A 64,930-nucleotide genomic window follows, 5' to 3' on the forward strand; every position below is an offset into this window, starting at 1 on the left:
CTCCCAGGAAACTGGTGACTGACCTCCTGGAGTATTTTGAAGGCAAAAGGCGGCTCATTGTAAGTAACTCATTCATCTGAATCTGATTACATAAATGAAGTCATATCTCCCTTCTAGTAGGAATATTTGGAACAGAAAGTTTATGGTGATTTTGTGTTATTCTTTTTTGGTGCTTTTCTTAAGAGGTAAATTTTTGAAACCCAGACGATCATTTCCAACAGGGCAGGTTTTGCAGCCTTGTATTAGAATCTTAGATGCGGTAAGAACATCAGTCAGCTAGGAATTAGGCTAAAACCTCTTCCCAGTTGCTTTCAGTCACTTTAGCACTGGAATAGGCTGCCAAGGGGGTTGTGGAGTCTCCTTCTCTGGAGATATTCAAGACCTGTCTGGACGCTGACCTGTGCGACCTGCCCTAGGGAACCTGCTTTGGCAGGGGGGTTGGACTTGATCTCTGGAGATCCCTTCCAACACCTACAGTTCTGTGATTCCATGAGCCACCATGTAGCCACCAGATTATTTTGTTTCCAATGGATATGTAGGTGTCAGGATCTGTAAAGTTATGATCGATAAAATGAAGTTCCAGCATAGACTGCATCCCTTCATTGCTCTGGGGTACTCACCAGTGTTACCACGTTTTGATGCTCAGCCTGTCCTGCCAGCTGGCACACCTGTTTTTTGTTGGTGCTGGTGTCCTAAAACTGGAAGCAAGCCCAGTGGCTTGGCAGTACTAGTGCATGTCTGACTGGGGTTATGCACAAAGGTGTATGATCAGATTCCTTGAGGTAGGATTGTTACATTTGCTGCTCTTTCTGACGGGAATTTGGCATTCACATCTCCTAGGCATCTTCAGAAGAAGATCCCGTGTGAGCTTTATTTTGTTTTGTTTTTTTCCCCTGCTGTTTTTATTAAAATATAACACTATGGTAAGTTTTCAAGTCTGAGAAACTCAGCATGGTCTGGAGTTACTTGTCCCAGGGTTTAATAGTGTTGTATGTTTTTCCAACTACTTATCTAAAAAAACACTTCACCTGGGACAGGAAACAGTTTTAGCTGTACTACAAATGTTTTTTCTGGCAGATGGCACATAACCTGAAAGGTACACTTTGAAAAACACTTCTTTAAAAATATTATTGTGGGAGCCAGTTTCTTGCAATTATTCCACTGCAAGCTGCCTTACAATAGGCAGCATCACAAGCATAGCTTTGACTTTTATGCCCCTTATTCCAATACAAGTAGCTAAGATGCCAAACTAAGATTTCAACCACTGGAATTTAATTAATCGTTCTGCTGATGATTCACAAACCTGAGCCGAAGCCAACTTTCTTCTGCCTTCCTTGTTCTTCCAGCTGTAGGGGCTATGCAGAGCTAGTAGGCTTGCATTCCCCAACATGATGGAAATGGAGAAGAGCCATATAGTTGAAAGGTTTGGACTTGATTGAATTTTGCAAAGAATGCCTATTAGTTGTTAACTCATAGTTAACCAAATCAAAAGCTCAGGGAGAGAAGTTTGGGATCTTTGAAACTTGGTCATGTATTTGAATGCTGTTGCTTCCAAAATGCATGCAGCACCAGGATAAATAAAAACAAAACTGAAGAACAGCCAAAAGCAGAGCTCACAGATGTCAGGCTGCTAATTCATTACACCAGCACAGTCCTGGCGACTTCAAGGCTGGTCTGAAATTTGAACCTTGTGATATTAAGCCACCTCACAGCTGGATCTCCAAGAAAAGAGTTGCACAATCTCAGGTTTTCAGGCCAAAACTCGCTGAAGACAAATGATTATGCCACGCTGCACTTTGCTTTTCCAGCATCTAGTATCATCCTCAGCCTGCCTGCTCAGACATTTCTTAGAGAACAGGTTTGATTTGGTCATTAGTAAAAGCAGTGGCTGAACTCTACTGTCTCTTTGCCACACATGGCATATGTGGAAAACAAAGAACTTCTCAAGCTTCTTTGAATCCACACACACGTCTATTTGCATCTCTTTCCTATCAAACTCCACAGTGCCCTTAGGGTTCATCCCTCCAGTTAAATGAACTAAAACTCTGCCATTCATGAGTCTTCAAACTCTCTCTTCAGAAAATTTGCCCACACTGCTGCAGAAGTAAGTCTACCTGAGTTATTCCCCATTGCCTTGATATACTTTTGTCTTTCAGCTGCTTTTATAGACTGGCTCCCAAGGGCATCATTTTGGTCCTTTCCCAAAAGCATTTTGAGAGACACGTGGGGTTTTTTGGCTTTGGGGGTTTTTTTGTGGTTTAGTTTTTTTTCATTAAGGACATGAGATTGCAGATCTAGTCATGAATTTCAAACATCCAGAGTTTTGAATGGTATTCTGGGTTAAGTTCAATCAATGACAAATACAGGATCCAACTGCAGAAGCTGAGAAAAAATGTATGGGTTTTGAGTCCTGCAGCCCCACCGTGCTATCATGGGGCTTTTACTGTGGTCTTACTAATGTTGAGAAGTCTTGTCTCAGTGAGTTTGTTTGGTTTTTTTTTAACCTCTCTGTGGTGATGAAATGCAGATTGATGGTTTATTTATAAAACTCCATTTACATGCACATGCACATATATGCAAATGCACATACACACACGTGCATGCAAATGTGGATAGACAGACACGATAAATATACTGCCTGAGTTAAAACAGAATTAGCACAAAGCTTTGATTTGAAGTTTGCTTTGCCTCTTAAATCTACCCTGCTTTGTTCTACGAGATTTGATGAAGTATATCAAACTTGGACTTGAATCATGTTCCTGCTTATGGCCTCTGAAACTAGGAGGACAACGCAAACGAATGGTCCGGATTTGATCTCAGTCCTCAAATACTTTTCACGATGGTTTTTTGTCATTTGAGGTATTCCTATGCAATTTAAAAGAATGTTACATGTTATGGCCCAGAAATCAAAGCCTCTTTGTGTCTGACTCATTCCCCTTCATGTCCCAGTGCCGGGTGCCTTTGCATAAATCAGAGTCAGATCTTATAAGCCCAGAAATGCCACATACATTTCAGTGCATTGATGAATGGGATTTATAAGGAGCATATCATAAAAATCAGCCTTCAGGCTCTACAAACTTTAGAAGGAAGCTAGAAGATGATTGCACCTGTTACAGACCAAAGCAGAAGTTTGCAAGTGAAGGATTCTGGTGGCTATTTATGACCTTAAACCATAAAATTTGGATCCAGACTCCCAACTCCCTTTGTGCTCAAGGGATTGGTGGCAGGTGCAGTTCACTGCCGCTGTTAGAACAATTACATTGCTAGAGCTGCAGCATTCCTCACCAAGTTCTGCTAGAAACTGGGGCATAGGACCACAGCAGGTTGTTATACACAATCCTTGCCTGGAATACCCACATCTCAATTACTGGTGAAGGATCTAGGCTGTGTGCTTCAACATTTTAAAAAAGTTAAATATTTGCAATTTTTAGGAGGCTTTGAAATAAGTACTGTAGAGAATTTTATACTTTTGTTGTTGTAATTTCCCCTCCTCCTGCTCTACCCCCATAGCCATGCCTTCTCAGCAAGGCCCATAAGGTATCAAAGGAGCTTAGAACAAAAGCAAAATCAGCAATTTTCACATGACTTCATGATGGCCTTAGCAAGTCTTCAAGGTCTTATAGGCCATGAGTTACATAAATATTCATGTGTTCAACTCTTGACAGTCAAAACAGCCACCAGGAGCCTTTGCCTGGACCATGGCATGAGGCCAGAGCAGCTGCCCTGTTCCCACTGTGAGAGGGTAGAGGGAATCCTAGATTCATGACACCACTGAAGGCTGCGAGGGAGACCTGGCAGGACAAGGGATAATAGAATATGTGGGGTTTTTGTAAAATCTAGTGCTATTTCTGCTATCAAGACTGCAGAGAGGCAGTGGGTGAGCTGGTGCCACCAGCTGGCGGCACACTTCCTAAGGTTGAACACCTCTGGGTCAGGCCTGGGCCTAAAGGTACCCTCCAGCCGTGAGTACATAAAATAAGGCTACAGAGCAGTCAGCAGCTGCATGGAAAAGAAAGCCCAGTTTGCAGACAGTGCATAGTTCTCCTGCAGTAAAATACTCATCTGCTTCCTTCCTTATACTAAACAAGCTCTTTTGTCTCTGCCACCGACCAGCTCATCACGACCCCCAAGGCGGACAACACCATGTATGTACAGCAGCGAGACGAGTACCTGGAAAGCTTCTGCAAGATGGCAACGAGGAAGATCTCTGTCATTACAATTTTTGGCACCATGAACAACAGCAGCATGAAAATTGACCACTTCCAGCTAGGTTCTTTTTTTCTTAATAATTTCTTGCCATTTTGTGGGCTTAATACAAACAGCAAAGGGAGAAATTTCCCCAGCTTGGGTCAAGATCTAAGGAAGATCATCTGTTGTACTCCAGTTGCACATTGAAACTCATTCCTCCTCCTTCCATGCCGACTACACCCTTTTTGTATTCACATAAATTTCTCTGGTATTTTCCATGTTTAGGCTTCCTGTGCTGTAACTTCAGCACCTTCAGCCTCTTTTGTGGGAATTCTTAAAGCCAGTGAAAGAGTGAAAGGCAGAAAAATTGGATGATGGCATGAGACAGGAAGAGGGAATCAGGCTCAGCTCTACCAATACCTTGAATACCAACCTCACTCTGCTATCAAATGGCTGCTGTAACACAATGTCCCCGTGACTCTGGGTTTTGCAGCACATGAGCCGTGGGTGGTTAGATATTGGCTAGTGTGGTTTAAACACTGCTTAAAGAAAGTTCAACATGGCTGTTGGCATGAAGGAGACTAGGGGCAGGAAATGCTGAAGGGTACTATGAGATTATATTCAAAACTTGGCTCAAGTTAATCCTATTTTGAAGTTCAACATCATTATCTTCCCACTGTGCTATATGGCATTTTCTCATGCCTTTGCACTCCTCACATGGCCATGGAAAAAGCTTCATTCTTCAGGGGCACACACTGGCTAAATCCAGGACAAAGAAAAACATGCTAGTTAGACCCCTTGCTGCAAGTTCCCTTCCTTCCCAAGGTCAGCTCTCCTAGGCTGATTTTGAGATGTTCACAAAGTGTTTTCCTCCAGAGTAAGGGGAGGTCCAAGAACATTTCCCCCTCCCTACTGACAGACAGATACTAATTTATAAGATTTCAACCACAGCTTCTAGGCATGGACAGTCTTACAAACTTGCACCGGCATACCTGATACTAAAAGGTTCACCATTTGAAGTCCTACCACCTCTAAAGCAAGAAAGATACCCATTAGTGTGAGTGCTTATTGCTGGCTATTGTAAAGAGGTTTATCTCACTGAAGCCAGAGATTTTGGAGGCACTATAAACCAGACTAAGAGGGACTCAAAAAGTAGCTCGTTCAGCCATATCAACCTTCTTTACATAGAGAGTTGCCATATAGACACGTGTGACACTGGGCATTGGTCTTTCTTAGGCAGCTTTGAAACAATTGGTGTCAGTGCTCAGGTCCTGTGGGAAGCACCCACCAAAGCCAGTGAGAACCTTTCCTTTCTATACAGTAGGGTTTGGACAAAGACTGCAGGTCCCAGTCCAGAAAAGCACTTAGGCTTAGGTGTCTCTTGAATCATGTAAACAATCTTGTAGCTGTTTGCATCCATGTCCTGGGTTTGGATAGGACACAGCTGATTTTCTTTCTAGTAGCTGGTGTGGTGCTGTGTTTGGCATTTAGGATGAAAATCACAAAAGCTGCTAGTTGTTCTTATAAAGTCCACTGTATCTTTCCTCTGGAGGCTCATCTGGTTTTACCAGACCTTGGAAAGAGGTGTGTGATGGAACAGAAAACTCAGGGCCATACCAGCTCCAGGGTATTTCAAGTCTGGCATAAAACAGGCCAGAAGACCACAGATTTATGCCTGGTTTCTAGCTGTGCCTTTATTACTCTCAGAGAGGACATAGCAGGGAGCCTTGTGTCCCTGAATGACAGCAAATTACAAATCCTGCCAGACTGTCCATTTGTGCACCTCCTTGGCAAATCTGGAGCAGTAGAGGACTTTCTGCATCAGGCCAAGGTTACTCAAGGCCACTTTTTGTGTACCTACACCCATCTGCCTGTCAGAGGACTGTTTAGGATTATATTTAGCTCCAGTCTGGCTAATAAACAGACATTCACTCTGACACAGACCATGCTCTTTCAGCCTGTTCCAAACTTAACCTACACCCAAACTTTCCCCAAACCACACAAGTGTATATAACAGCTGAATTCTCACAGGAGGAATTAACTTGTTGAAGAAAAGCAGGAGACATGGGAGGGTGTAAGTTAAACCTTAAATAAAGTTCAGCCCTCATTTTTGCCCACAACACCAACTCCTGAGGTTTTAAAAAAGTTTAAATAATACAAACTGCTTTCTATCCTACCTCCCGTTCTCTTCTACCCTTCCTGCTTGCATGACCTCTCCATGGCTTAGTCTGTACCAGAGGGAGAAAAGCTTCTAAGAAACATTTTGTTTGTTATTTATGCTGTAGTGAGAAGCCTTAGCAGCCAGAATGATGAGGTCCACTTGTAGTGCTGCATCTTGGGACTGAGATAGAAACGACAACAGAAAAACCCACAAAAAGGATTTTTCACTTGAAATTTCAAACACACTTAGTAGTGAGTGAAAGAGAGTTCACTAACACTGTTTGGCCAAGAGCTGAGTGTCACTGCAAAGGTCTTCTCTCCACCATGACTTAGCCATGTGGTCTCTAGCTGCTAAAAATGTACAGGGAAAAGTTTCCACACTCTTTCAGTGACCTTTCTAGAAAGAGCAAAGAGGGAGGACTTTGCAGGAAAGCAGCAGACAGTCTCAACTCCTGCTACTCTTCATGGTGATCCCGATGCCCTATAGGAGGTGGAGATCAGGGACAAGCAGTGAATTGCAAAGAGGCAATTAAATTAAAGTCTTTTTTGATCCCCAGAAATCACTTCCAAGTTTGAAAGGCAGGCCAGCTTTTGTGGCATTATTTTTTTCTCCCAGAAACATTTTTCTTTATCTCTCTCAAAATTTAATTTTCTTTGTTGCACTGTAAGCTTTGAAAGAAAATTTCCTAACAACAAAGCTCTAAGGTGCTGTGTTCATGTTGGCACCTACAGTCCTTAAAGCAGAACAGTGCCATGGCTCAACTGGTCTAAGGTCATTTGCCATCCCATTTCACACTAGCATCTTTTGGATTATTCTTCCTCTGTATAGACTGATGAGCCTTTGCTACTGAGGGGAATTGTTTGCAGGTGTAAGTAGGAATTTTTGGCCTATGTTTTAACTATCACGCTTGCCATTAGAAACATGTCAATCTCATGGTTTACATATATTTTACAAACTAAATAACCAATTAGCACATCCAGCAAACCATCCAGTGAGGAATTTTAGCATTGCCTACAATTCATTACTAAACTTTCAAATGAGGAACACATAACCATGTAATATGTCTGTAATTTGATGAGTATTTGCTGGTTTGTTTTTTTATTTTTTTCTGTAAGAAGTGGGTCCAAGGTGTGAAACTTAAAGATCAGGTTCTGATGCAGACACTTTCCCAAAGTTTTAATTCAGAAGTTTTGTTCAATCAATTGCACAGATTGGACCTACTGCAACATTTGAATCGTATCAATATGCACCTTAAAGGCTATGAACATTTAGAAAATTTTTTAAAACACCTTATTGTATAATGAATCAAATCCTCCAGATTTATAGCTCTTGATCAGCTGTCACATCTCTTTGATGTCAGGCAGGTCATGTAAACCGGCGCTGGGATTTCTAAGTGAGAATATGAATACTTATATTCGTAGTGGCCTCGCAGGGTATAAGCAAGTAATGTTTGCAGAGAGCATGTTGGTGCTCAGGTGACATTTAATTTTGTGAGTCAATTAGCCTTTCTTTAGCCTTCTAGCCCCAGAGCTGCAGATGAAGGCCCGCTGCAGCATTGTCACAGTTGTAGCGCGCTGTGCTGGATGCTACGGCTGAGGCTGAGCTGATGACATGGAGGCTTTCGTGGCTTGGCCCTCACACACACACCCTGGTTCCAGGGAAAGGAAGGAGCCTCAGGACCTCCACAGGCTTGTTCTGTACATCAAACATTGTTCAAATCTCTGTCTGCAGAGGTCGTCTTCTCCTCAAGCATTTTTGAACATTTTCTTAGGGTAGAGCAGCGAGTAGGTACAAATTATTCTCAAAATTAGGGTTCTTTATTCCTGTCAGGGTACTGGAATGCGAAATGAACATCAGCAAGCAGATGGAGGAGGAGTGCCACAGCAGGGTATAACAGAGACAGCTGGAGAGCTAGGACTGCAGCATTCAAGACACATTAAACATTTCTGGTTTCCTGTAGTCGCTAAACCTCCCATGTAATTTTTTTAAGACTGGAAAGGTTAACTCTACTGTCCTGGCCAGCTTCAAGCTGTTCTAGCTATGTTTTACTGACCCACATTCTCTATGCTTTTTCATTTGGACATGCTGCTTTCCAGCTCCTGCTTCTAAATTGTCAAAAAAATTCTATTTTCTATTCCAGAAGCAGCTGGATTTCAGGAGCTGGTGAAATGATTAGCACAGGCATATACATGTATAAGCGTATTGAAAAAATCTAAAAGATCTTTCCAGGAAAGAGCAGGCAACCAAGATTGTTCAAAATCAAGTAGAAATGCTGAATACTGAAGTACATGTGCCCTAAGATAGACTGATGTAACAATATGCTGGGATTGAAAACTGGACAGGTTAAAAACCATAGTGCCATACTGATGTTTTTTAATATCTTGCCTATGGGGCAGGAAGAGGGCTTCTGGGAAGTGCATTTCTCCCTTTCTTTCAAGGTGGAATTAAAGGCAGAGTGCTATGTGATTCCATGACTATTTTTACTTCTCCTTTGTCTCACCTTAAGATAATGAAAAGCCCATGAAAGTGATAGAGGATGAAGATCTTGTGGACCAGCAGCTCATCAATGAGTTGAGGAAAGAGTATGGGATGACCTACAATGACTTCTTCATGGTGCTGACAGACACTGACATGAAGGTCAAGGTGAGGACATTGACTCTTGTGAAAGAAAGAGAAAAAAATTTAGGAAATTACACTACAGGCCTGCATGTGAGGCACATAAGAGACTGATGCAGGACTTGGTCATTGATGGAGGATAGTAAGAGGAACTTTCAGGAATTAGGTATCTGCATTTTCTGCAGTTAAAGGATTTTGGGAATTGTGAGTTTCTGCTGGGATGGCAAGCTGACACCATAGGAACAGGACACTCCACTGGCAGGGTTTTAATGTAGTACCTGGCATTCTAAAACACAGTTTGGCTGCTCAGTGGCATGACAGCACGTTGCATATGGATGATGCTCTAGTTGCATGGCCTGACAAAAGAATACAATGAAAATCTGTGGCTTGCAATTGCCTGGCCTTATCACATTGGGCAAATACTGAAAATATGCCGCTTCCAAAGAGCAGTTTGACTACAAAACCAGCAATATTTTCCATGGTTTCTAAGCTATTTTAGGCCTTGTTACCCATGTGTAAACAGAAATACTAGAATCCCTTTATGTCCTACAGTGCTGAGATACATGCAGAAAGACTGCTAATATGTGCATCCTTTTTACCCATCTCTTCTTTTTCTTACCAGCAATACTATGAAGTGCCCATAGCAATGAAGTCCGTGTTTGATTTGATCGACACCTTCCAGTCACGAATTAAAGACATGGAAAGACAGAAAAAAGAGGGCATTGTCTGCAAAGAAGATAAGAAGCAATCCCTTGAGAGCTTCTTATCCAGGTATTATCTTCTGTTCTTATCTACTGCTAGCTCTAATAATTACTGTCTTACTGGAAAAAATACCCATCCAGCTATTTCTGTGACTTTTAAAATAGAGATCTCTCCGTGTTTACAGTAGAGCAAATACAGAGATGTTGCCATAGCTGTGCCCAGTCTTGTACAGAGCCCTGACAGTTGGGATGCGTGTTGTGCTCCCTGACTGACTGTGCATTCTTCGGATACTAACTTCTTGTAACCTCAGTTACCCCATCATGACATATAACAACACCAATTTGCATTAGAAGAGCAAATGAGGATTAATTCACAGATGTTAGCTCAGTGTTTTGGCTGTATGAAGCAGAGTGTTTATGTTTTTCAATCATCAACCATCACAATCTCATTAATCCCATTCTAATCCCTTCCATGACAGTTGGTCTTTGCCAAGTATTAGTCATGCATATTATTAATGGTCTTGCAGATGTCTCTTGCAAAATGTCTGAGAGACTTTCTGCAGAAAAAGAGTTTTATTTATGCTCTACCTGCGAGTCCTGAATTCCAGGCAATAAACAAGTCCGGACTGTGGGAATTCAGATTCACAGAAGATCTCTGCAGCTATAGCCCTCTCAGGATAATTTACATGAAAGTAGGGCTACCCCACCACTCTAGGCTTTACCTGTTACTTCTGCATCCTCCTTCCTTACTATCAGAATCCATGTAAGTACACTGCAAATGCCTAATGGCTATAAAAATAACTGAGGCGGTGTGATGGATTATGACTTGAGGGGGAAAGGAGCAACAGGTAAATAAGTAGGTTGTTGGTTCATAAATATTTTAAAATTCAATGGCTACCTCAACAGAAAGAGAACCTTTAACAAGATCCTCCCCACCCAACTCACCACCTCCTGTTGAGGACTCAGTGATTCATCCTCAAGACCACCAAGACGAACCACAGTTTGGAAACAGCTGACCAACACAAGAAAGAGCTTGTATGCTGGAAAGTGACAGGCACCAAATCCTTCTTTGCTTGCAAACAGCCCTTGTAGTAAACACACATTAGAAAAACAGACAGGGAGAATGCAGAATGTTGCACCTATAAACAGAACTGCTGCTGCACAGAATGCATTTATTGTCTGTGAAACAAGCATCAGGCTTTCAGTATTGTGTGGACTTTACTAGACATGCTAACTGGTCAGAGTCCCAGCAAGATTCATTCCAGCTTTATCCAAGATTATCTTCCCAGCTAAACAAGAGTCCTGGCATCATCTCCCTGTAGTTGCTCATTGAGGAGCTCAGTTGTAATAATGCAAATATTATTCTTAACAAGCCTGGCTGGTGTGAAAGGAGATCATGAGAGCCAGAGCTGGCTTGCATAATGCTTAAAAGCCACATGTATCAGGAGATCCTTGAGTTTGGGGTGGGGAGTGCTCCTATAACACCAAGAAACTGTCTGTGTTGCTCTCTGGGCTCACAAACAAGAACGGGATGCAAAATAGGTAGAAGAGGAAGAAAGGATAGACACAGGGAAGGTTCTGGCAAATGTGTCATGACAGGAGTATGAAGCTGTGGCTAGCAGTGTCAGAAACTGGGCATGTATCTGTACCTGACTGATACCGAACCAACAGCTGTGAAGGACCAACTGAAGAACTGTGAAGGACCAACTGTGACTCTGTGAATTAAATTCTCTGTATAAAATAGTCCAAGAAAATCACACCAGGTATGGGGATTGCCTGGGGCAGGATGCTAAACAGCTTGAGTGGCTTTCAGCCCTTTTTAGCTCTGTGCATCTCCAAATGAGACAGTCAAAACCCCAGAAATTAATTAAGAGTATCTTAAAGCAGATCACAGATAAGATTCAATCCTAATTTATGCCCTAGAAAAATATGATCCAATGTTTATATTCTCAGTCATTGTTTGTAGGTAGGTATGTGCTTCTGCCATACAAGATATCACAAGTTTATTTTTTCCCATTATAATAACACAAAGTTTTCCCCTTCACATCGTGTATGGGATTCTTAATGATTCTCATTCCTATTCACCTCCCTGTATATACACACCCACATCTCTCTGCTGTTCCTGCTCGGGAAGAGTAAAAATGTGGAGCTTTGCTTTCCAAGTATTTACTTTTTTAATTCTAAGAATACATGCAGTATCAGTTGGTCAACAAGACAAAGACATCATCATCCCCTGTTCCTTCAGCAACTACTTCTGTGGCTTCAGGCAAGTCCCACCATACTTTCTGCTTCTCTCAAATGGAACAGAATTGACCCATTACACTAGCCTTTTACTTGAGATCTTCACGTGGTGCTACAGAAAGGCAGACTATTCTTGTAACAGAGTAGCATCTGCATCCATTTAAAAGATCATTTCCTGCTATAAAAATATCCCTGCAGCTTTGCAAATTCCTTTAAATCTGATTTATTTAGGTTTGATAGAGAAGTACCTTTATTCAAAGAAGGGGTGGCTTGGAGGGTATTAAAAACCCCCATAGTTAGAATTTTGAAGGTTTCAAGTGTCTTTATAGCAATGCCTTTCTTTGAGATAGCAAGGGAAGGTGCTCCTTGTACAAAAGCTGGTTAGATGGTGCATCCCACACTGAGGAAAAAAGCAAAGGTTTCTCTTATTGCCCCATGAATGCCTTACACAGACACAGGCTCCCACAGCCACACACATACAAACAAGCTCAGATTTAAGCCTTGTTAGAGGTTATTTTGAGTGAGAGTGGTAGAGAAGGAAAAAAAGGTCAGTGAATATTTACACAGAAGTATGAGTTATGTCTGAAATGAAGATACACCCTAATTCTCAGACAGCTTTTGGACTGCAAAGTAACTGTGCAGTTCCAGCAGTGGTGAATGACGTAAAAGCTAAACCTCTAGTGAGGAATTCTACACGAATCCCTCTTTCCCTAGAGCATACACTTCTCAGCATTGTTATAACTACTGGAGGGGGCTTCAAGCAAAGACTGCAAAGCTACTCAGTGTTTGCTTGGCAGAGCAGCAAAACTGCAGAAGTTTCTTTGAGAGCCTAGAGCCTTATCCTCTCCCAGTGATGAACTGGGAAGATCTCCCATCCAGCTGTTACTTAGAAGTTGTCAGGGGTATGACACATCTCAGTATGCAGAAAACAAAAAGGCTGAGAGGACTCAAGCCACGTATCATGCCCTGTCTTCTCTTCCCAGGTTCCGATGGAGAAGGCGGCTGGTGGTGATCTCTGCTCCCAGTGATGAGGACTGGGCTTATTCCCAGCAGCTTGCTGCTCTTAGTGGACAAGCCTGCAATTTTGGTGAGTCAAAGGAAATTATACTCCTGCTCCCCAAAACCACATCCTTCCTGGTGATGTGATGGAATCCTTTGCACAAATCCAAACCTAGGCAGCCTGAGGAATCGGAGAACTGAAAAGTTTGCTGTAGCTACTCCAAATACAAATGGAAAACACCGTGCTGAGGAGGTAGTACAGCACACCCTGACAGCTAGGACAGCTAAACAAAGCATTCCCTGGAATCATTTGTGTGAGGCAGAAAAAAGCGCTCTGAAGCATCTCTTTGGCCTTGTGCTCCAGGAGATCAGTATTTTCTTACTGGACAAATTAACAGCATAAGTACAATGCTTTGGGAAGGGCAGATCCTCTTATACCCAGAGGTATCAGGGAGATGTATGCACATCAGGCTTTTTTCTTCCTCCTTCCTTGTCAAAACCTGCAAAAGTCTTCATGAAAGCCTCTTTGATCCAACAAGAACCCTCCCAGCTCCTTAACTGAGTACTTAAGATCCAACCACACAGTCAATGTAGAGAGACAGGCTCCTCCAGGAGGCAATTAGGAGCAAGGCCCAGAAACACTCTTCTGTCTTTCCATTGTGAAGCCCTGGCTGATTAAATTCCAATCTGCCTGAGAATTAACCAAAAGGACTGGTCTGACTCAAAATCTGCTTATTCTCTCCACAGGTCTGCGCCATATAACTATCCTCAAATTGCTTGGGCTGGGAGAAGATATTGGTGGTGTCTTAGAGTTGTATCCCATTAATGGTAAGTGATTGTCTCAGTACAACCCATGAAGGGCATTATGTAGTGCTGAGTGTTTCTTTGTGGTAATTTCTATAGAGGGATAGGTTTTTTTTAAGAAATAAGAAGACACAAAACCGAACTGTAAGTTTTATTCATGTTCCCGTGCTAAACGTGCTTCTTCAGGACAGAAAAGCCCAAATATCTGGAAGTCATCTCTATCTTTATCTCCCACCTAAACATACAGTCCCACATACACTCCTCTACCTGTCTGTGCCTTTGACATGCTCAAGAGCTTGCAAAGCTAATAAAAGAGACCCAGTAGCTTTTTTATATAGGTCTCTCATGCATCACATAGAATGGTTTGGGTTGGACGGGACTTTAAAGACCATCTAGTTCCACTCCCTCACCATAAGAAAATAAAACCATGAGCAGAGGAAGAAGATGTCATACTTCTTCCATCTACACTCTTACAGCCTCCACTTACTTTTCATCAAAGGCCTTCATGACCTTGGTTATGCTTCCTATTTTTTAAGATCAACAGGTCTCTCTTCAATTTACTTGTCAAATCTCCCTTTGAACTCACATTAACTTATGGTGCATGTCCTCCTGGGAGGATCTCTACAGATTTGAGTGATACCTTTCATTTACCTGAATGTGGCCCCTATAGCTTTGTTTGATACCACTTCTCTCTTCTGTGGAGGAAAAAGGTAAACATTTAATCCCTATCCACCCCTGCAGTGACATTCACAATCCCATAGACCTCCCCTAACCTATTTATTTTACCTACTGCAGTCTTTACTTAGTCATTTCTCATACAGTTCACTCCAAATCTCTGCGATCAGAGGCAACCTTGTTGCCTTTCTGACTCTCTTCCCCAGTTCTAACATAATTTTTGAGGTGGGAGAACCAGAATTCCATGCAGTGTTCAAGATGCACACAAACAACAGGTTTCCATTGTGGGATAAAAACCCCTCTGTTTTGGTTTTTATTATTTTCCTTGTGGTTTATAACTTCTCCTTTGGCTTTTAACCATTACTGAGCTTTGAACTAGCCACTCATGAAACCCCCTTTCATCACCCCAAGATCTCACTGCCAAGTGGTAACAGTCAGACTTCAGCATTTATGTTGAGTTAGCAAAATTTCACCATGCACATCATTTTACTTACATCTGAACAGAATTTCTTCCATCATTTTATTAACCAGTCACAAAGCTTTACAAGGGTATTCTGCAACCACCCCCTGCCCTTACTACTCTGAGCGTCTCCACATTTTCAGTACACTTCTTCACCTCTGCTGTCATACCTTGTGTGTGTGATTTACAAATACGCTGAACAGCACCAGTCCCTGCACAAACAACTGAATTTCACTGCCAACCTCCCTCCACTCTAAGAACTGATCATTCAGTCATGCCTTGTTTCTGCCTTTCAAACAATCCATCAAAATTCCTTCTGGAAATCCACATAGACTGTGTTAGCCAGACCACACTCGGATACCTGCTTGCTGACCTCCTACAGAGAACCTCAGAAAGTTTGTAAGGCAGGATGCCACTTTGTAGGAGTCCTGTTGCCAAGCTAACTGTGTGTGTTCATCCACTGATCCTAGCTGTCTTCTACTTTCTACTCATTTACCCAGCACAGGTTTTACACAAGCCTCAACTTCACCAGATTTCCCTAGAGCATTTATTTTAACGTGGTTATGACACCTACATCCCCTCTCTCACATATCACAACAGTTCAAGAGTGAGGCTCTACACTGTGATTAGCGATCCAGCAAATTCATACTGCAGTTCTTCATGCTATCCCACTTCAATCCCAGTGATTTCTTTCACTGTGACTGGTTTTCACATGTGCCTTCTGCGTTATGTGAACCAGTGATCCAAGCTGCTTAGAAGCCGCAGATGTGCATGTGTGTTGGGTGACAAGAAGGGAGTGCCAGCCTTCAGCCTAAAGACAAGTTTACTAAACCTAACAACACTGTTAAAAATACATCTTTTGTTCACAGTGGAGTAGTTTCATTTCAGAGCCAGGAAACCCTGAGCTTGTAAATGGCAAGAATACTACGTTGCCAATGATTGGGCTGTATCCTATCTCATGTTGCTAACTCACTCACCTACAAATTGTCATTGTCACCTAACCAAAAATACCCATGCTGGTTTTATGTGATCATTTTCTAGGAAGCTCTACTGTAGACCGAGAAGATATCCCAGCTAATTTGGTGAAAGACATTCGCAATTACTTCCAAATTAGCCCAGAATATTTCTCCATGCTTCTGGTCGGAAAAGATGGGAATGTCAAATCCTGGTACCCTTCTCCCATGTGGTCTATGGCGATCGTGTACGACCTGATTGATTCCATGCAGCTTCGGCGGCAGGAGATGACGATTCAGCAGTCGCTCGGCATGCAGTGCCCTGATGATGAGTATGGTGGGTATGGTTACCATAGCTATCACCAGGGATACCAGGAAGGTTATCAAGACGACTACCGTCACCACGGAAGTTACCACCATGGATACCCATACTGAAACCAGCAACTTAGCCTCCGACTGCCCTGTGTCTGTCTCCTAATAGCTATCCAAGCCATAGGTGGCCGGTTGCGGAAAGTCTTCCCGGGCCACCTAGATACCCATGCCTCCTCCTCCTCCTCCTGTTCAATCAAAGGACTTTGATCATTTGCCTTCTCAAAAACACAGAAGTCTTTACGATGAAGCAGTTCAAACCAGTAGTATTGAAGCTTTAAACAATAAAGACTCCTTCATGTTTTTAAACCTTTATAAACAAAGGGCATCAGCAGGTGCTACTCGTATTAAAACCAACCAAAAAAAACCCCATAGCCACAGTCCATGGACAATACTGTAGGGCAGGACACAAACTGTCCAACAAATACTGCAATGCTCTTTTTAGTCATTTTTTCCCTAAGGAGAAAAAAAAAAGTGTATTTATTGGAAAGTGGGATTTTTTCCTTTGTGCTCATGAAGACAAGCAAACAATCACACTTCAGGCCTTTCCCAGAAAAGGAACATTTAAGAAAGAAGCATGGGGGAGGCTCTTTAGTAACAATAACAATAAAAAAATACTTTTGAAGTACCTTGTCTAAAAAGACAGCATCCCTTCTACAATGCATTGATATTGTAATTAGCTGACTTTATCAATGAAAATTGAGGATTTATGGCTATGGCAGGACTTGTTCCAGTACAATACAATGTAAAATTCTTCACTAAAAGCTTGCTGCATGGCCATTTATTCTTTTAATTGGGGTCCCTGTTTTCTTAGGTCCTGCCCACCTGACAGTTAAATCCAAGCAAATGAGAGCTAAGTGGAAACACCAACCATAGTTAGCATTGTGGGAAATACACAAAACTGAAAAGCATTATTTTCATCAGGAGAAAAAGGAAAAAATTCTCATTCGCTTGTATTTTAAAAGAGTCGTAACTAGCTCTCTATAATAATGTTTTTAATTCAGCTATTGCTCTGAATTTCAAATTCCCTTCTACCTCTTCTTCTCATACCCTCTCCCATGGAAAAAAAAAATATCTAGACTCAATGTTTGTAAAAGTATTTGGAAATAATTTGTTCTGCTACTAAACCAGCTCTACTTCTGGCTGAAATGGTCTATTTCTTTCTGAAATGGTTTTCTTCTTCCTTCTCGTTGGTGTCTTTTGAGCATTGGATCTGTTGCAGCACCTTCCTCTTACTGAAATCAGCGGCAGGAGCCGCAGGCATCGCCACGCTTTCAACACCACCTGGGTTAGATTTCTAAACCTTAAAGACACGGCAGAAAGAGTCAAGAATATCCTGAAGCTAAGGTATCACACAAGCCTTCACAGTGGTACTTCTGATGTTGAAGGCATGCCTGACCAGCCACAGTTCTTTTTATGAGGTGATGTGGGTGTACACACCACCACAGACCCATACAGCAGGGTGCTCCTACTATGCTTTGTCATCACAGCAGTAGCACAGGAATAGGGAGAGAAGCTACAACCCTAAGCTGGCCAGAGCATGGTTTGGTTTTTGGGGGGGTTTTGGCCCAGATGAAAAAAGTGGGTAAATCAACAAGTTCATCCAAAACCAGATGTCATCTTAGTCACAAAAGGTCAGACCTTGCTTGCCCTTCTGAACGTCAGAAAGACAGACAGATGGAAAGAGGTAGCAGGTCTGGGCAGTTCTTCCTTATCTTTACAAAGCTGGTCACCCTCTGGGGCAGGCTGCCTGCCACACCACAAGGTCTGGTTGGCACAGGGTACAGCTCCCAACTTGCCTCTCTCAGTGACTGGAGTTAAGTGGGGAAAGGCAGGCATCTGACAGAGCCACTCTGAGAGGACTGCTGCCTGCAGAGAGCTTCCAAGCTCTCCCTTACCTACATCACTTCCACAGCTGAAAGCAGCGTGCAGAGAAATTCAAAAAACCCAAAGAGTAACTATAATAAAAGAATCACAGAACTGAAGGGTTTCTAGAAGAAAATAGGAGGTTCCATAGCTCAGTTTTAGAAAACAAATGCTTATTGCATCACCGTATCAAGGCCAGCTGCCTAACTTCCCTTGCCCAAAGGAAAAGCAGAGGAAAGAATACCAGCCACCTCCTGTAAATGGGAAGAGAAACACCTTTGGTATGTCTTTTTTCCAGGTGTTCAACTTTCCTGTAACCTTGTTTTTCATGTAAAGTCTTTAAATGAAAGCCCTTTTAACTCACATTACAAATCATGGAAACAGTATGTCCTGTGCTGAGCAATGGGAGGCAGTTAACTTACAATATTGAGTGCATTACCTGATCCAAACTGCCCCCTCTCCTTTCCCCCATTCCCCCCCCAATTCAAAGTTGTGCAAGTACCAAACCCAGCATAGGCATTCTGTGGGAGTTGTATTAAAAAGACAACTCCAAACAAGCTGTCTGCTCATAAGAGGGGTGGGGATGGGCTCTTACCCAAAACTACACATTCAAATATTCACAGAATTTGAGGAAGGCTCAATACTCTACATTCTGGTGCAGATTCCTGCCTTCATTGCAAACTGGCTCAAAATGACCAGAAACATTAAGCAATCATTTAAAGTCTTAACTTTGCAACCTTCCTCTCCCTGGGAAAATCTGAAAGCAAACCCTCAAGGACACCAAGCCAAAAAAATCCTTTCAACATATAGTTTTCTTGAAGACTAGAAGCATTCAGGAGCCACAATACTCCCCATTGAGATTTCATGTTGCCAAACAAAATTCAAATCCCTGCAGCATCACTCTGAGGACAGACTCACTGAGATTAAAGTCCTTTTTCTACAACCCATAGTGGGGAGATTCCACATGATTAAAAACAAAACTTTTTTCTTATATGTATGTTTATAACATTTGATTCAGCTCCAAGATGGCTGTTTTCATCCACAGGCTGTCTTTCAAGCATCATGGTTCAGTAGCTTAAATAAACCAAAACAAATATTGCTTTATTTGGCTTGTTATAAACAAAAGTAACATGAACACATCCTCTTCCTGAGAGGTTTTATGAACTATTTTCTCAAACCTGGAGGGAGGAACCTAACATCCTCAGTGGCAGTGAAGTTCAAGCATTTGAGAATCTGGACTCTAAATCACAGCTTAGAAAATGCTTGCTTTGTCCAATGTATTCATTAAAGACTATGTGCCAAGCTAATGCTGCTTTCCAAAAATCTCCTCATAAATTTCCCTATTGTAAAACATAGTAGGCCTTTCAACATGGAACAGGTCAACAAGCTTACAGTGGAAATACTTAATCAGGTGGGATTTGTACAATCTCCATAGACTAGCTCCCCCCTGGCTAACCAGGGCTGCTCTGCAGCTGACTATCATTGACAGTGACTTTCTCTAACAAATCTCAGGTACACACTGAATTCAGCTATTGCCATGGATAGTAAAGCTGTAGAGAATTGCATGTTTATACTTCCAGGTTACATTCCACACTTTTTGTTAAATTGATGCAAATCCTTACCCATTTTTAGACAGGGGGTAACTTTCCTGTTGCTGCAAAGGGGATGTACAGTTCTCCTCCATTATTAAAAGAAACCTGCCTGGCCAATCCAACAGAATCTCTAAGACCTCCAAGCTGAAGACAACAAAAAGAGTTCTATGTGTGAGACAGGACCAACTCTGCAGTGAAAGTAAACACTTGCATCAACCTGGTATCTTTGTGCAATCTAAGACTTTAGAAAACACATAAAGTACAGTGGCATTGGTAAAATTTACATTAAGCAGGACAAGAGCTGAAAGCAAGAACTACGTGCGCTTTATAAAATATGCCCATTAGGCATTTCCATATCTCCTTTTTCTTAAGGAAATGTTTCAGGCAGAAGGGTCAAACACAGGGTTTCATCTTTTGTGAGATGCTCTGTCATTAGAGGGATGAGGCTGATTTCTATGTTCTGACTTTAATGCAAGGCAAAACCTTCTGGAAAAGCTGATGTAAAAAGCTACTGCTCCTGTAAACGTAACCTATAGCTAACAGTACTTTCACTCTTCTTGGAAACACCTGCTGAAGTCGGTAGCTATGATTGAAAAAGACAATGAACTCAGGCAGGCATGTATTGCAAGGCTGTATGTAATAGGAGAAAAAATTAACATGTCTTATTGCAATTAAGTCTCAATAGTTTGAGCTTTTTTTGTGTGTGTGTATGTGTGAGTGCAATGAAATTTAATTTCCCAGAACGGGACACCATAAAGCAATGAAAATCATGTTTCTGGAATTTATACTGAAATACGCTTTTCTAATTCAATCTGTACAGATGCAAACAAGCAGGATTCCTTTTGTTGAAGCAGACTACTATAAAAGCACAATGAGATCAGCTGTAAAAAATTTTTCAACCACAACAGTAATTTCACTTGGTACAGTTATTCTTAATATATGCTAGAAAATCCTAATGCTCCCAGAAAAGAAGCCGAACAACTATGAATCTAAAATTATAAGTTGACAGTCATCAGCCACATATGGAAACAGGCAACTGCCCTTGATGGATCAATGACAGGAGGTATGTTAATTGATACAGCAATGAGCCATCAAAACAGCGTGCGTTAAGTAAGCTGTTACACACAGAGCCTGGAAACAGGATGGCAGAGGGGAACAAAGACAGGACTGTCTTCAGTCCACAGAGAAATGCATCACTAACTGATTACTATACACTGTGGTATGAGGCTTTGACACTGAACTCATTGCTTATCTTCTTAAGAATTCTTTTGACGGTATCTTTCAACTATGAAAGACATGTTTCTGATGGGAGGAAATGACAAACCAACATCTCTTCCACTGTTCTGAGAGAAGAAGCTTTAGGAACATACCACAAATCTCTTATCTGCAGCTCTATGCCACTGCCCCTTTAAAAATTCTTTGAATTACTTGGAACCTATTTTTCATCTCACTCTAAATACAATCCAGCAGACACTTCAACAGGGATTCCAAGATCACTATGCCTGGCACTCTGCAGAATGGCTTCTCTCTTTACAAAATGAATGCAAGACCTTAGAAGTCTGACTGAGTGAAGCAACACCAAAATGATACTACAGCCTGCAACCTCTTGCTCAGTGCTCCACATGTTAAGGGGCATCAGTGTGGCTGCATGGGGGTTTTTCCCAGTTAGCGACCTCAGTGCCAACTAAGCCCCTACACACAGCCTTTCTAAACTCAAAAAAGACCCTAAGATGCACTGGTACAGTATGACAGGTGTTTGTTTTATTCAAGCTCTTTCAAAGTTAGGCCACATAAGTTGCATGTAAAATTCACTACCTGCTACAAAGGCATTCCAGATTTCCATTTCCCCAGACACTGGGAGACAGGCACACAACAGTCTCACACTGAAAATGTGAGGAGAGGCAGTGGCTGAAGGCAGTGAAATCTATTCTGCTCTCAGCCACATCAGAGAAAATCAGATAGAAAGGACTCCACAGGAGTCAGTACAGAGTTGCAGTGATGTAACAACAGGAATGAAAACAGAATTAACACCACTCAAGTCACACTCTAGAGATCTGCCTATTTGAAGGACCAACATATCCTTAACCCAAATTATTTATTATACATTCTCAAGTGAAAGTTTCATGAGGTTGATTCAGAAGGACTCTGTTACTCAGGTAGGGATATGTCAATCTGAACTGCCAAAATACAATCAAACAGTCAATATGCCTCATTATTTATGAGGTTATTAGTAATATGTTAAGTCCTGAAAAGAAAACTTACTGGAGCACTTGTACATTGGAAGGTGCAGCAAAAACATAAAGCAATCCTCCTATCACTTCTGCAAAGTGGAGAACAACAGTTCTCTCTCTGCTTCACTAACCGAGAAATTCATACAGGAAGTTGGAGTGACTCAGGACAGCCAGCCGAAGCGGTGAAGGACACGTGGTTAGAGTCCAGGATTGCCTTCCACAAGGCAGCACGTCACCCAGAGCACTGAGTCCAGGGTCCAAGCAGCATCTTGTTTGCATCAGCTATCTTGTTTCTTTCAGCAGATTTTTAACTCCTGGTTTACATGGATAGGAAAAGGGAATACGACTCTCCACATATATGACTTGAATGCTTTCCTTACATCCAGCCCCAAAATACTCCCAATTGCTCTGCAAGTGGGGAAAAACAACCCTTCTCTATGTTAATAAAACATTAACATTCTCTCACTATGAGTAACAGCACTCCTCTAAGCCAGCCTGATGCTAGAGGGAGTCTTCATCTGTATCCATGTCACTGCTTGGTTTGTTCAGTCTCTCAAATTCTTCTCCATCCTACAGGAAGCAGAAGCAGAGAGAACAATGTGAGCAAAAGTTATCTGGTTATTAGTACAGCAAAGCCCAAACAAAATAAAGTTCATTTTGAAGGCATCTCTTACACAAAATCAAGACCCTGCAACTTGAATTTGTTACCAGTGTGTTACAATCTTGCTCTAAGAAATACACGCTCATAAAAAGCACCCCCTGTATCTTCATGACTTTGTAGTGACTCACTCCTTACAACAGCTTGTAGCCCGTTCCTTCATCAGGAAGCCTGCTCACATAGTGCTATTTGTTTTTAGCACAGCTGCTCAAGTGTACGTGCTAAAATACATTAACACCTGGAATACCAAAAATATACGACTCTGTGTTATTTTAAACAACCACCTAAAAAGGCACCACATGGAATTCCTGAAAACCATCTCTTCCAAGTTTGACGTTTCTTAGAATTAAATGGAGACAGCGCTCTCTGCTGTTTGCAATGTATATTACAGAACACATCTGCACAGGCAGACTGAAAGTACACAGATGTTAACCCTTTCCCTTTAGACTGACTGCTTAGCACAATTAACGACATACCTAAGAACGAGACCTCCCCATCATGTCGTAATTAACTAGATTACTATTCAACTTAGAACAAATGCTACTAACAGGCCTGGAAGAAATGCTTTGTAATGAACAAAACCATGATAAAAATCTGTATTTAAACTTTACATTTTTGTCTTGAGGTATCTTTGACTGTTAAAGTAGAAAAAAATCTTAATTTCAAATAGAGTAACTTCTTCATAATGCAGGCTCAGCTACACAATTGATCAGTTCTACTTAAGTATAATTATTTCCCAGGCTTCAGTCACAGTTACTGGATGCTCAGGGCCAGTAAAATATTTTGGTTATAGAGGTTCCAAAAAAGGATTTTTACATAGCTGAAGTTGCTCACAGGACTGTCTATAGTCACAATGCTTACCTAGGCTTCAGGAATTGAAAAAGTGGAGTATGCAAAGCAACACCAAATCAGTGTAAAAGATTTTAAGGAATACTGCAGAGTTCTGGTGTTTGAGTTACGGGAAGAGCCTGGCCACATCCAAAATGAATCTTCTAAACATTCCAGAGGATAAAGGGAGGTGGAACAAAAGAGAAGCCAGAGAAGATGAGTATTGAAAAGTCTTACCCCACTTGACCTCTCCCATGCATCTCCTTTGACGAGTTTGCCCCTTTCCCGCAGAGTGGCATATTCCAGACCTCTTGGTTTACTGGCATTATAAATGAATATGGACAGAAGCACTACAGGAGCTTCCAAAAAGAACTCTAGAGAAGGCCTGAAGTCAAAGATAATGAAAGAGACGGTGGTGATGATGACCGTGGTGATCTGAGCAGTCATAACATGGAACATGTTGTCTCGGAACTTCAAGATGAAGGCTACAGACAGCCCCAGGAAAGCTGTGACAAATATGAGAGCCACAGAGAAGATGTTGTGCCCATAAAAGAAGCCACAACTTCCTATCTGCCTCCGGTCCTTATTCCTCAGCCCCAGCATAAGCCCATTGAACAGCACCCCAAAGGCATAGAGTTTGCTGTTCTGCGTGAAGATGCTCTCGGCAAGCTGATCCCCATCCTTCAAGATCTTTTCATTGTAGATGTTAGCCAGGGCAGAAATGAAACACTGCAGAAGAATAAGCAGATGGCCCAGGCTGAGGCGGAGAGGTTTCAATGCTCCTGCCATTGTACTGGTGACATTCCACTGGAAGCTGGGAAGGAAACTTGGCGCTACGCAGCTGCCCTTTTCCTGGCATGGCTCCTCAGGTCCGGCATCGAGAAGGCAGTGGTTAGATGGACTAAAAAACATACTGTGATGGAATCCGTGTGCAGCTAAGCTTTGCTGATGGCCTCCAGTTCCTAGAGTCAGGGCAACGATGGACAGGAACAAGATCACCAGAGATGCCCACTGCACCCAAGAGAGTTTTCGCCTACGAGTAGACAAAAAAGCCGCAGAAACACAGTGGCACAAATTAAATGACAGAAGAACAAGCTCTGTACACATAAAAGACATCATGCTACATACAAGGAGACAGAAACAGGTGCAAAGAAAAAATCTTGGCTTTTCAGAATTGACATTAAAATGCCTAGATGCAACACACTTTTCAATGGCAAGGGGTGGGGGCAGCCTGGCAATCACAGATAAACTACAAGATAGTGTTCAAGCAAAGTCTTTTCAAGATCATGTTAGTTCTAGATACTGAACGCCTGGCAACGTAAAAGCAACTGCTGTCTCCATGGGTACACAGATCTGATGGATAAAAAGAAACCACTGACATTTAATTACCCCCTTTCTTTGGTAAATGTTTACTACATTTCACTTTTCCCCCATTACTTTGTGCCCTTGTATAGTATTTTATGACAGTAAATCATATAAATATATGAAGGTAATTTGTAAGACTGTGAGAACTATTTATACTATTTTATGACTCAAGCGAAGTCTGGTTATCTTGGGGAAAATGAGAAATATGGAAGATTAAGTTAACTGTGACATTAGGAAAAACATGAAGCTAAACAACTGAGAATAAACATTTCAAGTCAGACTATTAGACACTGATTTGTTATATTAACACTTGGAGAAAAGGCATCTTTGCTCCACATTCAACATAAGTGACTTTTTAGTAGAATATGAAATGAATATACCCATTTCCCTGCCAATCTTTCCTAAATCTAAATCACACCGCAGCAGGTGAGGTGGAATACACAGGACAGAGAGTCTGGCATTCATCATACTCTTGTGGTTTAACCCAGCAGGCAACTAAAGCTACACACTCATGTGCGCCATTTCCCTCCTTCTGCCGGGATGGGGGAGAGAATTGAAAAGATGAAACATGTTGACTGAGATAAAGACAGCTTAATAGCACAGACAAGGAAGAGAGTAAGAAGAATATACAAAAGAAGTGATGCACAGCACAATCGCTTACCACGCAGACCCAGTGCTGAGCTAGCTCCTGAGCCGTGACACCTTGTGGCCGACTTCCCCTAGTTGCACACTAAGAATGATGTCATATGGTACCGGATATCCCTTTGACCACTTTGGATCAGCTGCCCTGGCTGCATCCCCTCCCAGCTTCTTATGCATCCCCTGCCTCCACATTGGCAGGGCAGTATAAGCTGGAAAGTCCTTAACTACCTGGCAACATCAGTGTGCCACAAACGTGATTCTCATCCTAAATCCAAACCACAGCACCGTACCAGCTGTTAGGAAAAAAATTTAACTCTATTGCAGCAGAAACCAGGACACACATGAAAGAGAGACATAATTACTTTACAAAAGATACTATGCAGTTGATCAGAAACACATCAAGGCTGGCACAGTATTACTTGACACGTCTGTCTTTAATTTTTACGTACCTCATCCCCTCTTGTTAGATTACGTTTACATTTAATTCAGAATTATATCAGACAGGAAAGAAATAGAAGAGATTCCATGTAAAAATTAATATACCCAATCCTTAATTCTGACCATCCAACAGCTGTATAATCATGATTTTCTGTTGTTTTCTATTACAGTTGACCAAACGTGTAGGTGTATGTAGGGACTCCTAACAAGCTACTAATTCCTGTACTTCCAGATGTAGAACACAAAGCCATCTCTCCCAGTTGGTACAGCCACAAGGGAAGGGAACTACTGTTCTGATCAGACAAAAAGAACGTGGCTCAACATCTCTGTCAAGGCTGGGAAGATATAAAAATTTACTTTAGTAAACACTACTTACTTTAGCACCATCCTGAAGAGCAGAGCTGTTGTTATAATAACAAAATTTGAGAAGAGCACTGCCATTGCCTACGAAGAGAGGGGAAACAAAGTTATACTCCAGACACAGCGTGGATGTCAAAAGCCCACCAAGGCTAAGCACTCACCTTTCTGCATGGCAGTAGAGTAACACACCCCTAAAATGATATTCAAGTCTCATTTCAAAACCTCGAGCAAACCACAGAGCCTAAGTTCCACTGTACTGGGGAAAACTGTAATGAAACAAAGATATGGGGAAGCCAATCCAGTGAAAACCTACTTAACAGAAATGAGAATGCTTTATCTTTCTGTCAGACCAGTTCCCCAGTCAGACTAACCAGTCAGCTGCAAAAACACCTGTGGCAGCACTAAGGAAGAGGCTGCTCCAAAATGAAAATAAAAGAATAGGGGAAGGTGAGGCTGCTTCTGGCTGCAGTACCAGCTTGCAGTACTCCTGAAATCCCAGACTTGGACAAGGCACTTGCAGAAAATAAACTCCTTGTATGTCAAGCTGTATCATTTCTCAAAGGTAAGGAGGTGCTCAGCTTGAATTTTCAAGGCTGCAACTGTACTAAAAAATTCACCTATTTCAAAAGTACAACTGAAGAAAACTCCAAAGCTTCTAATTTGGAAATAATAATGACAGCACCCTAATCCATGGCCACGATCTCAAGTTGCAAACTTGTTGTTGCAAGGTTTGTCTTTTTGGTCTCTGTTAGACACTCTATACTGGACGCTGGGCACTGTAGTTTACTAAAGATCAGGATCTACCGGCACCAGTGGGGAAAAAAGGTTCCTTTTAGGGTGTGGTGGTGTTTCCCAAATTGTGTGTTATTTAAGACTACCCTGCATAGTCAGCACATGTATAAAACTCTAGGCATTTGAACTCTTTCCACTGATTCAGCCTTAAGAGTAAGATCACCATTTCAGACAATTTTACATAAAAACATGTATGAATTCAGAAATGCAAAACACAGGCTTCATCTTGAACTTTCTCATCTGCATTTCCACATTTCCAATTCTGCAACAGCAGAGCCCTTTTCATTAACCAGAGCCAAAGCACATTTTCCCCATTACCTTTCTTCCACTCTGTTCCAACACACTATCTACTGAATGATAAATCTCATGAAACATCACAACACAGGGTCTTAAGTAAATTGAAGAGTGACACACAAGATATCTGCCTGAGAAGCCACAGTTTAATCTTCCAGTTTGCAAGATTAGAACACAATATTAATGTTAAGTGAATGCAATGGAAGGAGAAAAATACTGATTCATTATTTTTGTTTATTCAACAAGTGAATCTGGCAGAAAATGCTCTGGAAAAAACAGGCTCAACGCAAAATGTACAAGTGTTCCATGCATACTCTAGGTTTGCTTTACAGTCAAAGCCCCCATCCAACGTCTCTGCTGGCATATATGATCAAAATCTGTAGCAGAACAGTTACAATGAATTCATTTTGCATTGCTTTGTTCTTTGAGGCCTCAAGGGACCTCTGTCCTCAATGAGAAGGAATAAGGAAAAAAATTACCAGAGATCACCCATGCCATTAACTTACATGTCACAAAGTCTCTGGAAGAAAATAATGGTCTCATCAATAGGAACTGTGAGCCACCAAATACCCATAGTTATAGCTGAAGCTTCAAGCAAAAAAAAAAAAATCTCACCAAGGCAACTGCTCACCCAGATGCTACTTGTTCCCCAAACTATTTAAAGCCACACGAAACTAAGTCCAGTGAGGTATGGCCACTATCTTCCAAGCATCTGGACTCCACCTTTTCACTTCCACAGCCTTGTACACTGTTGAGGTATTCTGTGTTAGAGACATTTAGTTATCTCTTCAAACACTTCTTTACCATGGTAATGTTACCATTTCTGCTAGGCCTCCCAAAATACATCCAGTTAAAAGGCGTAAGACACTAAAAGTTCCCAGAAAGAGGAAGCTTAGAGCGTGTGTTCTGAGGGGAGAGAGGCAAGGTGCGTGGGGGTACGCGTGCGCACAATATAACAGCTCCGCGTGTTGCACAAGATGGCCTTAACTGAGCCAAATCTGATTGCTTAAGAAAACAAGAGTGTTTGTGTCACCTTCTAAACATCAGGCTTTGCTATTACAAACATTACAGCTGAATTTCCTCCTAAAGTAAAAAACCAAAACAAAACCCAACAAACACAACACCAAAAAACTCCCACACAACAAACCACAGAACCAAAAATCCATGCATGCTATTATCAACTCTTGACTTTCACTAGATTTTTTTTCCAGCCAGGCCCTATCCTAGACCCTGGTGTGTCCCTGACAGAAACATATACCAAAAAGGACAATATTTTAAAGAGAAATTCTGAAAGAGATGGAACAGAAACATACTTAAATGTCAAACACGGGCAGCCACAGCATTATATACATCGTGTTTCCACTGAACTTCAAACATAAGATTCTGAACCAAAAAGCATCCTAGCACAAAAATAATTTCCATGGCATATGTAGATTTATCCAAAAGGAGGCATGTAGCTGGAAGAAAGTACCAATTAAATTTTGTGCTTCAACTAATAAATGCAAAAATTAAAAGAGTCCAACAGTTTTCTTCCTCTCTTCCTTAGTTCCTGTTACTATTACCTTCTTTGTGGGATTGCATTTAATGCAATTAATGTAAGGCAACAAAGCAAGTCATCCTGTGAAGTCACATACACAAAGTGGTGAAAGCTGCACAGAAAAGCGCAGCTCAAATATCAGCAAGATCAGCAAATGCACTGAGAGAGGAATAGAGAGCTGAAGAAACCAAAGAAGGGAAAGCACCAAACACTTCCCTAGTACCTGAGCAATTCAGCCTATTTCTAAATCACTCAGGATGGAGAAAATTCAGAGTCTCTTCTGCTGAGATCTGTGCAACACTGACCACGGGGCAAGACAAGGGGAAGGTCTGGCTGGTCAGGTGTCAAGAGACCCTGCTTTTACCTGAGCACCTTGCCTTGGCCAGTGTTACAGCTGTGAATAGGCTGAGGACCATGTCACCTACCACTAAGACATTGGAAGAACTTTATTTAGTACATGTACACTTACTGGCTGGAGGTAGGACAGTACGTAGAAGACAATCAAGTTATCCAAAAAGTAAAGAAAGGCAGGAATTGACCATTTCATGGAATTACAGAAATTCTTCCAGGAAAGACATTCAAAGGGATGATCCAAACAACCCTCTGAAAGGAAAAGAAATAAGTTAGACACCTTTCTTCTTAACAAACTTTTATTATCAAAAGCCCATTTCTTTATAATAGGTACCACTGTTATATTTTCATGAACAATTTTGGAGTGAAAAAACAAAGGAGCCATGGCCCTCTGGCAACACAGAAGACAAATCCAGGGCAGAACACACCACTGGAGCAGCAATCCAGTCTCTACAGGCATTCACCTCCTTGCTTCAGCTGAGAAAACATCAAGGAACCTTTTAACCTAATCAGCGTATTTGTCCTCTGAGAGCAGAAATTCAATTATCAACCATTCTTTGATGGCCAAAACCCACTCCAAAGTCCCCATGAAATAATGGCATCATCACAATTTTCCAATGATTATCAAATCTAGAACTGAAACAATGACACAGGCAGTAGATCTGTTGAAACAGCACCCACAGGGCAGCCAGTAATGTCAGAATATACAGAATGAAGCAGAACTCAGTATCTGCAGCACACAGCACATGATCTGGGTAAAAAGAGAACATATAGGAAGGAGGAAAGAAAAAAGCACAAGGGACAAAGAATGACATTTACTTAGGTACTGCAGAGTACAGTTGGTGACAGAGGTGCTTTGTTAGCACAGATTTTAGACTACGCAATGTTACCTAATCCTGTTCTGAACCACCGACACATTAGTTCAGTGAAATTCAGGCAATTAAAAAAAAGTGGAGGAGAGGGGGAAAAAAGAAAACCAGAAAATGCGTAGTCAGCAGTAGCCAATAATGGCAAATACTGACTGAACATATCTGCTGCCTTAGTTGCAACTGTACTAATAGGTGGAGGTAAAAATTTCATCAGCTTGACAGCGCCATGACTGCTACACGGACAAGTGAACAGAACTGGCACTTCAGTTGAACGTGAGTCTCCAGTGCCTGACACTCTCTTCCAATTTAGAGTCTGAGCTGTACCATTTTGAAATGAAATGGTTCACCTCTCACCCTTTTCACATCAGGACAGAAGAAAAAAAAAAACGAACTAGGACGATAAACAGCGACGCAAAGCCAGTAGCTAGTGAAGCCTGACACGGCTTTTGCTGAACAGCAGCCTCAAGATTTGTCTTCACAGCAATGCTAGCTTGAATTACAGCACTGAAATGTTGCTTCTGACTCAAATCCCACCACACACAAAGTCCCTTCAGCAGAAGGCAGTGGTGTTTTTAAATAAAAGTGGTCAGTCCTTAAACTGGTGGAATTTTTAAGCTTGTGTTCAATCATGACTTCACAGTGAGGTGGCTCCTATTATCCTAGCATGATAGCATATTAAAATTTTGAAAACATTAGACCGTGTCTTCATTACATTTTCTAATACAACTGTCCCCGTATCAGCTACTACACACAGAACTCAAGACACCTGAATTTACAGCACTAAGTAGAGTTACAAAAGTAAAGTTTAGTTATAACTCTGCATGGAAGACACAATTCCAGTGAACCTTACTAGCAGGACCTACTCTGTACTACTCCATGTAGTACAATCTAAATGATACTACTGAATGTATCATTTAGAAAAAACCCAAAACCCACAACCTAAACAAAACAAACAAAACAAAAATAAAACCAAACCAAAAGGGATTTGGAGAACAGCAGGTCTTAGAAAGTCAGCAAGTTTCAGTTATTTTAAACATAGGCACTCACCTTTTTTCTTAACCCATATTGCCAGTATCACACATAGGACCAGTTTTACTACTTCAGAACATATGTTCACCGTTGTAGGAAGGTAATCGTATTTGTTCTCTGTGGGATTCAGCAAATCATAGAGTAAACAATCAGATTCTGTTTCCTGTATTCATAATTAGACCAAGACACTATTTTAACCTCTCCAGTCAGAATTTTAGCCACTTTCAATTAATGCAAAAGGCTACGTCAGCACTTTCATTATAAATATTCCAACTTTTATAACACACAACTCCCGAACAGTCTCCTTTCTGGGCTGAAATCCTTCTGCATTTTGTCCCAGTTTATAGGAAAACTTTTTGGAAGAACTCAAATCCAACATTTAAAAGAAGAAAGTTTTCCCTAAACAATAATATGCTATTTTTCCTCTCACAAAATTCAGCTTCCAGGATGGTACAATCTTCTTCTAGGACTGCATCATTCCTTTGTTAGCACATTTAACTAATGATTGGTGAAAGGAGCAGCCTTGGTGAAAGTAACCAGCCAGTTACAGCATGATACCACTTTTCTCTTAATAGTGTTGTGAGACATGTTTCAGTTGAGACATGCACCACTGACAGTGCTTACAATTTAGGCTTTGAAAATCAACTATAAACTAAGTCACTGCCTCATCTTTGAAGGGTGAACCTCTATGTTAATCGTACCCCTTGCAATGTAGGTTATTGCTTTATGTTAGGCCAGCAACTATATAGAAGACTTCTAGCACAGAAATGTGTCACTATTTATATAACAGAATCTTTATGCTAAGAACTCCAAACATCCGCTCTTCCTTATTTCAGGTACATTATGTTTACTGCCTATCAGCACCTTCATTAGCAGAATATTTCATCAGGAGGATTCGACTTGAACCCAGTGCAATAAACACTCCTCCAAGCAGAAAGGTATAGGTGGTTGTCTTGGAGCAAAGCACAAATCGTCTGCAGCACTTGCTCTCCATTCTGCTGCCTTGTTGTCAGCGCCCTTTGAATGACAAGATAAAAATACGCTGTAAATGGTACTTCCAGAAAAGGTTAAGCAAGGTGAAACATATGCATTTTATTGCTTTGTGTTACCTTATACAAACATGCTTACATGACAGGCCACAATCTACAATTATCTTGCTTAAAGAAAGAAATTAAAAATTAAAGGCAAATATGCTATGAGGACCACCAAAGTGGTATAAACGATGTATACAGCAGAAGGTGGCACAAAGAGGCCGGTTTGTCAGGAGAGCATGTTTACAGAATACCAATTAACTAAAAGAAATAAGCCAGCATGATTATTTTTCTGCAATAGCTTGAAAAACGTTCTTGTTCCTGTTTTCAGCATTGAAAAAGCTTCGCAGCTGGGGGTGGGGGAGGTAACATCCCAAGGGATGACCTGGCGCTCGGGCAGCACCGGGCTGCGCCCCGGCGGCTGGGGAGGAAGGCACAGGGCTGCCGAGCGGTACCCGCGTTCCCAGCCTCCGGCGCTGCCGTCACCCGGCCGACACGCTAACGGGGTCCCGGGCCCGCTAAAACATCAGGCGGCCAGCACCGAGCCGTGAGCCGAGGGGTCGCCCCGTGCGCCGTTCCGCCTCAGCGGGGCCGGCCGGCCGGCAGCACGCCGAACCGGGCCCAGGGCGGCAGGGAGAGCGGCTCCACTCCAGGCCGCGAGTGCCGGCTCCGCAGGCCGCGGGGAGACGCGGGGCGAACACCCACCTTGCGGCGGTGGCGGTGGCGGCGGCAGGAACGCTCGCGCGGTTCTGCTCGCCGCCGCCTGCCACGTCGCTGCCGCAGGTCGACGCGCGGCTGCGGGACCGCGGCCGGACGGGGTGAAGCGGGCTGCGAGGCGGTGGGCGCCCAGCAGCCGCGGCGAAGCGCGCACCGGCCGCACGGGCTGTGGCAGTGCCACGGCGCTTCCCCCCCTTCCCCCCCCCCCATCACCCCCTCCGCGCGCAGCCGTAGCCTATCAGCCAGGCTGCCCTGCCTTCCGCCAGCCCCGCGGGAGCGCAGCCGGCACCTCGGAGCCCGCCAAATCCCCCGTTACCCGGACGCGTCGCAACCGGGGGCACCGCCCGGCCCCGACCCCCGCCCCCGCCTCCGGACCGCCGGCCTCACCTGGCGGGGCGGTGCCCTGCCGCCCAGCAGCGCGCGCCCCCTGCCTGCGCCTGGGCCCGCCGCCTCCCTGCGCGGGCGCGCGCTCCCTCATGCTCTTTGACAACCGACCCGCTCCCCGCGCGGGCGCAGGGCACCGCCCCTCAGCCGCGTGACTCGCCTCCGCCGCCCCGCCCCCGGACCGCGGAGCGCGCATGCGTGCGAGAGGCCGGCGGCTTCCCCCGCTTCTCCCCTTTCCCTTCCTTCCTCGCTTTCCCGCCTTGCCCGACGCGGCTTGCCCGCGCAGGCGCGTCGCCGGCTGAGCCGGACGCAACGCCGAAGCGCTGGTGCGTCGTCACGTGCGTGTACGACAGGAGGCGGCCGGGAGGCGGCGGGCGGTCACGTGACCGGCGGAGGGCGGGAGTGGGGGGGCGGGGCTGCCGGGGCGGCCGCCGCCGCGGAGCTTGACTTATCTATAAGAGGAGGAGGAGGCCGCCGCCCCCTTCCCCTTGCGGTGTCCGCCGGCGGCAGCATGCAGAACGTCATCAACACGGTGAAGGGGAAGGCCCTGGAGGTGGCCGAGTACCTCACCCCCGTGCTCAAGGTGCCGGCCCGCGCGGAGCCTGGAGGGGGGCGGGGGGGGAGGGGGGCACGGCGCGCGCTCCCGGGGCTGCTGGCGCCGGGGGTCAGGCGGCCGCGCTCGCACTCGCTCGTGGCGGGGAGGCCGGGGACGTGAGCGATGGCCTCGTCCCCCCACACCGGGGTGTCCCCCACAGCGCGGCCGCCGCTCCCGCCCGCGCTGGGCCTTGTCCCGGCGGGGAGCGAGGGGCGCCGGCCTGTCCTCTCGCCGCGAGTGCTGCTCCCTCCTTCCTGGAGGCTGCCCGGCGGCTGCGGCTTCGCTTGCTGCCCGGGCCTGAGGCACTGTGTGTCTGCGGTGCCTTGACGCGGCCGGTGGAGGGTCTCTGAGGGCGCGGGGCTCCCTCCCTGAAGCAGGTGCCCGGTCAGGGGGTGGCTGTGCCGGCGCAGCCTTGCAGTAGCTCCGGGGCGCGCTGAGCGGAGAGGAGCCGGGTTCCAGCTCGCGTCTCACGAAGGGTGAGCGCGTTCAGCTGGGAGCCGCAGGCCTCGGGGCGCCGGTCCTGCAGCCAGAGGAGCGGCTGGCTTCGTGCCGCGTTCTGTTAGAGCGGCTACACTTCAGCCGGTTGTGCTACCAGGCGTAGAAATCCGACGGTGCTTGCGGTTTTATGGTGTGACCTGCACGCCTTGTACTGTGCAGCCTGGACCTTTAGGCAGGAGGGGATGGTGCTCGGTTATTAATTGAACTTATTTTCCTGGTGTGTGATACACCCTTGCCTGGATAGCGGACCTTTCCAGGGCTGCCAGCCGACGTGACATACGCGGGCTGCTGTGAAGATGTGATGTGGAATGGGGAAGTGCCTTGTTTACCTTAGCACAGCTGCTGTTGCACAGCTGGTGTGGTAGTGGAGGAATTACTGTGCCCAGATATATTAATTGAGATGAGACAGGAGTAGAACCTCTGACAAATTGGAGGTGATATTACCTGTATAAGTTTCTTTTACAAGGAGTTGACATAAATACTCTAAATTGGCACCTCTGAAAAGAAACTACACCTGTGTCTTTTGCTAGTTTATATACCACAACGTTCATAGATGAAAAAATGAACCATTTATCCTTGAGGAATAGAGGATAGGTGCCTTACTTTCAATATGTAATTCCAGAAACACAAGCTCATACAAGTTGCCTACTGCTTACAGTTTGCTGTTAAGTAGTAAGGGGTCTCCACTGTGGTGTTGCATAATGCGTTATTGAGAACTCTCAGTTGCATGGCAATCCAAATCGGGGTTGATTGTGTTTCTTTGATTTCCATTAACTAGCATATAGCGATGCGATGGTGTTTCTACAGTTGCTGGTTTGTTTATCTTAATCTTGTTCTGAAATGGTCTCTTCTTTGGAAACTGGGCAGAAAGGAAGGACCCTCTGTCATATGTAACAGGTCTGCCTATTTAATTTTACATGGCACAGATGATACCATGCACCAGGGTGAAGCATCAAGAGCAAGCAAGTTAAGCAGTGGCTGGTTTTCTGCAGTGCTTTCTGAATGATTGAATAGGGCAAAGTTGTAGCCAGAACTGAGGTGCTTTTCAGTTGCTGTTTTTAGCCTTGATAGAAAAAATATCATGAGTACTTCACAGAAGGAAGTTAATCAGGAATTGCTGATGTGAAAACTTGAAATGTGAGCCGTATCATGCTTGAAACTGGGTTTTTTGTTTCAAAGCCACTCTTAGGCAGTTCTAACGCTACCAGATTTCCCTGGTGCTTGAGGCTTTTCTGAAGAAAAAAACCCCAGAAGTGTGAAACAAAACATGCTTGCTGTAGATTTGAGCATGCTAAAAATGTTGCATTCTTAAACTCCATAGGTGTCACCTTTAATGGAAAAGTTTTGTATTTCGCCATGCAGAACTGAATCGTGTTGCTGCTTGCCATATCTTCTCTCCTCCATAAAAAAACAAACCCCGTGACAAATGAGAGTCAAAACTGCTTCTATACAGTGCATAATGAATACACAGAAATGGGTTCCAAGAGAGTTAAAAGCTAAGGCTTTCTACATAACACTTTCTACCACAGAGGAAAGTCAGTTTGATCACTCATTTTGTGACCTTTCTTAACTGCAAAGCCTTGTATTGATGCATTGCAGTGCTGTTCAGTGCCTAGAACAGTCCCAGAGTCCTGACTGTGAGAGTCACTGATTCCAACTGTGCTTCTGTCCCTTACTGCTGAATATAATACTGAGTGCCAGGGATCTGTTCTTCATTATGGACAGAAATGGCTGAAGAACCAACCCACACCCCCCGCCCCACGCCCCCAACAACTTTGTAGATGTGACCTTTTTTCATATACCCCCCCACCCCCCCATTCTGCACCAAGTAATTCTGTTGGCTCTTCCATTATTGGGTAGGTAAGCAGGCTGCCTATCAGCTCTGACAGAGATTGCCTCCAAGCTGCTTCACAAATTTCTGTGGATAGAGCTAGTTCCAAGCCAAAAGTAGAGCAGATGTGTGTTTTACCAGTGGAGTTGGGATGCTTTGATTTGTCAGCAGTTCTCAAGATTTCTAACCTTTCTTTATTGCAGGAGTCCAAGTTTAAAGAAACTGGAGTCATTACACCAGAAGAAGTAAGTATTTAAAAACTTTGAAGTACATTTTGAAAGTAGTGAACACAGTAAAACTTATCATCTCAGTTTATGTCTTTGCTAATTAATTATTGCTTCTTGAAAGAAATTCCACTAAATGGAAGTTCTAAATGGCTTTTTTACTCTACAGATGAAATAGACCGAGATAATTCAGCTTGATATCTAAATATGGGATCCTTTTTTTTCCTATATTTTGTTGTAAAAAGCTTGTAAGGAATCTTGTAGTGGGTCAAATATGCCATTTGTCATAGTAGTTCAGGACTAGGCCAGGAGTATGTTGATTTGAATGGTCTTTTCCCTTAAGCAGTTTGGAGGGAACTTGTATCTTGGGAACTGTCTTTGCTTACCTCACTTTTGGTTCCTTCTGAGGCTCTGGCTAAATCATTACATATACCTGTCCACACCAAGGAGCCACTGCCCCTCTACAGGCTGCTTCAGGCTGGCTGCAACTTGGATTGCTGCTGTGCAGTCGTTGGGTTTTTCTAAGGAGTCTGCTTTGAATAGAAAGAAAGGGGATTTTTCCTAGAATAATAAAAGTGCTGATTGTGCAGTGCTAATTTGACTTCCTTGTTCTGCATTTTCTTATATTAGAGTGCTACTGTTCTGGAAGTACGCTGTCTTTGCAGAGGGGTAAGAAAACAATGTTAAGGCTCTTAGGTAGAATGAAAGAAAAATGAGACAGGATTTCAGACAGGAAGACAAGATGGACCAAATGGTGACTGCTGCAGGTAGATAATGTGAATAGAATTATATTTCCTTATGTTAGTACCCACCATTTTTCTGCTACGTTACATGACAAGCAAGCACTCATGTTTTCTGTGATCCAGAAGTGCACCACGTGGGAAAACAGGCTTAGCAACACAGTGTTCTGCTGTCCTGATAACCATGTGTGTGCCTATATATTAATGTTTATGGATTGCATAATGTATCATCTGTAATATATGTAAACATAACAGAAAGTCTAAACAAATGTTCTAGTAATGCTTAATCCCTTCTTGATGTATGGGAGAAAACTTTGTTGAGGCACTGAAAGAAAAAGCACTTTCTATAGAACCACTCTGAAGCATTAACTGGTTTGCAGCATTTAAGCACCAGTAAGAATGCAATAGTGTGTGTTCTCTGTGTAAAGTTAGATGCTGATAGGATGAATAAAGTTCAAAGCAGTAGTCACCGGGAAGAATTACACAGCAAGATTTGTTTTTTGCTAAATGTAGATACTGGCACAGAGGTGATTCCTTTGACAGTGTTCCCTCTTCTCTGATGACTTTGGTCTTCATATAGTAATGATTGCTAAATAGGATTTGAAGTCACCTGTAACGATGCTAGGATGTTACCTGAGTGAGTTTGGATTCCTTGGGTAATGAATCTCAATTCAACAGGATTTTACTCTGAGGAGCGACGATTTTAGCGACTTTGGGGGCGTTCCTGTGGCTTGCCTCTGAATATGAATCAATTAGCAGTAAGGGTAAAGTTCACTCATAAAACACAACACCTACTCCCTCTGTCCATATCTTTGTGCTTGATTTAATTGCGTCAGTCTGACATCAGTTCTTGCTAGTTAATACCTCAAAGATAACACCTGTTTTAGTTTTATATGTAAGTACAGGCAAGTCTTAAAAGTCATTCTTTCTGGGAGTAGAAATAAGATGTCCTAAAATGGATCTCTTGACACTTCTGCAATATTGTTTCAGATATGAGATGGCATTAGTGCTTGAGAACTAGAAATTGAAACCAGCCTGATTAATTATGCTGCCTTGGCTGGAGAAAACACAAATGAAATTTTAAGTTTTGGTTTTGGTTTTCACATGCCTTAAATTGTGTTCTTGTTAAATAATATATTTTAATGTTGGTGTCACAATCAGTCTTTCAGTTCCTTTAGCAGAGAATTTTAAATAATTCTGGAGTCTTACATGTTGTTTATTGTTATGTAAAGGCTAATGAGTTTTGCATGTGTACTGGAAGGGATTGCTGTTTCCTTTGAAAGGAAGATGTCACTGTTGCTAGATATGGTTCTGGGGAAGAAGTGAAAGGAAGCATTTTTGCAGAGATTAAATCTGCTAATCTATATGTGCCCGTTGGGGGGGTTTCTGCCGCACTGACGTGCCTTGCTCTGGAGGACAGGGTGAGAACGTGGCTGACACGCTGCAGCATCTTCGGGTCTGCTAGGAAGTATCCTTTAAACTGGCATTTTAAGACAAGAAATCCACTTCAACAGTAAGTGTGTGCCTCCTTGTCAAAAGTAACTGCTGCAAAGAGCACACAGCTCGATTTTGTTAGATGCAGGCTTGGCTTGCCTGCCTCAATTTACAGGCACAAAAAATAACCCCAGTGGGTTAGGCTTTGCTGGGTGGATCTTGAGAATATGCACAAGTCTAGTGTGAGTTTTCCAACATTGCTTAGAAATAGTGACATGATTTTTATAAAAGCCTTCATCTCTGATACTAAGAACAAGCAGAGTAAAGATTTTTTAAAAGCTATTTCTTCATAATAAAGTTATGCATAAGTGTGTTTTCGTGTACCAAGTACATGAACATGTACTTGGTTGACCATATTTAGTTAACATCAGAGGTGAACTCTCACAGGGTTGGTCATTACTTAAAACGTATACAGCTTATTCCTTTGTTGTGGTTTTCCCACTGGTTCAGTGAATTGATGCCATCTCACTTCTTGCTGCAAAATTGTTTAAATTTTTTTTTTAAACCCTTTACTGTCTTTGTAAGACTTTGGAGAGCAGCAAATAAAAAGTTTCTTCACAAAGTAAATGTTACAGGGTCTAGACAACTCTTTTGCTTGTTATGACTGGTAGGTAACATCACACCTTTTGAAACTATGCAGATTCACTGTTGTGCTTAGTATGCATTTCCTTCAGGCAAAGTTGATTTAGTCACTGAATTTTCATGGCTACCTGAGAAATTGAGTCAAAGCATAAAATTAATATAAACTGTTATTAGTTAAGTAGTTAATTAGTCAAAAGAATGTGCAACTGAAATATTAATATTGAGAAAAATTGGAGAATGATTGGTTTATGCTATATTTCACAGAACTTTATTTTTTTTCCCTGCCTTAACAGTTTGTTGCAGCTGGGGATCACTTAGTTCACCACTGTCCTACTTGGCAATGGTAAGTAAAAGAACTGTATCTTCCATGTGTTTCCATTGGATGCAACTGTACGGTTGTCTCATTTCAGAGCAGTAGATGAACTCTTGCACTAGAACCTCTGCTGTTTTTATGATGAGGCTGTCATTAAGTCAGGCAGGACTTATTGCTCTGTGTAGCACTATTTGAGATGAGGATTTGTTTGGGGATTAATTTGTTTTGTTTTCCTAAGGCTGTAGAGGAAATGAGCTAGTACATACTGACTGCTTTCAGCGCTTAGCTGCAGTAGTCATAGGTCTCCCTGGGCTTGTCTTAGTATTTGTGATTGGAAATTGCAAATGCCTTGTCCAACTGGAATAGCTAAAAACCAGATGTAATTGGTGGATTTTAGACAAGCATTTGTTAATTACATTTGTTCAAGCTGGCCTACATCAGATCATTTTGTGCAGTGCTTGCCCTTAGAAATTACTTACCTTTCATGCACAGTAAGGTTGCAAACAAGGTGCTTCCTCATACTTTACTGGTGTCTGACACTATAATCAGTTAGTTCCTAGATGGAGAGTTTCTGTGAGGTCGGTAGAATCCAGGTTCTTGGCTCTATACTGTGCTGTGAAGAGCTGAGGGGGGAATTACATTGGTAGAATCATCACTTCTTAAATATTTTTTTACTGTCTCCTTAAGAGTACATGATGATGAGTCTGGCCTATGTGCCAGCAGTTTGGAGCAGGCTGATTAGAATGTTAGGTTCTTACTCCAAACAAAAAACCTCTGAAGGTGAAAGCAAATGCTTGAGTAATGTGAGTTTGGCAAAGATTGCTTAAGCTTTAGTGGCTAGGACTAGTTTTAATACATGTTGAGCTCTGTTTCTTGCTTTTTCTGAAGAAGCTGCTTTCTACAAACATTTGGGACTATGTTCTAGCACATCCTAGAAAATTTCATGTAGTCTGGATTGTTCTGTCAACCCATCTTTGCTTGGCCATCTCAAAGTGAATGATGTTTTTGAAGCAGAAAATAGGTTTGATCTGAGACTCCAAAGTTTAAGGGTGGCCCACCTTTTTGACCTCATACCTAAGTCCAAGTCCTTTGTGTAGACAAAAGTCATCACAAAGAGATGCTGAGAATAGGCCAAACGAGTATGTAAAATGTTCCTGCTATCAATTGAAAATAGAAGGGCTCTTGTTTGCAAGTCATCAAATTCTCAACCTTTTATGGTACACTTCATTTTACAGGGCTTCAGGAGAAGAACTAAAAGTCAAGGCTTATCTGCCAACAGACAAACAGTTTTTGGTAACTAAAAATGGTAAGGCTGAAGTTTAAATATAAGTTTTTCTTAGGGTTGATAGCATGGCTGACTGTGCTATCAGCTCTACTGATTGTCTGTGTTGACAGGGGAAGCAAATATCTTGCACTTTGGTTGTTTTGGCTTTGCAACATTTAACGTTTTTTCTGTATATCTGAAAATCTTAGAGTTGTTAGTAAGGCTTTATACTAGTAATGCAGCTTGTCTTGCTCAAGTAGAAATTAAGCTTAAACACTATAAACCTCCTTTTCTACCTTTTCTTCCTCCATTCTTCAGCTCATATTCAGTGTCTAAAAGGAAAATGTTTTTTCTTCTTTGTTTTGGAAAACTTGGGCTATTTAAATGTTCCCAGAATACCTTTAATGGTGACACCGATACTTCTAGTTCAGATACATAACTAATGCCATTATCCCTTTCAATAACTATAGTATAAAATATAATTTCAAATCAAATTTTGATCAGGCTTACAGTTGTGTATATGTAATACTTGAGGTGATTACCTTGATGAATAAGAAAGCTAACATCTTGGCACAACCATGGGGAAATCACTTCCTTAAAAGACCTTGCATGAAAATATGCCAAAGAAAATGCCATTAGATAATCCTTCAGTACTAAGGAGCCTGAAGAGATTTTTGCCTGCGCTGGGCTCTGTTCTACACTTTGATTCCATTTGCTGGTTTCTGGAGTCTTGCAGTGTGCTGTTGTGGGTAAATGCTAATAGTTGGCCAGGCTTTCCCAAGATGGTCTTGATGGCTGGGTGGCCGAGCGATCCACTTCGTTTCTCTCTTCCTGCCACTTTTAGGGTCCCACATTGCTCTGAACTTTCCAGGTTGCATTTCAAAATAACGTGTTTCCTGCTGATGGTGACACAGGGGCCTACTACCCCAGTAAACATTGTGGGCTATGGGTGAGGCTAGGAACTGTCTTGCAGACCTCATTTAGGAAGTCCTCAGAGGACTTCAGTGTGGCTTTTCAGAAAAGGAGATGAGGGGTGTGAAAGGTCTGGAAGCAGTTTACAAATGCTGCACTTCATGCAGCAGTTGTTTTTTCCACATTAGGGAAGGAGCATTTTTTCTTTCTTGCTCCTTGTTTATGATGTTGGAAAATGCCTGGTTTGCCTTAATCAGTTCCACGTTCTTTCTTTGACTACTTTCTGAGAACTTTGTATACATCTGTACTTGAATGGCTCTGTAATGCACATGACTGAAGTTATTTAAAATAACATATTAATTTTAACCTCTTGTAAACTTCTAGATGTTAATTAGTAATTAAACGTTCTTAATATGGTACATAAATAGCTGATGCAAACTTCTAGCAGAAGTGTAAAGAAAATTAGTTCAGTAAACTGATGCTAATCCAGGCAAAGTTGTACATAGACTAAAAGTTGTTTAACAATGTGAAGAAAGCTAATAGATTGTCTTGAGCTGTTAGCAAACAGATTGACAGTCTGTGGAGACATGAGAAGTTAATTATTTTCTAATCCTTAAGAGTTTGGATGGAAGTGCTCTAATGGGTAACAAAAATGAACTTTTAAGGTTGCTGTAAGTGTTGTACTGTAAATTAAATAAAATGCCTGGTACAGCACACAAACATATTTTTCTTGAAGTTGATGCTTTTGCTTTGGAAATGCGGCTTTAGGCTTCTTTAAAGGGTGTATGAGAGACTACCATGTCTCAGGAGGCCTTGTAGAATTAATTTCTTGCTCCATTAGGGTTTTGTGTGGGAATAAGCCACATTCATTGTTTTGCAATCTTTTTGCAGTGCCATGCTACAAAAGGTGTAAGCAGATGGAGTACTCCGATGAGCAGGAAGCTATTATAGAAGAAGATGATGGTGATGGGGGATGGGTAGACACGTTTCACAATGCAGGTATTCGACTTCTTGCTTCAGACTCTGCATTTTGTAATCTAAAAGACTTTCAGTTTCCACTCTATACAAGGAAGATTTTACTTGCTAATAGATGGCTGTGTACTGGTACCTAACCTGGAGAAAATGCATGATATTGACAGTTACCTACCTGGTTGGTACGTGACTGCTCGGGAGTTAAACTGTATGTCTGTGTATGCCCAAAACAGGCTGCTACTTAAAGTGTTGATAGGAGAATACTGAAATAACTTAGTATTAAAAGGCTTGTAGATGAAGTCCTTAAGGACATGATCTGGACGTGGACTGGTCAGGGTTAGGCTGTGGTTGGACTCGATGACCTAAAGGGTCTCTTCTGACCCAGGTGATTCTAGGTGTAGTGGCTCATTCCTTAGTAAGGTGATCCTATGAAGAGCATGCTAGTTCAAATTAGTTGTTTGAATATACAAATTTCTCTTTAGCAAGGTTGCATATGATGCATGTTGTGATAGTTATCTTAATGACAGCCTCATCTGACTTAATTATTTCAGTGTTTCCAATTCTCTGTTGGAATTGTTGGAAGGTGCTATAACAGGAAATCATTGGAAAATAGCTATTTTCTTAGTATCTGAGGTCACTGGGCAAAAGAGATGCACTAAGAACAGTACAGAGGACTCTGGGAGATGATCCTTTTTTTATACTAAGTACTTTAGGTAAGCTTGTGCTTATAGAGATGTCTAAAATTACTGCTTTATGTTCATGTATCTCTGCCCAGGGTTGACCCTGGCTGGAGGCCAGATGGCCACCGAAGCTGCTCTATCACTCCCCTTCTCAGTGAGACTGGAGAGAAAAGAGAGGCTTACGTCTTGAGATGCGGACAGGGAGAGATCATTCTGCAATCAGCATCATGGGCAAAACAGAGTTGACACAGAAATAAAAATGGATTTAACTTATTACCACCACCACCTCTCCCCAAGAAAGTACCCAATGTAAATGGAGTGGTGGATCCAGCCTTCAGCCATCTGGTATTGGCTGTGTCAGACCTGGGGGGAAGCTTCTAGCAGCTTCTTGCAGAAACCACCCCTGCTCCTCATCATCTTGTGTGGGGCTGTGTGGGGACAACCTGCTTCACCAAGGGTTTCCTCCATGGTCTGCAGGGACATCTTTCTCTCTGGCACCTGGGGTGCCTCCTCCCCTACCTCACTGGCCTTGGTGTCTGCAGAGTTTCTTATATCTCACTCCCTTCTCTGGAGGCAAAAGGCGGCTGCTTGCGGGATTTTTCTCCTAAATGTGGTTCCCAGAGGTGCTGTGACCATCACTGATGGGCTGGGCCTTGGTCAGCAACAACTCTGGCCTTGAGCTGGCTGGTGTTTTCTCTGTGGGGCCTGCAGAGAGCTTCTGGCTGCTGCTTGCAGAAGCTGCCCCTGCAGCCCCCCTCCTCAACCAGAACCCAGCCATGTAAAGCTACGGCACACATCCTTGAATTAAGGATGGGTTTTTTATCCCTGCTATGGATAGACTCCTCTGCCAGGCATAACTGGTTTGGGCACCATGTTATAGTAGCACAACTGTAGGACTCTGACTACACCCAGCCAGGTCTCCAAGCACTGTTGAAGGAGATAAAATCTGTTTCCACCCATCTGTATAAATGTGCTTTATAACACCACTCTACCTGGTAGGAAAAAACACACCCACCAGAAATGCATTGTTTCTAAGCAGCATTCAGTTGTCGTTCCTTTTTTTAAACAGTTGAGGGCATTCATACATTTCTGCTGAGCAGTGGTTTGATTCTAGGGTAGTTCTCCATAATGATGTAACTTTTTTTCAGCTGGAGGGTTAATCAGATACATGTATTGTCTGGATTCAAGCAGAATCTTGTTGTGCATCTTGGAGTACTTGGTGACAGTTGTGGTACAACTAGAAAGCTAATCCAAGAGTTGATGCTGCCATTATGTGGGGTGGGGTTTTATTCCTCTCAGTTAAAAGCATTGAGTTTTCTGCTACACTATTGCTTTGTTACAAACACCTTGCTTTCAAGATGCTCAGAACTATTCATAAATGCATGCTTTGCTCAGGAAGTTCAGGTCTGTTATTGTGATGTGAATGCCATTATTGAAGTAGTTTTTTATGCAGAAACACCTTAAAATAAAACCCAACACATGACTTTGCAGTGTTCCATCAACAAAGTTTGTGTAATGTGCAAGAGTTGTGCTGTTGTGCTCCATGCTACTGTCATGGCTTGTTTGTGGATGTGCAGCTCCAAGCTACCAATACCAACTAAACAGCCCTTCAAATAACAAAACTTTTGTGAGCTGTACCTCATACAGCTTTGTGAGGTCTCTGCAACCTCTTATAGTATTATGTAACAAATCGAACTTTAACACAAATTTCTTGTTCAATTAACAGGCGTAGTGGGTGCAACAGAAGCAATTAAGGAGATCACACTAGACAGTAAGGTACTTGCTTCTAAATTTTTCTCTTCCTTTCTTACAGGATGTAAAGGTGTTACAAGTCTTACCTGCAGCAGTCTAGTACTGCCTGTGAAAGATTAAAAGATGTTTTTTTCCCTGGATGCATTGCAGATCTGCTTTGACTTTCTGAGCCCATGATCTTAGTCTGAGCGTGTGCATCACCTTATTACTATGTGTTTACTGAGGCAGCGATCTTTGGAATGCCTTTGTTTCTCTCTGAGCTATGGGAGCTTAATCCACCCAAGCACAAAGCTTTGGATTTTTAAAAATTAAGGGGAGAGAACAGGCTGCCATGTGCTACCACACCACTGTGAAGGGCTCAGGACACTATTGGTGTGATGAACAGTGAAATATGTGTATTTCAGGTGGGACTGTGCTAAATGAAGTAAAAATACTGCTTTTTAACAAGTCAGTAATGTAAGGGTGGAAGAAACATGATGGAATACCTGAAGGAGATCATTATTTCTGCAAAACACAGTTAATTGCAGAATGTTGTTGTGTAACTGCTGTTGAGTGTTATGAATTAGTACACAGTGTGTGTTGAAAAACTCACTTCTTGTACAGGATGTCATTTCTTGGACCATGCATCCAGTCCAGAAGGATGATTCTTTTTCTGCTAATAATCTCCTTGAAAATGCCCTTCACACCTTAGCTTCTTACTATTTTTCTTTCAATGAGGCAACCAGCCACCTGATGCTTACAATTAGAGCAGCTTCTAATCCTAATCATTATTTGGAGTATTCCCTTTAAAGTCTTTATGAAACCTGAATAAATGAGACCTTTTCCCTCCTGACTTCTTTTTTTCCCCTGGGCTTGTGTGTTGGGCTCAAATGCTACAGAGGCCCAAAAGAAAAACTTGTTGGAGAGCTTGTGCCTTCTTTTCTTTCTGTTGGATTGTGCTTCCTCAAACAGTATCCAAATATGATATTTTTGAGGGCTCTCTTGTGTCTGAAAAACAATTATGGAACCCTTGCACTGTTGACTGTGTCTAGGTCATGCAGTCGTGGCTGTTTAGTCATTGCTTGTCATTTTAGATAGGTGGGGTTTTTGAAAAGAAAACATGGACTGTTTAACACTGTGTTTATTCTTTTTGCTTAGGAATTAAATAATTCCTGATTACAAATACACTAAAAAGTTCTCCTTTAACTTTGTAATGTTGTACTGGGGTTTGGGAACTAAGTTTGCTTCATAAGCAAATATTTGAGTTCAGTATAGTCTTTCTAAATATTGCAGAAATTATTTTTCTCGTTTGCTGTATGTATTGACTCAGCTCATACCTTAAACTGGTTGGGGCTGTTAAACTGTGTTAGATGCAGCAGTCTTTTAAGCAGTGTTTTCAATTTAACTTCTAAAGGATAATACAAAAATACCAGAACGTTCAGCATCTTGTGAAGATGATGATGAGGAAGACGAAGGAGAAGCTGCAGACATGGAAGGTACTTCCTTAAATTGTGCTTTCAGACCTTTACCCTCTAAGAAAACACTACTCTCTTTTTGTATGCTCTTTATTGCTTGTATGGTCTTAGTGATGCAGATTAACTTGTGTGGTGAAACCTGTGTGAGTGTTAGTGACTAGGAAATTAATTGGATCCAAGTAAGTAAAGATTAGTGACTTAGCATAGCTTCTTTCCTGCTTCACACCTACACCTAAACTCGTTGTGTACTTACTGTAGTCTTGGTCAAACTTGTACTTAAATGTGTGGTCTGGTGTGGGGGTTGGGAAGTCTACCTGAGTGAAATATCTTTAGATACACCTTGATGTGTTTTACTGGAATTGTTTATGAATGAGAAATGTCATGACTAGCTACAGGCTGAACACAGAATTCTATGGGTCTTCTTTTCAGAGTATGAAGAAAGTGGGCTACTGGAGACAGATGATGTGAGTGAAGAGTTCTCTACTTCCTCTGATACAATGCTTATTGCCAGTATGAGCACAAGCAAAGTAAAAATGGTTAGGGATGGCTGACACATCAAGTTTGCTAGAGCACTGTAATTACTGAGCCTGGCTTCTTATGGATTCGCTTCTTGCCAACCTACTGCAGTAACCTTAACTCTTAGGTCCTCCAAGATTTGGATCACAGTAACTTTGTGGTTTTTTGCTGATCCCTTTCACTCTGCTTATACACAGTGCTGTATTCACAAGAGGTAAACAATGCAGTGGCTGTTGTTGGGGCTTGCATGTGGGGAATGAGTGATTTATAGGTTCAGTAGATTACACTGATGAACCAGACTGTCATGAGAGAAAACAGGACACCATTATTTGTGGCGCTCTGCAAAGATTTTAATGAAGCCAGCATAACTGAAGACCTCTGCTGCCTGAATTTCATTAGAAATGTCTGTTGGGTTCAAAGGTTACTGGTGAAAGAAGGGAGGGGGATGTGCTGGTGCAGTTGCACACTTCCTTAAGAAATAAGAGCTTTTTAAAAAAAATAACCTGAAGGTAAAACAAACAACTACGTGGGAGAGAAAACGATACTCTTAATTTAAAGATAAAAACAAACTTCAAAAGCCCATTTTTCTTTTTAAATGTTCACTTAAGAAGATTAATTCAGTTTTACAGCTTTACATAACTACTTAGGATAGGAAAGTAGGGAACCCAAACAGGACTGTACTAATATTTTCGTTTTTACCTTGGACCAGGCAACGCTTGACACAAGACAGATTGTAGAAGCTAGCAAAGCTAAAGCTGATGTTGGAGGGGAAGATGCTATTCTACAGACTAGGACTTATGACCTCTACATCACATATGACAAATATTACCAAACTCCAAGACTCTGGTTATTTGGATATGATGAGGTATAGCTATGTTGGCTTTTTTTCTACTTCTACGAAATGAGACTCACTGTGTCAAATAGCAAGGTTCTTTTGTTGCTACTTATTCATAGTAGAAGTTGTAAGGGGGGAAAAAAAGGGAGAACACTATTACACAGTCAAGAGTTGCAGACAGAGCTTCTGGTACTTGTTGGAAGTAGGAACAATTTCATTGATAACTGTACTTGGTAACTGAGTGCACTTGGAGGGAAGGAAATCGTGGTAGTATCATTTGAGTTTGTTAGCTCTGCAGAGCTAGTAATAACCTCAGTCAACTTAGTTGTGTGTTTTCTTGATCTTCAGGAGGAGAGGGACAGATAAACCACTCTTCTGCAATGACTACATTTCTTGAGTTAAAATTGATTAGGGCTTATGGCTCATACCTAAATGGGACCCTCGATTTTTCTCAAATATATTGACTTTAATGTTTACCCGGTATATTAAAAATGAAAAAAAAAAGTGCAGTACTGTTTCTGTAGTACATGGATTTTAGCACACCCTGTTTCAGCATACCTTCAGAACTGCTGTATATCAGAAGCTTATAATTTATGGTGTCTCATCTGTTAATTATGATAGAACTGCTGAGGAGCAAAGCATTCTTTGCTTGTAATGCTGTTCTGTTCCTTTTCCCCATATAGCAACGGCAGCCTTTAACAGTAGAGCACATGTATGAAGATATTAGTCAAGATCACGTCAAGAAAACAGTGACTATTGAAAACCATCCTCATCTTCCTCCACCTCCCATGTGCTCAGTTCATCCATGCAGGTACGTCTGTTTCTGGTCCGATTCAGCATCCAGATACAAGGCACTACACTGGTCTTAAGGATTTGGGTTAGGTTTGCTGGAGGCATTTCCACAATTGGCTGCCGTAGTGATCTGTTGGCTTCTGAGGGAGCATGAAAAGAGGATACCAGCTATTCTCTGAAGTCATCCCAGCACTCACTGCTGAAAGTCTGTTCTGCTTCTCTCAGGTTGCTTTTCCTCCACTTCCCTGCAGGCTCCAGAAGGTGGCAGGCTACTAGAACTATAGAAGAAAGCTCATTTATACTTCATTTGCTGCTCTTTTTGGGAGTGTAACAGTATAAGGGATGTTTTAGGAGCAGAACATGCTTTTTGAACATGAAATAATTCTCTTATTTTCTAGTTAACTGCCTTCTGCTCATCCAGAAGTCTTGGAAATTTTCCACTTACAAACAGAAGCCCTCTAACAGCCAAGCTGAAATAACACAAGTACAAACACTTTTCTGCTGTTTTCTCTGCATTTCCTGACCAAAACATAGGGAGTCTGTAGCTGCATGGTTTTGGTTTTTTTTTCCCTATGTCTTCCAAAGATGTCTTTTGTCTTAGTCTCTGACATACCTTTAGATGTCTTAGTAATACAAAGCCAATGTCTTGAACAGTGTAACTCCTCAGCTTCATGATAGAATTAAGTTCTTAGATATGAGACACACTGTGTAGTCTTGCATATGATTAAAAAAAAGAATCCCTGAAGTGTTTGTTTAGGATTTATGTCACCAGCTGAAGTGTCAAATAATCAACTTGTAGACAAGTTAGTGGTAGGTGTGGCAGATTCCACATTCAAACAATTCCTAAATCAGAAACAAGATCTTAAGATAAGCCTTGGGAAGGGTATGCCATTCTTTGGAAAAAGAGCAAGGAGGCTTTGCACCAGGTAGTGTATGGCTGCTTCTGATCTTGTTTTGAGGGTGTATATTCATGGGCTTTGTAATGTCTTCCAGTTCGTAGTTCTTTAAGTATTGCTTTACAGCAGTCTTGCTTTCGCCAGGCTCTCAGACTTACACCTAGACAACACTGAGCAGGGAAGCAGTTGTATGACTAGGAAATAGCTTTCCCCCTAGTTTAGCTGTCTTGCAGGAAAAAAAAAATGAAGTGGTAAAGTTTGTTGTTGGTCTTCAAGTCCTCAGGTTTAATTCTATGCTAACACAATAGGCCAGTGAAAGTGTTGGTCTTTGGTCAAGAGTACTACAGGAAGTAGAACTTAGAGGAGTGTTAGGAAAAGAATAAAGAGTGGAACAGGAAACAGCATAAGGCCTCTATTAATCTGTGGCACCACCCACGTGTGGAATACTGTAGTACAGCTCTGGTCATCTGTTCTGTAGTCTGAGTTGAAGGAAGGTTAAAACAGGAAAAGATACGGAGGGGATTATCTGGGATAACTGGGAATATGAAGCTCTTATAAGAAATGACTGAATAACCTGGGACCAATTATGATTTCAGTGACCTTCATCATTAATGGCACAGAATGTGATGTATTAGGTGTTTTTTTTCTTTCCAGTAATAAAGCTGGTGGCATTGAATGCTGCTTGCTGCTGGCATGTTCAAAGCCAGAAAAAGGATCAAACTCTACATGTAGCATCTAATTAAATTAAATTAAGTGATATGATGCTAATGAAAGAAAACTTTATCAAGGGCTTGTAAAAGGGAAGTTACTAGAATGCTCTGGAATTCACTGGGTCACATGCTGCTGGAAACTGGTAGTGCTTTGGGGGAGGCATTACAAAGTACTTGCTTCGGGCTCATTCTTGACCATGTACTGTAAGACAATAAGCAGGATGAGGCAGACCTTTATTTGATCCATTAAGTTATTCTTGTGCTTTCTATGAGTGTATCAGTCTTAATACGTCAGCCTCTCCATGACTTTGGCTGTCTTACTGTTTGCTGTCTGCAGGGTTTGGGAATCAAAATGGATGCATTTTTTTGTGCTACTCCTGTTTTTTTGAAGGAGTGTCAGGTAGGATGAATGTAGGAGGGTTTAACAGACTGGCTAAGAAGAAAATTACTAGAAGAAAAGGAGACGAAAAATAGTCTGAAGCACAGGTTTAATATGATTGCTGGAAGCTCAAAATAATTTGTTGGGAAGAAGCTGCTGTTGATGGATGCAGGCTGGGAGGGCACTCAGCAGAAACAAAGATGACTGGGTATTTGAGCATGATAGCCCTTGCTGACTAGGTAGACCTGTTCTGTGGTTTGGGGTTTTTTTACTGGGCTGTGGCTGCAGTGTAATCCACTTAATTTAACCATTACTTTGCAGACTAAGAACCAATGTGATGCTAGACTGTGAGTTTGGATTGAGAGTCTTCATGGATGAGAGCTCTGTGTGCATCTCTTCACTTTTGAAGCTAGTGACATGCCTTTGTTATGTAATCCACATTGACTCTTGAAGGAATGGTTTGCATCATGAGATTTGTTCCAATTTGTATTTTAAACGTGAAAGATGATTGATAATTGCAGTGAGGCGAATTTGTTGGTAGTCTGAAATGTGAAGGATACTGTCTAGTCCTTCCCAAAAAGTAATCTAGTTGACTGGCAACTACTTTACATCAGAAAGTTTGAAAAGGTAATCTTGAGACTGTGAAGGAAGAGGCTAAGAGCATATCTAAAATGCAGGTTTTAAGCATGTTCTCTTACTCTCCAAGGTGGGCTATTCTGTTGTCTCAAGTTGCTAATGCAATCAACTGTGAGAGTGTCTGAACTTCTGAGGTTACAATAGACCGAAATGTTTATTCTTAGGTAAGCTGGGAAGCACCAGCTCTGCTGATGTTGTTCTCCCTGCACGTTACAGGAACTGTGACGTGTATATCCCGTTCTCATGCGTCAGAGAAAGTAAAATAATGGCAGTTGGGGGCTGCTGTCAGCTGCTTGAGAGGGCTTCTATTTTGAGTAGTTTGTTCTGTGCTCTAAGTTGTATTTCTTGTCAGCACTTTTACAGTACTGGGGGGAACGTAGTCAACTTCCTCATTAATTGCTGCAAATGAGTTAAATCTCAATTCTCAACTTTTTAATGTGGGTGTTATGAAAGGATTATCAAACCACTTTACTAAGCATGTTTACAGTTAGATGAGAGTTAATTGCTTAATTCCAAGTGCTTCTTTTTTCTCCCATTCCAAATCAAATGATAGGATTCTGAACTCCTTTTTGTCATATGTACTCCAGATACCTGCAGGGAAGTGACTAGAGGCAATTGCTTGGATTAGAATTGTAGGATCACAGAATGTGTTAGCCTGGAAGGGACCTTTAAAGGTCATCTAGTTCAACTCCCCTGCAGTAAGCAGGGACACCTTGAACTAGATCGGGTTGCTCAGAGCTTCATCAAGCTTGACCTTGAATGTCTCCAGGGATGGGGCCTCCACCACCTCTTTGGGCAACTTGTTCCTGTGTCTCACCACCCTCATAGTGAAGAACTTCTTCCTAATGTCTAATCTAAACCTGCCCTGCTCCAGTTTAAAGCCATTGCTGCTTGTTCTATTGCTACATGCTCTTATAAACAGTCCCTCTTCAGCTTTCCAGTAGGTCCCCTTCAGGCACTGGGAGGCTGATATAAGGTCAGCCTTTTCTTCTCCAGGCTGAACAAGCCCAATTCTCTCAACCTGTCCTCACAGGATAAGTGCTCCAGCCCCCTGATCATTGTTGTGGCCCTCCTCTGGACTCGTTCCAAGAGGTCCATGTCCTTGTGCTGAAGGCTCCAGAGCTGGACGCAGTATTCCAGGCTGGGTAGAGGGGCAGAATCACCTCTCTCGACCTCCTGGTCAGCTGCTTTTGTTGCAGCCCAGGCTGTGATTGGCCTTCTGGGCTGCAAACACACGTAAGAAGTAAAATTCACACAAACTAGTGAGTTGTAGATCTTGAAGTTAACTGACTCTTGCGGGTCCTGAATGCTTCTAATTATGACAATTGTAGGGGTTTTTTCCACACCTGTCTCGTGTGTGAGCAGTTACAGGCAGTGAATCAAATCAATAGGTGATTTATTTTTCTTGAAAGTACGCTGTCCTAAAATGTCATGTGCTTTGCCTTCCATTATGAAAGCTTATTGTGGTTGTCTGCTACATCAAAAGCCCAGTGGAAGGACTTTTATCTCTGTCACCTTCAAGGGATGGGATAAAGTGTTTCTGGTGTTGGTTTTTTTTTTTCTCATACATCTGGAAGCTCTTTGCTTTTACTTCCTGATGGCAGGTATTTTGCTTCTGGCTGATAGTGAGAAAGTGTCAGTATGTCAGCTGTGCAGAAATCAATGAGTAGTTAATAAATACTTTTGACTGACAGCTCTGCCAACTGCAAAGCAGGAGAGGAGCTCTTCAGCAGGAAAGGGAGCATTTCTGATAAGACCATAAAGAGTCACCTGATCAGTCTAAGAAATCAGCTAATTTCACCTTATTGTTTAAGCTTTTAATGTATGGTCTTAATTCTGTAAATATCCATTTATTTACAATAGGAACAGCAGTACTTCTGACTTGGTTATGAATAATTCATTTATATTACTTCAACCCCTGCAAGAGTTGGTTGATACACTGGGAAGTAAATTAGGTGACCTTAGCAGATACTTTGTCTGATCTGTTTAGTAGCTCAGGTGATCTGCAACCTGACCCTGGAACAAGCATTGGTGAGCATGTAGTGTATTTAGTCAGCTTGAGTTAGGAATTATTTCGGGGGGACTTCTATTCAGAAGTAAAAGAAAAAATGAATACTGACATTTCGAGATAGTGGATGTTTTAGATGACATCTCTCCCAAAGTTATGGGTTTTCTTTCCATTGGGGGTACACATACTTCATATTAATTCCTCAAAATTATCTTACAGCAGGAAACTGAAAACAGGAAACAGACTTTTCAAAGCTTATAAAGCACCCCCAAAGCTTTTTATGAGTGAGTATTGGATGGTAAGAATGGCCATTATGGAATTCCAGATACCAAACTACCCCTTAGAAAACAGAAAAGAGCAAATGTCATTGAGCTGTATGAAGTTGAGCCAGTATCCTGTTGGAGGCTTCGAATAGCTGTAGGGTGGTGTGTGGTCTGTGCCAGTGCAGGAAATAGTCCCCCATTATGGACAAGGTCGGAGCTTAAGTTTTGACAGTGGCCAGTCTCTATCTAGAAGCAGCTGCCCTTGGCACCTGATACAGCGTGTGCTCTGCAGGGGAATCATCAGGATCCAGAATTGGAATCAACTGTGAGTGTTGGCTGATTTGCCAAGACCAACAGCACAGTGAACAACAAATGCTGACCTTTAGTGTTTCTCCAGACTTGCGTGTTCCTGTTTACAGCGCGTCTTGGTAACTTTGCAACAGCTTCCTTCCTTGTGTTTGCAGTCACTGGCAGCATGATTAACTTTGGAGGTGACTACTAAATGTCAGTTACTGGTCAGCTGTTTAGATTTGCATAATGGTACCAAAATATGGTTGGAGAGTTATGCAAACTCTGCTTACCCCTCTTCCGTGTTCTCAGTGGGCACACAAGTTGTTCCAGGACAGGTATTTTAAACTCCTGCTGTTAACTAGCTTCCAGGGTTGCATAGCCCTATATGACCTCGCTGATAAGGGCTGCATACAGAATCATGAATTTAAAACAAAGTTTAAGTCTAGATAAAAGCAGGATGAGTTACACAACCTGGGAGCTTGTGTTAAAAATATATAAATAAAATATTAATCACCTGTAGAGTAGTTTTACCCTCTGATTTGGTATGTTCTTCATCCCCTGGTTTATGGGGTATAAAAGCACTCCTGAACACTACTTCTGTATTGTAACTGATTGTGAAAAGATTTGAAGCTATCTTTGAAGTCTTCATCATTGGAGATACTCAAAAGCATCCCAGCTGAGGTGGTTGTGAGCAATCTGTTGTAGTTTACCCCTCTTTGAGCTTGGAGGGTTGGACTAGATGATGACTGGCCTTTTCCAACACTAGCTGTTCTGTGATTCCATGTTATATTCCTTGGTTCACTTCTGTACACAGATGTTTGTGTGGTTCTGAGTAGGTCTAGCGTGTCACTGAGGAATTAATGCCAAAACACAGCAGCACAAGGAAATGCTTGTCTTCCCCTGCAGTACTTTACAGTAAGAGAGTTGTGAGAGAGGAGCAGCTATCTTGGAAACTGTTGGTCTGCCATAAAATCCAAGTCCCTGCTAGGAAAAGTTTCCAAGCCCTAAGTTGGTCCCAGAGCAACTGTTCTGAGTTTGTGCAGGGTAACTCTAGCCAGCCTTTCCTAGGGAACTGTGAATTGTTTAAGTATTTGGTAAGTCTGAAGTTCTACAAGTTTGAGTGTAGCAGAGGCAGCCTAAAAAGTCACAGTGGTTTCTAGGCAGCAGCAGCAGTCATCTGGGAACTTCCACTGACTTGCTATTGGTGAGGATTACCTTCTGGCTTCTTTGGTATCTAGCAATTAAAACTGGTGATGAGCAACATGTATTGACACTCATTATGGCATTCAGGCTACATTGTAGCTTAGAGCATCTTTCTCTTCGTTTGTGAATGTAGGCAGTTGGAAAATAATGTTACATTTGTCACTTTAATACTAACTTTCAGTTATTGTAGGAATTCTTTTTTCTTTAAGCTGAAGGTTTCCTCTTCCTGCTTCAAAACTAATTTGCACAAACCTCATCTTACTGAGGTGAAAAAGGTGGTGCTCTTTCCTTAGACTATTTTCGGTGTTTCTGGTCTGTTTTTCAGGCATGCAGAAGTGATGAAGAAAATAATCGAAACTGTTGCAGAAGGTGGAGGAGAACTTGGAGTTCACATGTATCCTTTTTTTGTTACTACATAGTATTCTTAGAGGTTTCTTGTGGTGTAATAAGCTGTTGCATCAAGGTTCATAAACTAGAATGTAATTGTGTGAAAGCAGTAAACAGCCCTTCCCTGGTAATGCTTCCTAGACTTCTGGGGTGAGCTTGTTTGTGCAAATTACTGATCATTGTAGGTGGTGTGGGGAGGATGGCAGGAGTGAATGTTGGGGAGTAGGGTAGGATTGAAGGGACAGGACTGAGCCCTTGTTCATAGGGGAATGAAGAAAGTAGCTGTGAGTAGGAAACAGGTCCCAGTGTAGGAGAATGAGGCTGGATGTTCATAGACTCAGACCATGGTGTAATCATTCTTCTTGGTGCAGCAGCTACTGTATCAGGTTTGGATTTCAGATTTATTTCTGAAAGATGCAGAGGTTTCATTATTCTCTTCTCTGTGTGTGAGCAGCATCTTGATAAAACATGCAGCTGACAAAAAAGCAATGGAAATTACTGAAACAGTTCTGAATATCGGTATCAAATGCCTCATAGTAAGAGTTTTCTTTTAGTGAAGTGACTGATCTTAGTTAATGCTTTGCAGTAATTCATACTGCGCTTTCTGACTTGAGGAACTTCCATATTAGAAGCAAATGTGTCCTTTAGAAATAGTGTTCTAACTGATTTTGCTGATACAAGGCAAGCAAGGAGGGGGAATTACTGACCAGCTGTAAACCATGAATCAGCAAAATTCTTGTCACTGTATGAGTTGAGACTTGCTCAGTTTGTGTGGCAAACAAGTGAAACTGAACTGGAAATTAACTTACCTGGTAAGGTAGTTCAAGTCTTCTACTCTTCAGTAGTTAGAAATAGCTCATCTTCAAGATTTTGATTACATTTTTGCTACTGCTCAACAAATTGAGGGGGTTTTATTTTACAGTCCGTTTCTTTGCTCATTATCATGTTTGTCAAAAAATGGTCCCTGAGACTGACATGCCAAAATGGTAGGTTTTTACTTATGTCCAGCACCAGTGTAATCTAGTTGTTGATGTGAAGTTGCAATTTACTCTAACTTTTCAGTTTGCTGTCTGCCTCAGTCCCAGGTGGGGAGACCCTTGTGTTTATAGTTATCTGACATCACCAGACTGTAGTTGTAGGCCCAAGATGCATTTGAAGGTGATAGACAAGGTAGATGTCGCTGGTCATCTCTACAAAGGCAGAATTCTCTGTTCAGTGAAGTTAATCTCTCTACTTTCCCCCATCATCAGGAAGGACTCTGTCAAAGGATTGTTCAGGACAGGAACCTACTTCTTTTTCTGAGCCATTGAAGCGCTGAGGAGGAGCCTGCTTTCCCTGCAGCTGCAGGATGGTGGCTAGGGCTTAGCCTTAGCTATAATTCACCATGGTATTTGTTAATAACAAATATTAAGTATGTGAATGGGATTGTAAATGTTTGTGTGGTGTTTGTAAGATTTATTGAAAATAGCTCCTGGTTCCCTGCTTTGACCTAAACTGGAAAGGTCTGTATGTTGGGGCAAGCATCTGGTGTCATTACTGGAGTTCTATATTCCTGGTTCCCGTCTGATTGCTAGGTATCGTTTTCCTATTGGGAAGAAACACTGTTGAGCAGGCCTGTGACTCTGACTTCTGCTTTGTTTTACAGGATTTCTAGCTGTTGCACATTTTCCTTAACAAGGAGCTCAGGTACCTTCTTATTTTCTTGAAATTTGTACAGGCCGTCATTCCAACGATAGAATATGACTACACGAGGCACTTTACGATGTAAATCAGAGATGTTCTCCTAATTACTGAACCTTTTTTAAATAACCCATACATGTGACCTATACAGCATTACACACAATTTCTGTAACTAACCTTTTATCAAGTTGATGCATTAAAATAAAATGTTCCATTACCAGCCTTTTTAATAAAAATCTTTGCGTGTAATGTAAATAAATCACTCATTCCTATACACACACTGCACGAAGAGGTGGGATTTTTTTCTTCCTTCATAGTTCCTTCAATTTCCTTTCAACAGAAGACTGTTTTGTCTATTGGAAGCTAAAATCCGCTTTCTTAGTAGAAGCCTGAAGCTTTTGGCTTTATTGCTGGTTCCTGAAAATGTGGCTTTTATTTTATTTTTTTCTCCTGTTTAACTTAAACTTGAGACCTTTGTGGATTTTTCCTACTCACAAGTGGTTATGCTTGAAATGATTTTGAAAGCTGGAAGAAGAAAAGTAATCATATTAGAAGGTTTGACTACATCTTAATCTAAAACAGCTGTAACCAGCCTTTGAAAGGTGATTTAGACGTGCACTTGAGCAAGATTAATGTTTGAGAGATTTTTTAATTTTTTTTTTCTTCCCAGAGACAAAGGAGGAATTTTAATTTGTAGTTTGTTCATCTTGTAATAAGGGCATGAACAGCCTTGTTGACAAAATTACAGCTTGGGGATAAAAGAAGATTGCTGTGGTAAAGTAAGGTTCAATCTTGATTACGTATCTCTCTCAACTATACTATTGGTAGTCTTATAGCAGGGTTTCCTTTTTGGGATAAACATACTTGAAGTTGTTTATGAATTCAAATATTACAGGCACAGCCACTTTCTGCCCTGTGAAAAGTTTTTCATTAATGGAAACAGGAGGAAAAGACCAATATAAATATATATATTTACACACACACGTATTAGGTTCACCTAAACTCTCTTTAGCTCTTAGGACAGCGTCTTTGTCTCCCAAACATCCAACTTGCATTCTGCAAGGTAATCCCAAGTTGGGTGCCTGCAACTGACTGAATTTACTGTTGAGTAGCAGGGTTGGTCCCTGTTGGTCCCTGTCTTGACTGTCCTCTGTACCACGCTCTTACTGAGAGCCTGTAATCGGGTTCTGTGTGTTATGCTTAAAATTCTTTTCCCCTTTTGATATCTGTCTTCGCTTCCTCTTTCTTGGAGAATCACTTAGGCAATGTCTGTACGCCAAGGGAAACGCGAGCTGAGACCTGTTAAAACTTAACCACACCCACTGAGTCATGCCATAGGATTTTCCCTAGCAGACTCTTCTCAAAGATGTTTTGGGCTTTTTGGTAACAAAGGAAGTAGCTGTCCTCCACCCAGCAAATAGGGGGGCTTGGGGGGGGGGGGTGGGCAAAGACAGGAATAGGACTTAAAATAACCAGCAGTGATGTGTATCTTTTTTTCCTTTGCTCTGTCAGACTCTTCCGAATCATCTTTCTCCCTCTAAAGGTGACTGTTCTCCTTTAGGATGGTCAGTTAGTCTTTTGCTGGTCTCCAGTGTGTTGAATTAACAAATACAACATTTTTCTTTGTCAGGCTGTTGACAGAAAGAAGTGGGATGATTGATTTTTTTTTTTTTATTTTTTAAGTATAAACTGATGAAGGCCTTTTTCTCTGGCCTTAGCAGAGAAACAGAGGAGCAGCAGAACTGAAGAGAACCTGCCCCCAGCTTCCATCAGCACCATGCTATTTAATGTCTTATGGCATTTGTAGCACAGGAATACCTAGTATCACAAAAAAACAATGTTTGGTGGCTAATGTGGTATTCTGCTTGGCTGACTATCAAATTGGTTTTACCTGAGCAAGTACATTTGACTGGGTTACACTTGCAGCAGTTGTATTGCACATTAATCCTTTTCTTCTGTTTGGCACTAGTAAAACTCCTGTTAGAAGTGAAGACTGCTGTAGTAGGAACAGATATAAACAAACACAAATACAGTAGCCTCAGTTATAGCTTCTGGCAAATTCTACACGGCCATTAACTGTCTGAATTTTGTCTCTACATCAAAATGGATCATGAGGAGTTTTGCTCTGATGGAGTCCTTTTTCTACTGCATATCTTCCTCCAGTTCTCATGACTCTTTACCATGCATTCTAGATCTCTCTGTTTCCATCTTGGACCCTAGAGTGCATTCTAGTTTACAGGTGCTGTGTGCAGTGAAGATGTGGGTGACATTTTGATTCCCCTGAGTCTGAACCAAAATTCTGCATAAGCAATGGGCTGTGAAGCAAAGGGAATAACCTTACCAAGGCTTAAAATAATGACCATCATGAGCTCTGTCAAACTTAAGATGTCTGTCCTTAAGTGACATGAAATACTCTTCAAAATGCAAAAAACCCCAAAAGACTTGGTTCCAACGAAAAATAAATATAGAAGAAAAAGCAGTAATGTTCAAGCAATACGTGAGAAGTGCACTTCTGTGTTTAGTCTTCTAAGCCTATAGTTAATGAAAGGGGGGAATAGTGCTAAAGAATAGAGGCCATTTCGACTTTGCCTTCCTGTGGCTGCGTTTTTAGGTGTGGGAAGCAGAGCTTGTTTGACCAGCTTGCTGACAAATGGCCTCAGCCATTGCTGGAGAGCTGGAGTGCCTTGGGCTTGTCGGTGTGTTGTGAAGTCCATGGGGACATAAGTAATGTAGCATTATCCTATGCTAAGAGGTTGCTTCCTCTGTGTTTATTCCTGAAACACACCAATCTGCTTTCCTATTGGAAAATAACCTTCCTGCTAGTAACCTGTAAGAATTGTTCCAAGTCCACTTCATAAAAAGGAAAGATATCTGCCTGTAGAAAATGTAGCCATGTGAAAGAAGTTAATTCATCCGATGTGTTGTACCTATTGCTAGAAGTAGGAGTCGGCAGTACTTGATAAGAAGCTTTCTTTTGATAATGCACTTGCAGTTCCAACAAGGGTTTATGATAAATGCAAATCTTCTAGTTACAAACGTGGGCTGTTCCTACTTTTATTCCCTGCAGAAAGAAAACCAAGTGGAAAATGCTGCTCGGCTGACTCAGCGTGAGAGCGGCTGCTCTGATCTGGCATACACATTGTAAGCCTGGGCAGATAAAGAAATCTCTTGGTAAAGATGACAAACTGGAACAGAGAGAACACAAACATGGTTTGGAGTACAAGCAAAATCCTTTGTGAAGCCAAACTAAAAAACCAGCAAAATTAAATAACACAGAGGAAAAAAACTCAACAAGCCTTCTTTTGGGTCAGTCCAAATTTTGAGTCTGGCATTATTAATGTTGTTTTTAAAGAGAGGAAGCTCTTCTCTCTTTGTCTTCTCTTTTTGTTCCTTAAAATTACTTTTTTTTTTAAGACCAAAAGTCAGTGGTCTTAGACTTTTTAAAATTTTCTACGCTTGTAAAATCTAATTTCAGTTCTTTATTTTTTTTCTCTGAATTTGGTCTTTGAATTCAGCATTTCTGTGCAAGTAGTTTTGAGTCCTGCAAACATACTGTCTGGAGAAGCCCCCAGTTGTCATCAGGGACAGTTGCTTTCCTCCTAAGAAAAAATAAAGGTTTAGTTTAAAACCTATGTATGTTTAGGTTTAAAGCAATGTCATTATGACTCTTCTGAAGCCTTTAGCACCAGGCCTGTCTGAAATGCTGTTCTACATTCTTACTCCCCTGTAGTGAGTGTATGACCACACAAGTTACACAGCCAGCCTTTCTTTAACAGTTGCACAGAATTTGCTCTTGCCTGAGCTGCCATCGAATACAAAGCAATGCATGTATTCCTTTTGAAGAAGCTGTTGTCTGGGAGAAAGTGCAAGTTTCCCTGCCATCTTTTTGCCTGCTTAGATAGTTTTCAACGCAGTACATCTACTTTAAACTTCTAAAATGAGGCCTTTCACCCATTAATTTACTGGCTTTAGTGCCTCCTTCCTGAAGCAAAGATACTTATTTAATGGCTTCCATTCCACATTGTGCCTGGCAGATTTGGTAAGTGCCCCTTCTGTCTCTTACCTACATCCAGAACTGTGTGTTTGCTGCTATCAATAATTAACTCCTTGTTTGCCCAGGTAAGTCCTTTCACCCTTCACCAAACAAAGTATGCTTGCTGGACCGTTGTGCGTTGATTTGTGTGTTTGAATGGGAAAGATCTACTTTGGGGGCGTTATAAGCAACCAATTCTGCAATTGTTCTGCAACTTTTTCTTCTCTCTGCGAGCTCCCTCTCCATCACTGTAATAGAATAGGAAAAACGGAGGTCAGCCTTTAGGATGTGGCTGCCTGCTAGCATTTAGGATGGTGTTTGTGACCAACTGGAACGAAGTTTATGGTGTGCCCTAATCTGTAATTTGTAGAAAGCTGCAAATCATCACTTTACAGCTCTCTTAAAGAGTTACCTGCTCCTGATTGCTCGGGCTGGGGCTGTTCTGGGTGAAAAACTGGCAACCTCAGTTAGTTTTAAAGGTCAGCCTTACAGCAGTACTGTGAGTACACTCTCTTGCTATTAAGTTTTCACATGGCGCGTAACAAGAAACAGGACTGCGATTACTGGGTGCCAGAGCAGGCAGTAATCTGCCCCAGTTAGGAGATGCAGAACGGCCTTTCGTGTTTAAAAGTATTGCTTAAGTTCTCTTTCTGTGCTTGCTTTTCATTCAGCACTTCAGTATCTGTGTGTCCCAAAGGTGCTGCCCAGTTTTGGGAATAACACCGTTCATTGTGCTGCAGAGACTGTTTTGCTGGTATGGACTAGACCGGTGCCCCTCCACCCGTGGCTTCTCTCTGCAACATCTTTGGGTGTCAGTTTTGACTGAATGTAAATTATGTGACCCTGTGGGTAAGCAACGAGGATGAAATATGAGGTTTGCTGCGTGTGCAGCGTGGTGAAGTAGAAGTAATTAAGATAGCAGCTATGTCTGTATGGGTAGACTACAGAGTCAGTTTGTCTTGGAAGACTTCAGCCTGAAGAACATGTAATGTATTCTGTGATTACTTGTCATGTGACTGTGAGCAATAACCAATGCTATCTAAAAAAATGTATGTATTAGACTTTCACCACATCAGACAGAGGATATAATTGCAGGTATTACAAATCCAGTTAAAAGGGAACAAGGTCTTTGGATTATTAGTAATGATTTTTAGAACATTGTGAAACCAAAGCCTAGAGGAGGCAACGTGATGCAGTAGCTCATAGAAAAGGGAAAATAGCAACAGCAAAACACACTAGGGTGATAAAGACAATTTCAGGTGGCTCGATCATAATTTAATCCTAAGAGGTGCAGTAAGTGGATAATATAAGAGAGTAGCCAATACTGGACATTTTGATAAAGAGAAATAATTGATAGTTGTCAGCCTTGACGATTCCTTGCATTCAGTCACAAAACAACGGGGTTTAAGCAGGTATTCTGGGTATTAACTTTTAGCCTGCAATATTTTAGCTTTTATTACAGGGAAGAATTAAGTACCCCAGCCAGTAACTGGGCACCCCACAGTGGGATGGGGAAAGCAATGGGGAAAAAAATTCCTCATGGGTTGAGACAGTGACAGTTTAATAGGATAACGAAGGAAGGGAGAAGCTATGCACAGATGCAATGGCTCACCACCCACATAGGAAAAAGAAAACAGCCCCCAATGCCCAGCCTCTTTCAAAGTAGGGATCCCACATTGCAGTTGGCTTTCCTAGTTACATACAGAGCACAACATCATATGGTGTGGGATATCCCTTTGGCCAGCATGGGCTAGCTGTCCTGGCTGTGTTCTCCCAAATTCTTGTGTGCCTGGGAGGGTGTGAGAAGCTGGAAAAATCCCTGACTTGGTGTCAAAGTTAAAACTACATCACAACAACTAAAAACATCAGCGTGTTATCAATGTCATTCTCATCCTAAATCCAAAACAGCACTGTACCAGCTGCTAGGAAGAAAATTCATTTTATTTTATATGAAACTAGGATAAACAGTTCATTAAACAGAATTGCAGGAAGAGTTGTTTAAAGTGTATTTTTGTTTCATCTCCTCAGCTGGCCACAGAAGAACACAAGGTCTTCAAATCCCTGTATGGAAAGGAGCTGTAGGACCAGCATTGTAAAGTCCAATGGATGAAGATTGGATTCCAATATGAATTGGTTTCTGTTCTGATAAAGATGCACAATATTTTCTGTATGACCATGGAAGACCTGGAGATCAGACAAATTGAAAAGCAAAAATGGTTTAGACTTAAAAGAATGTGCCAGGCAGTTCACTGCCAAGTGCTTCCCGTTGGATCTAGACTGAGAGGAATTGTCCATCTGCTCAGAGATTTCTTCCATAAAACTTGTTTTAGGCATTTTCACACCAACTGGCAAATTCTAAGCACCAGCATTGAAATAAAGATCCTGATCCAGAGATGAGATTAGGACCAGAGTAGAAATGAGACAAACTTTATAAACTTTTAATTAAAAATTGAAGTAGTTTACCAAGGGTTCCAGTGAGCTATTTAAAGCAATTATTAGTAATTACATAATATTGGACTGTGTTTACATTAGATTTTTCACTTAAATATTAGTGCAACAACTTAGTTGTTGCTCGGCTGTGGGCTTTAAATCCTTTTCATAGATACTGTCTGTGCCAAAGCAGGTTTTGGGAACAAGTGATTAACTCCATGCAGATGCAATAGGAAGTAATTTAGGTTCAATTTGCTGCCTTGAAACTGTTCCATGACATCTGTAGTCTTATGCTGTCCCAGTGATGGTGAATGTTTTCAGTTTTAGGTACCGGACTATTCTGAAGTTTGGTAGGGTGTATTTGGCTATTGGTCTTCATGGACTTAATTATTTTTTTCCAATCATCTTCCCTACTTTAGAAGAGGCCGTGTGGTGCCAGATAGTTTGGGATAGCTGCCAGTTAGAACCTTCTTCTGGCAAACAGCATGTCAAACCTAGAATTGATCAGGTTTTCTCCTGAAGTAGTCTGAGGAAACATTGTCCGTATTTTTTGTCAGGTTCTGGAGAGAATTACCTTGATTTGTGGTTTTAGGGTTTGGTTTTTTTTTCATTAAAACATTAGCAAAGCGTAATTGGAAAGGTTCTGATCATCTATTCATGGGAGAAAAAAAACCCGAATACTAGTAGGGATTTTTCTTTTGCCGGTAATCCCAGGGTGTGGGAAACACACTCAATGTCCTTGTTTTGATAAACTTGTCAGCACTGGCAAAACCAGGGAAGCGTTTTTGGTGATACAGTTGTCATTGATAATTAGCCTATTAAAAGATATTTTCCTAATTATTTCTCTATAGATAAATGTCAACAGGTCCTAATCAAGAGCAGATCAGAAGGATTCTGACTACAGGCAGGTCTTTGGGCTGACCTGTTAGGTGCCACTGAGAAGCCTGTGTGTTATCCATTCCCTGAGATACGCGTGAGCGTCCTGGGAACTGAGCTGGAGCAGCCAACATGTTTGGAAATGTTTATTGGCTATTATGAGCATGCAGCATACGGTGATCTGAACTAGACTTGACCTCTGCATCCACCTCAAGTCCCCACACCTAATCCTTCAGTATTTTGCTTTCTAATTGAGAAGGATTTCTCAGATGTAGTATCTACCTGGGAAATTTCCATCAGTGCCAGCCGCGTGTTGCTTTTCAGCTTTATGGGAAGACAAGAAATTACATCCCCTTTCTTCCTAACCATGCAGGTCAAACATCCTGTAATTGTAAGTAAACTAAGTAATTGTTTTCTGTTTCTTGATACCCTGCTGCTTCAGGAGACAGTGACCCAACTGTGGTCTGAGGTGGGGCTGGAGCTGCTTCTCCTTGGTGCCTGCCTCGCTGAAGATGGTGTGGAGGAGGGGAAGG

General features: G+C 42.0%; 3 protein-coding genes across 3 annotated transcripts in view; 2 read left to right on the forward strand and 1 right to left on the reverse strand.

Annotated features, from left to right (window-relative positions):
* Window positions 1-16,328, forward strand: part of CCDC80 (coiled-coil domain containing 80) — a gene marked incomplete at its 5' end in the record, with an annotated part of 18,156 nt that extends 1,828 nt beyond the window's left edge. Inside the window, 7 exons of the mRNA XM_084266838.1 lie at window positions 1-59; window positions 4,114-4,270; window positions 8,856-8,992; window positions 9,588-9,736; window positions 12,891-12,994; window positions 13,654-13,734; window positions 15,887-16,328. The exon at window positions 1-59 is cut by the window's left edge and continues 1,828 nt beyond it. Of these exons, the coding sequence (XP_084122964.1) occupies window positions 1-59; window positions 4,114-4,270; window positions 8,856-8,992; window positions 9,588-9,736; window positions 12,891-12,994; window positions 13,654-13,734; window positions 15,887-16,233 (1,034 nt within the window). The 3' untranslated portion in view covers window positions 16,234-16,328. The remainder of the gene's footprint in view (window positions 60-4,113; window positions 4,271-8,855; window positions 8,993-9,587; window positions 9,737-12,890; window positions 12,995-13,653; window positions 13,735-15,886) is intronic.
* Window positions 16,329-21,371: 5,043 nt separating this feature from the next.
* Window positions 21,372-32,013, reverse strand: SLC35A5 (solute carrier family 35 member A5; the record flags this gene model as incomplete). The annotated part of the gene is made up of 6 exons (XM_084279348.1): window positions 21,372-22,426; window positions 23,580-24,375; window positions 26,164-26,231; window positions 29,240-29,373; window positions 31,038-31,136; window positions 31,884-32,013. The coding sequence occupies 6 exons, from the start codon at window positions 32,011-32,013 to the stop codon at window positions 22,358-22,360; spliced, it is 1,296 nt and encodes a 431-aa protein (XP_084135474.1). The 3' UTR covers window positions 21,372-22,357.
* A 1,555-nt stretch (window positions 32,014-33,568) lies between these two features.
* ATG3 (autophagy related 3) lies at window positions 33,569-57,325 on the forward strand. The gene is made up of 12 exons (XM_084272314.1): window positions 33,569-33,734; window positions 36,279-36,320; window positions 39,409-39,458; window positions 40,664-40,734; window positions 42,496-42,603; window positions 44,983-45,032; window positions 46,402-46,483; window positions 46,892-46,926; window positions 47,688-47,843; window positions 48,497-48,624; window positions 55,317-55,385; window positions 57,065-57,325. Exons 1-12 carry the CDS (start codon window positions 33,663-33,665, stop codon window positions 57,144-57,146), a joined length of 945 nt encoding a protein of 314 aa, XP_084128440.1. The 5' UTR covers window positions 33,569-33,662; the 3' UTR covers window positions 57,147-57,325.
* The last annotated feature ends 7,605 nt before the right edge of the window (window positions 57,326-64,930 follow it).

The sequence above is a fragment of the Gallinula chloropus genome (assembly GCF_964237585.1).
Source record: "Gallinula chloropus genome assembly, chromosome: 1".
NCBI lineage: Eukaryota > Metazoa > Chordata > Aves > Gruiformes > Rallidae > Gallinula > Gallinula chloropus.

Bases quoted from the DNA above. Each gene is read 5' to 3' on its own strand.
- ATG3 (XM_084272314.1), top strand. From the start codon at position 33,663: ATGCAGAACGTCATCAACACGGTGAAGGGGAAGGCCCTGGAGGTGGCC. The intron at 47,844-48,496 runs GTATAGCTATGT...TTCCCCATATAG, and splicing joins GGTTATTTGGATATGATGAG to CAACGGCAGCCTTTAACAGT. The intron at 48,625-55,316 runs GTACGTCTGTTT...TCTGTTTTTCAG, and splicing joins TGCTCAGTTCATCCATGCAG to GCATGCAGAAGTGATGAAGA.